Genomic DNA, 72089 nt, shown 5'->3' on the forward strand with positions numbered 1-72089 from the left:
CATTATGAAACATTGTTGAATATACAAAGTTCGAAGCTAATTTTTAGAAAAAACGAGTAAATAGTAAATATATAATTTTATATTTGACAAACTAAATCCAAAAAAATAAAGTATCACAAAGCTAAATAGTAATTTTTAAGAATCTATTTTTTTGTAAAAAGAAGCGAACTATACCTTTAATCAGAGCATTTTTAAAACATATAATACAGAATTTTACATTTTATTAAACTTATACACATTTTATTTATTCCATTTACATCTTATTACATTGACAGCATCTACTACTATTAAGGTATACCAATTTGTTTCTTAAATAAGTTTTTCAAACAGGGTTGCCACTCTTTGAGTCAAAAAATCTTCCCTGAGTGACCAAAAATTTCCCTGAGTAACCTTAAATTTCCCTGAGTTTCCCTGAGTATTTTTCAAATCTTAAAAAAAAAATTTTCTCTTCTAACACAAATTATTAATACCTCATTCTCATTTTTCTTCTTTAATAATAAAAGGAAGGTTGTATGTGTATGCTTCTGCATTAAATTTATGAAAAAAACTGTTTTCAAAAACTCAATCTTAAAAGGTTTAAACCAATTAAAAATTAAAAACTAAATTTTTGCACAACTTTGTGTAAACTTGTTAGTTAACTTTCTACATAAAAGAATAAAGTTTAATTTGTTTGACATTTTAATTGACAAAATTTAATTATACTATAATAATAATTTCACACGAAGAACTCACTTAAATGCATACATAATAACTTCATTATGACTTGTATGTCTTTCCTAGCAACTGTTCTGAATGCAGTAAATAAAACTTAAAAGCTTAACATTATTGTAAAAAAAACCTGCAAAAAGAAAGTTTAAAGAAATAGCTAAAGAAATATCTCATATCAAAGTACAACTTAATACCTAACAACTGATACAAAATAATCTAAAAATAAATTTTTTTTTATGTCTTTTAGATGTTCATACACAATCTATTTTAAATAACTGAAAACATAACTTTGATTTTAAAACAATTTCACATTACCTGATAAAAAAATCTTAATACTGTTTTTTTAAGTATGCAATTTCTAAACCAATAGTTTTAATTTTATTTTCAAGTTTATTTGCGTTGTCCTTAGCAGCTATTCCTCTTGCTAATAATTCTTTCATTGCTTCTAAATCAGACTGTTTGTTGGTATCTGCAGTACATTTGTCATAGTCTTTATTCAAACATTTGAGTTGCTTTGTAAGTTTACTTTTTGTTCTCCTAACTTGCTCAAAGTATCACCTTTATTTGGAACATTTTTAGCAAAGCGCTGTTGCTCAAGATATGCCAAATATTGGGCCCTAGAAGATTTTACAAATTTTAACAATTCAGAACTTAGTTCAACTGTGCTTGGTTCTAGACTGTTTGCATATAGATGATCTTTGATCATTCTTCGGGACCTTATTGTCATCTCTCCCATATTAGTTGATATTACTTCCTTATTTAATCTAAAGCCCTGTTCAACACTTGCCTGGCCATTGTGAAGCACAAAAACAGCCTCAAGGACTCTTGTTAAATCTTTATACTTGCTTGGGATATCGAGTGTGTCAAAATAAAAGGTGCCTAAACTTTGACTTTTTTCAAGAAGTATTTGAGTGTTAGAAGAACTTAACAAATCAATGTATTGATTAATGCTGTCATCACCCTCTTTTACTTTTAGTATCTTCATGCTGACAAGTTGTTGGACCAACCTTGTAAAGTTTCTGACACAACGGTCTTTACCCATTCCAATTAGACATGCTGGATTTAAAACAGCAGCACTTCTTAAAAAGTTCAAACCAACATTCATTCTTGTTTTAATTTTTTTTATTATAGCAAATATAAAAAGTTTACATTCATTGTGAAATGACTTGAACAAAATGTTAGAAACTTTACCTTGATTTAGCAAATCTTGAATTAAAGTAGAAGCAGCACATTTTAACTCTACATCTTTTTTGTGAAAACTTTTACTTTTCAATGAATAGTTAACAACAACTTTCATTTCTCTAAACTGTTTGATTTTACTTAAGTAAATATAAATTTAAAACTTAAAAAAACTACAATGTTAATACTAAGAATATTGAAGAACTAGCCGCAAGGCTAAAACAATTCTAAATAACCACTTAAATAATAAAAATTACTACTTTTGAACAAAATATTGAAACTGGATTAACTAAACCTCATTCTAGATCTAGAAAAAAATTTCCCTGAGATTTTCAAAAACTTCCCTGAAATTTAGAGAAAAAATCAAAACTTCCCTGAGTTTCCCTGAGTTAAAAGAAAAATGCCAAAATTCCCTGAGTTTCCCTGAGATTCCCTGAGTTTCCCTGAGATTTTCTACAGTTTGAAAATTCCCTGAGATTCCCTGAGTTCCCTGAGTGTGTGGCAACCCTGTTCAAAATACCAAATAGACTTTTTTGCCACTTTAAGATAAAAAATAAGCAAGAGTTAAAAAACAATATTGAACACATAAAAAAACCAAATCATTCAAAAATTGACTATAAATCTTAATTTATTCATCTCAAGCCATGCAACATTATCTTGCCCATAAAAAATTTTTACTTTATAATATTTCATTATTTTGTTGTGATAAATTGAATAATTAGATAAGGTTTTTTTTAAACACTAATACCTAAAAGAATCATGACTCTAATATACATACCACATCAACTAAACTAATAAACATACTAAATAACAGCAGTTGAAATGTCTTTAAATGTATGTCTATATGTATAAGCTTTCATTTAAGATTTGAATTAAAAGTTAGGACATGTATTAGTGACTTTATTACTATTTATATCAAAAAACAAAAAACATGTGATTATTGGGATTGAAATTAGTTTTTTGTGCAGCATTTTATTTTTTGAAGGTTATTCTTTTTTAATTCTTCTTAATGAAGCCAAAACACATTAGAATCATATATCAAAATGTGAATTTTACAATATGTCCAAAAAATTATGCTGATCTCCCTACCCCTACTTAAACCTATAATACTAGTCTTACATACATCAATTTTTTATAACCAACCTCTGATTTTTTTTTTCCATTTCTTTTTAAGTATTTCCTCTGTAATAATCCTCTTTCTTCTTCCACCTTCAGTAAGTCTGTATCCCAACCTTCTGCAATTCAGCCTTCTTGTATACCTATTTTTTCTTCAAAAGTTTGTAGAGCAGCTTGGCACAGCTGTTGAAACTCTCTGTTCTTGTCCATAAGCTTAAGAAAATTAATGTTGGCTGCCTCTCGTGTAAACCTATGCTCCTTGTTTTTGAAAACATTGACAACAAAATCTTTTTGTTTGACCATTATGTTTTATTTCTTTAATTTGATACCTGTGATAAATGGAAAATGTTAAAATTATAGCTTTTAGCTTTGGTTTCTTTCACTTGAAGAATATTTGTTTAATTGAGTTTATTTTAAAGTACTTTATAAAGGTGATAAAGTAAATTGGATTTAAAAAAGCCATGTTCTGTTGTAGGATTAAATTCTTAAATATGCTTTAAACAAAGGCTTGAGATGGATTGAATTTTAAAGAACTTAAGTTTTTTGTAAATGAAAATGTATAAAAACAGTTTTTTGATGAAAATCACATAGATTTATGTGTAATCAAGCTTTTATTTTTAAAATATAAAACAACTCATAGCAGGGCTACTACTGGTCAGGCTAAATCTTTCTTTTTTTATTTGGAATAAATCAGGCTAAGGCAGTTTTTCTGGGGTAAAAATGACAAAAAAATTAGTTTCTATTGGTCAAAATGGCAAAATTCTAGAATTTGTCAGTTGTAATCTACAAAATTACTTAATTTTTAATACCTAAAAATGGTAAAAAATAATCTAAAAATTCATAAAGTCAAACTAAAATTACATAATTTCTATAGTAATTTACTTACAAAATAAATAAATTCCAAAGCCTCAAATAGTAAACCTAAATAAAAAGTCCTTTAAAAAGTCAGACTGAAATTGCTTAACTTTCCTAGAAACATGTTTAATTATTACCCTATTTGAAAAAGTATAATTATTGTATGTTATATTTTTAGTATAGATGATCTGTTGCAAGGACACTTACATAGTGAAACTTTGATATATACACAAAAATTTATATATAATTCCATATCTGACTTTTTTCTTTTAATGTTTGAAGGAAGTAAACTACAAATGTTTAAACTTATTACCAATTTTAGTTTTGAAGAACTAGTTATAATTTAGGTTTATTATTTTAATTAGAATTTTTTTGTCAGTAGTTTACTTCACATTTGAAAGATTATTTGCAAAGAGGTAAGCAGTAAGAAAAAAGTATACAGGGTTGCACGTAAAATTTTGTAATTTTAGCCTGACTTTTCAAGATTTTGACCAACTTTTACCTTCCTCTAAGTGTTCGTATTAACTAATCACTTCCAGTTAAATACTCTTTTTGTGTACCCATATTTTGACAAGTATGCACTTCTTATTCAGTACACATTTCAGAACCAATATAAAAAAAGTGTATTTTAGCAAATGACAACTGTAGTTATAAAATATTGGATTGTAAAAATAAATGTTACAAACTTAGTTATAAAAAATTTGCACTGATCTAAGTATACTTTTTTTTTGCCTTTTTGCAAATAATTTGAAAAAGTCACAAATGTGAAGTAAACTACTGGCAGGGAATTTTTAATCAAAATATTCTAACTAAATCATAATCAATATTGCAAAACAAAAAATTATATTAAACTTGTAATTTAAAAACTTATTTTTTGAAAATTTGTTACAAAGAAATACACTCTTATTGATTTTAAAAACTTGATTAATTCTATAAAATATTACAAATAAGTAAACTCTAGTTCTGTTAAATAAAATAAATACTTACACACATATAACATAAAATACCTTAAACTAAAATTAAAATAAGTTTATTTGTTCTCTTACTTACTTTACAAACTTAGTAATAAGTATAATAAAGTAAACTATTCATCTGTTAAATAAAACACTTCTTCCTATTATTGGTTACGTAACCTTTAAAATATATAAATCACATAATATGATTTTACTTATTTCTAAAATTTAAATAACTCTGAAATAATTGTTTAAAGAGGTAAAACATCACCATAAACGTTTTGCATAAAATACTAAACTAAGTGCTTAATTATAGATATCTTAATAACTTACTTAAATAAAAAAAGTCAATTTCTAAAAATTTTCAAAATAGAATTTTGTGTATATATCAAATTTTAATTATGGAAGTGTCATTGCAACAGATCATTAATACTAAAATGATAACATATAACAACTAATTGTTCAAATAGGGTAATAGTTTAACATGTTTCTAGGAAAATTTTGCAATTTTAGCCTGACTTTTTTAATTTAATTTACTATTTTAAGGGTTTAAAATTTAAAGAAATGTTTAACTAGAACTGACATATTCTGACATTTTGCTATTTCAACCTAAAAAGCTGACTTGTGCGCATTTCAACCCCAAAAAACTATCTTAGTCTAAATTTTAACAGTTTTTCATAAAAAAACTGATTTAGCCTTCTTAAAATTTTGACCTTAGAGATTTTGGCTGAAATTTTTCAGATGTAGCAATCATCAAATAAATACACTTTATGCATTTTCAAAAACATTTGAAAAAATTTTCATTGAGGTATTTTTAGATTTTATGTACTTTTTATCATTTTTGTTTGTCTTAAGTTTTTTTGAAGAAACCAAGAAATTCCTCTGAGAATCTTTTTTAAATGAATCTAAGAAGAAGGTAAAAGCAATTTGTTCAAAATCTTGAAGGTCAAAATAAATTTACAAAACTTTTTGTGCTAATGCTGTCATAGTGCAAAACAATGAGCTACACAGCAAAAAAATATTCTATAATACTTATTAACCTTTATTAAGGTTCACTCAAAACCTAATATTCTGTTAAGCTTGATATTTAGGTAGAGAAGTTCTAAACCAGGGTTTCCCAAAGTGGGCCAAGTGGCCCCCTAGGGGGCCATGACAGATACTCAGGGGGCCATGAGCAGCAAAGGGGGAAGAGGGGGGGCCATGAGCAGTAAAGGAGCCACAGGGGGGCCATGAGGCCATAACTTGAAACTTACACTAGATATTCTTGAGTTGCAGATGAAGAGCAAAAAAAAAAAAGGTCTGATGTGTATTTTATGGTAGTTTAGAAACTTACACTAGGTATTCTTGAGTTTCAGATGAAGAGCAAAAACAAAAGTTTTAATGTGTATTTTATCGTAGTTTATGAGTGATCTATATGTAGAAGGGGGCCATTACTTTTTCAAACTCTTTAAAGGGGGCCATTAGCAAAAAAGTTTGGGAAACCCTGTTCTAAACCATGGTTTCACAAAGTGGTGTAATCAGCTCCCTTGGGAGCCATATTAAACAGCTGGGAGGCCATAAGCTTAAATAGTCAAAGGGGGTCGTAACCAATAGAGGGGCCATAAGGTCATAATTTAAAGCTTATACTTTTTTTTTTGTTTTCACAAGTTTAAGATAAATAAGAAAAAGTTTAAAACATATTAAAGGGTGGTTTCGAAACTTACACTAGATATCACAAAAAATACTTGGTGCACAGTAGATTTTTGAGAAATATTATTGGAGGAGGGGCCAGCAATTAGTTTTTAAAAACTTTTCAAAGGGTTAGTTATGGAAAAAATTTTGGGAAATAGTTTTCTAAATACCTATTATTTCATCAAGTCAATAAAAAGTGGATGAAATTGTTAAGCCTTGTGTAACAATAAAATCATATTGTTTTAAATGCTTCTTAACTTATATACAAAATAAAAGTATTATTTACAGCCAATAGAACTAAAAATACTTATGCATTTTATACATGTTAATTTTATAAAACCTAAAAATCTAAGTTTGTTGCTATTGAAAAAAAAATTTAATTGTGCTTAAATACTTTATTAAGATTGAAAAATCTGAAACAATATAAGTACAAATATAAACTTATATATAAAATGCACACTAATAAATAGTAAAATGATCTCAATTGTGATAAATCCCCTCCAATTTATTTAAAGTGCTCTTTTCTTATTTTGGAGTACTCCAAGCTTTCCTTGCGCATTGAAGTCTTTTAACCGGCGCAAGGCAAGTGACACCTTATTCTCTATGGGGTCTGAAGGAGCAGAAATGTGCTTACTTAACTCTCTGTCAATCTAAGGTGTTTCAACAGCATTGGAACCGTTGGAGTCTTCTGTAACCTCTACAGGACAATAAGCATGTTGATAACGTACATTGCCTTTGGGTGGGGTGTCAAATTTGCTCATGGGGACAAAATTACATAAGAATACTTTTCCAAGAAGACACTTTTGCACAGGTTAAACTTTTTATTTATTGTTATTTTATTATCTTTTTAATGAATTTAATTTTAGTTTTCTTTTTTTTACTATCACTGTTACCTTATATGTTACCCTTGGTCGGTAACTTATTATTTTTTGTTTTGTTTTTCATTTCTTATATACTATCACTGTTACCCCACTTACCAGATAGCTTTTTTTCTTTGTGGTTGATTTACTTTTATCTATTCATTTTTCTTGTGTTTATTAATAATAATTTTTATTAGTTATTTTTTTATTTGTCAGGGTTACCACTCTTTGAGTCAAATAAACTTCCCTGAGTGACTAGAAATCTCTCTGAGTAACCTTAAAATTACATAAGTTTCGTTGAGTTTTTTCCAAATCCTTAAAAATTTTATTGTTTATTTAAAAAACTACAATGTTAATTCTAAAAATATTTAAGAACTAGCCACAAGGCTTAAAAATTTCCAAATAAGCACTTAAGAATAAATAAAATTAACTGTTTTGAACAAAAATTTGAAAAAGGATTAACTAGATCTCATTCTAGATCTATAAAAAAATCTCCTGAGATTTTTGAAAATTCTTAAAATTTCTCTGAAATTTTTAGAAAAAATGAAAACTGCCTTGAGTTTCCTTGAGTTTAAAAAATAGAATCAAAATTCCCTGATTTTCCCTGAGATTGTCTATAACTAAAAAATTCTCTGAGTTTCCTTGAATTCCCTGAGTGTGTGGCAACTCTGATTTGTATACTTACCGTCATTGTTACCCCTAACCCTTCCACTTGGTCAGTACTTTTTTTATTAATTTATTTTTTAGTTATTTTATCAGTTTTTTTACCCACGTCTTAAAGTGTCTTTGTGCATTTCTGACAAATTCCAATAAAAATCATGTTGTTGAACATAAGTGGGTTTATATGTAACAAAAAATTAAAACTGGATCAACTATATCTTATTCTAGATCAGGATTTCCTAAAGTGGGCCATGACAGATACTCAGTGGGCCATGAGCAGTAAAGGGGCCAAAGGGGGTCTACAAGGTCATAATTTGAAACTCACATCAAATTTTCTGGAGTTGTTGATGAAGAGCAAAAAAAAAGTCTTAGGTGTTTTAATGGTAGCTTTAGCATACACTATATATTCTAGAGTTGTAGATGAAGAGAAAAGGTCTTAAGTGCTTTCAATGGTAGTTTTTAGAGTAATTTAGTTGAAGGGGACCATAGCTTTTCAATTTCTTTAAAGGAGGACATTTGAAAAACGTTTGGGAAATCCTACTAAAAAAAATTAATTCAATAAAAATTGGGAGACTGTGTTTGAGATCTATATAAAAATCTTCCCTATGATTTTCAAGTAATGTTAAAACTATAATGAGATTTAAAAAAACTGCCCCGAGTCGTCCTGAATATTTAAAAAGTAAAAATATTCTAAGTATCCTGAGATTTTCAAGAACTTCAAATGTATAAATATTTCTTAATTATTGTGCAAAATAAATCAAGTATTTACAGCTAATGGAATAAAAAATCAGTATACATTTTATACATGTTGATGAAGTAAAATCTAAAAACCTAAGTTTGTTGTTATTTAATACTTGTATGAAATTCTTAATTCGTAGACTTAACAAACATTAAAGTAGCCAACTAATGAAACTCAAAACAACAATGAACTATAAAATTTATACTACTTAATATCTTAAATCTTTAAAGGTATAATTAAAAACATATAATAATGTGTTATTGATGGAACTGGAGGATATCAGAAACTAAATTCACTTAAAGTAATGAACTTTTTTATGATTGAACAAATATTTTCAATAGACAAATTGAAATATTACGGGTATTCTGCTTGTGAGCAGTACTAGAGATGTCTAACCTACAAGTATCAATACATAACAATGTAATGCTAGGTTTCCTAAACTTTTTATCAAAAAGCGCCGATTAATCAAGTTAAAAAAGGTATGGCCTCCTTTAAAAAGATTACTAAAAAATCTGCTATTAAAAACATCAAACACCTTTTTTTTTGAAATTTAATCTTATTTTGTATAGTTTTTACTAAGCTACAAAATGCTTATTACAGATTTAAAAAATTAAAAGAATTTTTGTGATATATTGCGTCAAAGTCAGAGACTACAATAGGTTCATATGGGAGGCGCAAACTAAAACAGCAAAATTAGACTATTTCACTAAAATTCTATCTTCTCCTACGTTTTTTGGATAAATACCTTATACTTTCAAGAAATTTTCCTTGATATATTTAGAAAATTCTGTTGGATAGAATTTAAGAAAATAAAAATGTTATATAAAAGTATTAAAACAAATCTTTTTTTTTATTATAAAATTTTTAGTTTTCATTTTTTTTATTTTTTTTTCTAACAGAATTTTTTAAATATTGCAAGGAAAATTTCCTGAAAATTTGAGGTAGTTATCTCAAAAAAAGTAGGAGGATAAAGATTTTTAGTGATTTCTAGTTATTTGCCATTTTAGTTTGCACCTCCCATAAGGATCCTATTGTTGCCTCTGACTTTGACCGGCTATATCTCAAAAAATAATTTGAATTTTTTAAATCTGTAAAAAGCATCTTGTAGCTTAGTTAAAACTTTTTAAAATAAGATCAAATTCCAAAAAAAAGGTGTTTACCCCCTCCCCCTATGCCCTTAATTTTCTTGGAAATTTAAATATCACTTATAATATATCTTCTCTTTCATTTTGAGTTAGAGACCTCAAACTTTCTGGAAACTTTCTTTATATAGTTTATAAGACTTTGAATATTGAAATTCTGAAAATATCAAAAAAAATATATATTTAGATTAAAAAACAAAAAAAAAGTAACTTTTTTTTTTCAAAATAAAAAAATTCCTGCAGTTAAATCTTTGGAAAATTTAATAATACACTTTCTGTGAAAATTTGAAGAAGATTGCTTAAAAAATGAAGGAGGAGAAACAATTTTAGTGAAATGGTCTTTTTTCATGTTTTTAGTTTGCGCTTTCCATTAGGAACCTTTTGAGACCACCAACTTTGATCGCTCATATCTCAAAAATTACTTTGAATTGATACAAGAGGTTAAAAATGTCTGATAGCTCAGATAAAACTCCATAAAATAAGATCAACTTGTAAAAATAAAGGTGGACCCCCCTATGCCCTTAGGTTGAAAGATAAGTAATATGCAAAAGATGAGACACAAGATTTGTTTTTGTCAGTAAAAACAATTAATACTATGATATTACTCATCAAGGTGAATTGAAAAGACTTCAATAACTAATAACCCAATATTTAGCAGAATTAAAACAGTAGTTTGGTTCATATTCAGGGTTGACACTTTTAAAGACAAAGAAAGGATCCTAATAAGCCATAAACTAGGGTTTCCAAAAAAAGACCAAAAAGCCCCCCCTGGTGCCTTTACATAGATTTAGAGGTCCTTAAGTAGTAAAGGGCCACTATTGGGCCAGGAGGTCATAGTTTGAAACTTACACTAGATATTCTGGAATTGATGAGGAAGAGCAAACAAGGTCAAAAGCAATTTCAATTGTCATTTTAAAACTTATACTAGATATTCTAATATAATTTTAGGAAATTTAGGAAGCAATAACCTGTAAAAAGGGTAGCTGCCCTAAAATTGAATAATTTTTATAGTATTTTACTTACAAAATAAATAAATTCCAAAGCCTCAAATAGTAAACCTAAATAAAAAGTCCTTTATATAGTCAGACTGAAATTGCTTAACTTTCCCAGAAATATGTTTAATTATTACCCTATTTGAAAAAGTATAATTATTGTATGTTATATTTTTAGTATAGATGATCTGTTGCAAGGACACTTACAAAGTAAAACTTTGATATATACACAAAAATTTATATATAATTCCATATCTGACTTTTTTCTTTTAATGTTTTAACAAAATAAACTACAAATGTTAAAACTTATTACCAATTTTAGTTTTGCAGAATTAATTATAATCTAGGTTTATTATTTTAATTAGAATTTTTTGCCAGTAGTTTACTTTTGAAAGATTATTTGCAAAGAGATAAGCAGTAAGAAAAAAAGTATACAGGGTTGCACGTAAAATTTTGTAAATTTATGACTTTTCAAGATTTTGACCAACTTTTACCTTCCTCTAAGATTCGTATTAACTAAGCACTTCCAGTTAAATACTCATTCTGTGTATCCATATTTTGACTTCTTATTCAGTACACATTTCAGAACCAATATAAAAAAAAGTGTATTTTAGCATATGATAACTGTAATTATAAAATACAGGAATGTAAAAATAAATAATACAAACTTAATTTTAAAAATTTTGCACTGATCTAAGTATACTTTTTTCTCGCCTCTTTGCAAATAATTTCAAAAAGTCACAAATGTGCTACTGGCAGGGAATTTTTATTCAAAATAGTTTAACTTAATCATAATCAATTTTGCAAAACAAAAAATTGTATTAAACTCGTAATTTAAAAATTTAGCTTATTAAAATTTATTACAAAGAAATCTACTCTTATTTATTATCAAAACTTAGGTAACTCTACAAATATTACAAATAAATAAACTTAATCATGTTCTGTTAAATAACTTAAATAATTACACTCATATAATATAAAATAAAACCCTTGAACTAAAAATTAAATATACTTTTTTGTACTCTTACTTACTTTAAAAACTTAATAATAATTATAATAAAGTAAACCATTCATCTGTTCAGGGTTGTCACTCTTTTTTTCTAAATTTTTTCCAGGTTTTCTAAAAGTAAACATTTTTGGGTCTATTTTTAGTTTTAATTTAATTTCTGTAAAAGAAACTGTATTTATAGTACAAAATCATTTAAAAGATGCTGTAAGGTTACTTTAAATGTGTTTTTTAATAAAAAAAATCTTTTGATGATGACAAAAAATCTTATTTATATGATAGACTTTTTGTGTCAAACTGATATTTTAGTACTGAAAATGTTAAAATTATTAAAAATTCCAGGTTTTTTGATCAAAATTCCAGGTTTTTCCAGGTTTCATTTCAAAATTTCTCAAATTCCAGGTTTTTCCAGGTTATTTTTGCCTAAATTATCGAATTTCAGGTTTTTCAAGGTTTTTCCAGGATTCCAGGTTTAGTGGCAACTCCGATCTGTTTTATAAAATACTTCTTCCTATTATTTGTTACGAAAACTTTGAAATACATAAATTACTTAATCTGCTTTTACTTATTTTTAGAACTCAAATAATTGTATAAAGAGGTAAACCATCACCATAAACTTGTTGCATAATATACTAAACTAAGTGCTTAATTATAGAGATCTTAATAAGTTAATTTAACAAAAAAATTGAATTCTAAAATTTTGCAAAGACAATTTTGTGTATATATCAAATTTTCACTATGGAAGTGTCCTTGCCACATATCATCAATACTAAAAATAAAACATACAACAACTAATTCTTCAAATAGGGTAATAGTTTAACATGTTTCTAGGAAAATTTTGCAATTTTAGTCTGACTTTTTTAATTTAATATACCATTTTAAGGCTTTGAAAATTAAGGAATTTTGAAAACTAGAGCTGATAAATTCTGACATTTTGTCATTTTAACCTAAAAAAAAGACTTTAGCGCATTTTGACCCCAAAAAACTATCATAGCCTAAATTTTTCCAACTTTTCATAAAAAACTGATTTAGCTTGACTAGTTATAATTTTATACATAGTTCAGAGCAAATTTTTAGTAATTAAGTTTATATAACTTATTATTACACTTTAATAACTTATTATTACAGGTATCTTATGCTGAAGTACACATTCTGAACACAGCAGCTACTCAATAAATAGTTAGTAGCTAAGAATTACTAGTCTAAATAAGAAATAAACCTGACAGAAAGTTTACGTATTTAACTGGAGGTGCATACTAGGTTGCATCTGTTGCCTAGACATTAGAATTTTGCTTAATCCATACTTTTATTCTGAAAATCGCATAAATAGACAGCACAAAACAAATTATCCTCCTACTTTTTACCACCTTCACGCTATTTACATTTTTCTCAAAACAACCTCTATGTAAATTGCATGAGACCTTAAAATTTTCACCTTAGAATTTATGGCTGAAATTTTTCAGATGTAGCATTCATGAAAAAAACACTCTACATATTTTCAGACCATTAGAAAAAAATTTCATTGAGGTGTTTTTATTGTTTTTGTTATGCTTAAGTTTTTTTGATAATATCAATAAATTCCTCGGAGAAACATTTTTCAAATGAACCTAAGAAGGTATAAGTCTGGCAAAATGTTCAAAATCTTGAAAAGTCAAGCTAATTATATAAAATTTTCCGTGTTAACACTGTCATAGTGCAAAAAAATGAGCTACACAGCAAAAAATTATTCTATTAGCCTTGTTAACATTTATTAAAGTTCTCTCAAAACTTTATATTCTGTTAAGCTTGATATTTAGCTAGAGAAGCTTTAAACCATGGTTTCACAAAATGGTGTAAACAGCCCCCTTGGGAGCCATATTAAACAGCTAGGAGACCATAAGCTTAAATAGTAAAAGGGGTCGTGACCAATAAAGGGGGCATAAGGTCATAATTTAAAGCTTATAGTAAAGTTTTTTTGTTTTCACAAGTTTAAGATAAATAAAAAAATGTTTAAAAATATTTAAGGGTGGTTTTGAAACTTACACTAGATATAACAAAAAATATGTTGTGCACAGTAGATTTTAGAAAAAATGTTATTGGAGCAGGGGCCGGCCATTAGTTTCTAAAAATTTTTCAAAGAGTTAGTTATGAAAAAAAGTTTGGGAAACCCTGTTGTAAACCAAAGAATTTACAATTCTTGTGAAATTCTTTAATATAGTATTTCAAAACTTATTTAACACTTAAACCACTTAATAAGAACTTGAAGTACTATAACTAATACTTAATTTTAAAACAGAACAAAAAAGTTTATACCAAAAATATAAATCAAATACGACATAGATTACTATGTCAGAGTAGTCATTAGCTTTTTAAAAATGTTCAAAGGTTCATTTATTTATTTTGAGTATTTAAGAAAATAGCTTTTTAAATACCTATTATTTAAGTCAATAAAAAGTGGATGAAATTGTTAACCTTGTGTTACAATTAATTCATATTGTTTTAATTGCTTCTTAACTTATATACAAAATAAAAGGAATATTTACATCCAATAGAACTAAAAATACTTATGCATTTTATACATGTTAATTTTGTTAAATCTAAAAATCAAAGTTTGTTGCTATTGAAGAAAAACTCCTTGAGCTAAAATACTTTATTGAGAATGAAAACTCTGAAACAATAAATTACAAACATAAACTTATATATAAAATGCACACTAATAAATAGTAAAATGATCTCAATTATGCTACATATCCTCCAATATTTTTAAAGCGCTCTTTTTTTATTTTACTAAGCTTTCCTCCTTAAAAGTACTCCAAGCTTTCCTGGCGCATTGAAGTCTTTTAACCGGCGCAAGGCAAGTGACACCTTATTCTCTATGGGGACTGAAGGAGCAGAAATGTGCTTACTCAACTCATCTGTCAATCTCAGGTGATTCATCAGCATTGACACCGTTGGAGTCTTCTGTAACCTCTACAGGACAATCAGCATGTTGATAACGTACATTGCCTTTGAGTGGGGTTTCAAATTTGCTCAGGGGGAAAACATTACACAAAGATACTTTTCCATGAAGACACTTTTGCACAGAGACATTTTTGCACAGGTTAAATTTTTTATTTATTGTTATTTTTCTTAATTTAGTTTTAGTTTTTTTTTTTACTATCACTGTTACCTCTAACTCTTGCCCTTGGTTGGTAACTTGTTATTTTTTATTTTGTTTTTTATTAATTGTTTTTCTTTTTTTTTACTATAACTGTTACATGGTAGCTTTTTTTTTGTTGCGATTGATCTACCTTTACATATTATATTTTATGTGTTTTTTAATAATAATTCTTATTAGTTATTTTTTTATTTGTCAGGGTTGCCACTCTTTGAGTCAAATAATCTTCCCTGAGTGTCTAGAAACTTCTCTGAGTAACCTTAAACTTCCCTGAGTAAGCTTAAACTTCACTGAGTTTCTTTGAGTTTTTTCAAATCCTTAAAAATTTTATTTAAAAAACTACAATGTTAATTCTAAAAATATTGAACAACTAGCCACAATTTAATTAGGCTTAAAAATTTCCAAATAAGCACTTAAGAATAAATAAAATTAACTGTTTTGAACAAAATTTTGAAAAAGGATTAACTAGATCTCATTCTAGATCTATAAAAAAAATATCTGAGATTTTTGAAAAATTTTTAAGTTTTCTGAAATTTTTAGAAATAATCAAAACTGTCTTGAGTTTCCTTAAGTATAGAAAATATAATCAAAATTCCCTGATTTTCCCCGAGTCTCCCTGAGATTGTCTATAACTTGAAAGTTCTCTGAGTTTCCTTGAATTCCCTGAGTTCCCTGAGTGTGTGGCAACTCTGATTTGTATATTTACCATCACTGTTACCCCTAACCCTTCCACTTTGTCAGTAACTTTTTTTTATTAATTTATCTTTTAGTTATTTAATCTGTTTTTTTACCCTTGCCTTAAAGTGTCTTTGTGCATTTCTGACAAACTCCCATAAAAATCATGTTGTTGAACATAATTGGGTATATAATATGAAAAAAAATTAAAACTGGATCAACTATATCTTATTCTAGATCAGGATTTCCTAAAGTGGGCCATGACAGATACTCAGTGGGCTATGAGCAGCAAAGGGGCCAAAGGGGGTCTACGAGGTCATAATTTTAAACTTACATCAAATATTCTAGAGTTGTTGATGAAGAGCAAAAAAAGTCTTAGGTGTTTTTAATGGAAGTTTTAGCATACACTAGATATTCTGGAGTTGTTGACAAAGAGAAAAGGTCTTAAGTGCTTTCAATGGTCTTTTTTTGAGTAATTTTGTTGAAGGGGGCCATAGCTTTTTAATTTCTTTAAAGGAGGACATTTGAAAAAACGTTTGAGAAACTGTGTTCAAGATCTAATCTTTCCTGAGATTTTCAAGTAATGTTAAAACTATAATGAGATTTTAAAAAATGCCCTGAGTCATGCTGAATTTTAAAAAGGTAAAAATATTACAAGTTATCCTGAGATTTTCTAGAACTTCAAATGTATAAATATTTCTCAACTAATGTGCAAAATAAATGAAGTATTTACAGCTAATGGAAAAAAAAATCAGTATAGATTTTATGGGTGGGTGTTACTTTTGCACAAGGGTCAATTTTGCACAAGGGGACACTTTTGCACGGCGACTCTTTTACACAAGCGTCACTTTAGCACGAGGGGACACTTTTGTATGGCGTCACTTTTGCACAAGGGTACACTTTTGCACGGCAACACTTATGCACGGAGGGTCACTTTTGCAAGGAGACACTTTTGCACGGCGTCACTTATGCACGAGGAGACACTTTTGCACAGCAAAATTTTTTTCACAATGACAATTTTTATGGCAGCATTGTTGCACAACGTCACATTTTTACAATGAAATTTTTGCACAGCGACATTTTGGCTTGATGACTTTTTTGCATGGAAAATCAATTTTGCATGCAGGCTGATTAAAAGTTTTTTTAGCTACTACCAAGTCTGTAACATAAAAAAGAAACTGAAAACTAAAATGTTATAATATACCTATACTAAAGACAAAAAATGAAAGGTCTAAAATCTTAAACAGTAAAAGTTACTGTTAGAAACAAACTAACGAAAAGATAAAATAAGATTATTTATAAAAGATTCATACCAGGGACAATAAAGTTAATTTATATAGAAACTAGGATAAAAAATACTTTAAACGTAAGTAAGTTGTTCTAGTTTATTTTGAATTTTAATATATTAATAAACAACTATGCCTTTTTATGTATTTTACTATACGGTTACAAGTTTATTGTTCTTATGATGAACCTAGGCATCAAAACCTAGACCACTTAAACTGGAAGACACATAAATAAAAGATAAAATAACACATAAAGTTTATTTATTATAACAAATATAAAATCATTATTTGATATAAAATTTATAGGTTAACATAAAAAGCAAAATTTAAACCACAAACTTATATTGATTTACAATTTGATGTAGAACAATCAATATCAAGTATTTAAATGCATTGACTAACAACAAAAATAAAAACCTAACGCTCCAAGGACATTAACGTTAGGCTCTGATTGGCTTATTTCATGATCATGGAATGCTGGTGTAAGCATCTCTTGATATTTTTGATGAACATAAGTTCAAACTTCCAAATGTTACTCTCTCATTGGCTTATCATGATCATGCAACATTATTGTTGTGAAATAATCTAAGTTTAAACCATAAAAAATGCGCTATTTTATAGCTTTTTTTATTCTCACTCTAAATTAAAAAATAAAAATAAACAACAAGTAAAATCTGAAATACCTTTAAACTTCAAAAACTAATTAAATCTTTGTTTTTAATATAACTATTACTTTAAATTAAAATAAATTTAAAATATTTGTTCAACAATTATATAATGCTAATTATAACATTAAGAGAAAACAAGTAAAAAATAATACTCAAACGTTCTAAAGCCTTACTAAATTAAGTTTATTTTCCTGTTTGAAAAGTAACAAAATTTGGATTATTTTCATTTAACGTATTCAAAACTGTTTTTATTTAAAATTAAAAATGTGTATTCATCTAGTTTATTTAATATAAGCTAAAAAATATAAATTAATGAACTGTGGTACGTTATTATATTGTTCTACGTAAAACTTCAATCAAAGTCTTTGCATTAAATTTTCATAAAAAAACTACCACATTTTATGTATTCAAAACAACTTAAGTTTAAAAGCAAATATTATTTAAGTAAAAAAAAAATTATTAAAAAAAAAATTCGCTGTGCAAAAGTGACCCTCCGTGCATAAGTGTTGCCGTGCATAAGTGTTGCCGTGCATAAGTGTCCTCTTGTGCAAAAGTGGCCCCTTGTGCTAAAGTGACGCTCTTGCAAAAGAGACGCGGTGAAAAAAAGTCCCCTCGTGCAAAAGTGACCCTTCGTGCAAAAGTGACCCTCGTGCAAAAGTGACCCTCGTGCAAAAGTGTCCCTTGTGCAAAAGTGACGCTTGTGCAAAAGTGACGCTCGTGCAAAAGTGACCCATTCCCACATTTTATACATGTTGATAAAGTAAAATCTAAAAATCAAAGTTTGTTGTTATTTAATACTTCTATGAAATTCTTAATTTTTAGACTTAACAAACATTTAAGTAGCCAACTAATAAAACTCAAAACAACAACAAAGTATTAAATTTATATTATTAAAAATCTTAAATCTTTAAAGGTATAATTAAAAACATAAAATAATGTGTTTTTGATGGAACTGATGATATCAGAAACTACACTCACTTAAAGTCATGAACTTCTTTATGATTGAACAAATATTTTCAATAGACAAATTGAAATATTATGGGTATTCTGCCTGTGAGCAGTACTAGAGATGTCTAACCAACAAGTATCAATACATAACAATGTAATGCAGGGTTTCCTAAACTTTTTATCAAAAAGCCCCGATTAAAAGTTAAAAAGGTATGGCCTCCTTTAAAAAGATTACTAAAAAACTGCCATTAAAAACATCAAAGACCTTTTGTTTTTGCTCTTTATAATATCCACTTCACAATATCCAGGGTTGCCACTCATTTTTTCAAAAATTTTTCCAGGTTTTCCAAATTTCTTCCAGGTTTTTAAAAGTAAACATTTTAGTTTGGATCTATTTTTAGTTTTTAGTTGATTTCTCTAAAAGAAACTGTGTTAAATAGTACAAACACATTTAAAAGATGTGTAAAGTTACCTTAAATGTGTTTATCAATAAAAAAAATTTTTGATGATGACATTAAATTTTATTTATGTGATAGATTTTTTGTGTCTAATTGAAATTTTAGTGCTGAAAATTTTAAAATTATTAAATATTCCAGGTTTTTCCAGGTTTTTTGATCAATATTCCAGGTTTTTCCAGATTTATTTCAAAATTTCTCAAATTCCAGGTTTTTCCAGGTTTCCAGGTAAAGTGGCAACCCTGAATATCTAGTGAAGTTTCAAATTATGATATCATGGCCCCCCTTTTGCCCCTTAAATTTCTTGTCATGGCTCCCAAGGGGCCCACTTTGAGAAATCTGATAAACTGTTAACTATCAAATAGACTCCATTTAAGAAACTAAATATTTGAATATTACAGAAATATCAAGTTATTTAACCATAAAAGATTCTTGTATTGAGTTGCCACTTGCTCATAAAAAACAGTACCTTGTACTGATTTGCAATTTATTAAGGGCATAGGGGGGTCCACCTTGATTTTTACAAGTTAATCTTATTTTAGGAGTTTTTTCTTAGCTATCAGATGTTTTTAACCTCTTGAAAAAATTCAAAGTAATTTTGAGATATGAGCCATCAAAGTTGGTGGCCTCAATAGGTTTCTAATGGAAAGCGCAAACTAAAAACATGAAAAAAGACCATTTCTTGCACATTTACAATATCGCTAATAATCTATCTCCTCCTTCATTTTATAAGCAATCTTCTTCAAATTTTCACAGAAAGTGTATTATTAAATTTTCAAAAGATTGAATGCAAGATTTTTTATTTAATTTAGAAAAATTAATTTAAGATAGAAAAAAAAACTAACTATTTTATTGTTTTTTAATCTAAAAGTTTTTTTTTGATACTTTCAAAATTCTAACATTCGAAGTCTCATAAACTATATAAAGAATGTTCCAGAAAATTTGAGGTCTCTAGGTCATAAAATGAAGAGAAGATAGATTATTAGCAATATTTTAAATGTGCAAGAAAATTAACCCGGAGAAATTTGTGATTCATTTGATTGTATCCGGAATTTTTTATAAGTTAAATAAGATTTTTTTAGTTCTTTAATAACTGGCTTGTAGTTTGTAATTCAAGCTTTCTTATAAGATCCTATGTTATTTTTAGTTAAAAAAATTGTTGGATTACCCCTATTCCTTTAAGCCAATTAAGGCCATAGGGAATCCAACTTGTAAAAATCAAGGTGGAACCCTATGCCCTTAGGTTTAAAGATAAGTAATATGCAAAAGATGAGACACAAAATTTGTTTTGGTCAGTAAAAACAATTAATATTATGATATGCTCGTCCAGGTGAATTGAAAAGACTTCAATAACTAATAACCCAACTTATGAAATATTCAGCAAAATTAAAACAGTAATTTGGTTCATATTCAGGGTTGACACTTTTAAAGACAAAGAAAGGATCCTAATAGACCATAAACTAGGGTTTCCCAAAAAAGACCAAAAAGCTCCCCCTGGGGCCTTTACATAGATTTAGAGGTCCTAAGTAGTAAAGGGGCCACTATTGGGCCAGGAGGTCATAGTTTGAAACTTACACTAGATATTCTGGAATTGATGAGGAAGAGCAAACAAGGTCAAAAGCAATTTCAATTGTCATTTTAAAACTTATACTAGATATTCTAATATAATTTTAGGAAATTTAGGAAGCAATAACCTGTAAAAAGGGTAGCTGCCAAACTTACACAAAGGGACAAAATTGCACAAGGGCACGAAATAGCACAAAGACACTTGTGTACAAGAGGACAAAACTGCAACATAAAATTACACAAAGACTCTTTTGAACAAATAGTCACTTTTACACCAAGATACTTTCGCACAAGCAGACAGTTTTGGACAGAGACATTTTTGAACAGGTTGAACTTTTTTTTTTTTTCTTCTTTTTAACTACCACTGTTACTCCTAACCCTTAAATTTGGTTGGTAGCTTTTTCTAATCATTTTGATTAATTTATTTTTAGTTATTCATGTGAATTGTTTTATTAATGACAATTTTATTAGGTATTTTTTTATTATTATTTTTACTATCACTGTTACCCTTAACCCTTACCTTTGGTCAGTAACTTTTTTCTTTTTGTATCTCTTTTAAGGGCATAGGGGGAAGTAAAAGACTTTTTTTCAAAATTTGATAGTATTTTATATAGTTTTTACCAAGCTACAAGATACTTTTTACAGATTTTAAAAATTATAATAATTTTTGAGATATAGCCAGTCAAAATTTTTCAAGTTCCAGGTTTTACCAGATTTTTTATCCTATATTGTCAAACTCCAGGTTTTTCAAGGTTTTTTCAGGTTTACAAGTAAAGTGGCAACCCTGTAGTTAAAAATAAAATTAATACTGCCCTCAGTTTGCTGACCTCTGCTCTAAAGACTTTTTCTTGTAGAAATATCAAGTTGAAATAACTTAGCAGTTTTACAATAAGTATTGAAATTTTAAAACTTTAAGAAATTTTCTTTGGCATTATAAAAGATAAAACTTTAAAGTTCAACTAAAAATTTTGAGTTAATATCTTCTGTTAAAATTTTATTAAACCTTACAATTTTAACAAAACATTTACACATTTAAATATTCATATTTATAATAACACAAAACTATTTTTTTAACCCTTGTAAAATTTCTCAAAATCAGGGTTTTTCCAGATTTTTTAGTATAAATTGTCAAATTCCAGGTTTTTCTAGGACTTAAGGTTTATAGGGTTGCTATTTTTTTTTGAAAAATTTCTTCCAAGTTATCTGAATTTCTTCTAGGTTTATAAAAGTACACATTTTTAGGTCTATTTGCAGGTTTAAAGTTATGTTTAAAATTAAATACTGTGTTAGTAGTGTAAAAACATGTTGTATAAAAGAAACTGTATAGATACTTTAAATGTGTTTTTTAATAGAAATTTTTGATGATAACAAAGTATTTTATCTGTATGATAGATTTTTCAGGTCAAATTAATATTCAATTACTAACATGAAAAAATGTTTAAAAATCCAGGTTTTTTAGTGATTCTTGTTCAAAATTCCAGATAGGTTTTTAAAATTTCTAAAATTCTAGGATTTTCTAGGTTTTCTCAGCTTAAATTGTCAAATTCCAGGTTTTTTTCAGGATTCCAGATTTTTGGCAACCCTGGGTTTTGTAGCAAGTTGAAATAATTTACCAGTTTTACAATCAGTATTAAAATTTTAAAACTTTAAGACATTTTCTGTGGCATTATAGAAGATAAAATTTTAAGTTCAACTAAAATTTTTGAGTTTTTATCTTCTGTTAAAATTGTATTAAACCTTACAATTTCAACAAAACATTTATATATAGAACTATCTTATATTGATAATAAAATAAAACTGATTTTTTAACCCTTATAAAATTTGTTAAAACAAGGGTTTTTCCAGATTTTTTAGTATAAACTGTCAAATTCCTAATTTTTCTAGGATTCAAGGATTTTTAAGTTGCTAATTATTTTGAAAAATTTCTTCAAGGTTTTCAGAATTTCTTGCAGGTTTTTAAAAGTACACACTTTTAGGTTTAAAGCTATGTTTAAAATCAAAAACTGTGTTAGTAGTATAAAGACATAGAAAAAACACTGTAAAGATACTTAAAATGTGTTTTTTTTTAAGAAATTTTTGATGATGACATAGTATTTTATCTGTATGATAGATTTTTCAGGCCAAACTAATATTTAATTACTTATTATATAAAAACTGTTTAAAAATCCAGGTTTTTTAGTGATTTTTGTTCAAATTTCCAGATATTTTTTCAAAATTTCTTAAACAGGGTTGCCTGTTTTTGAGTCAAAAAATCTTCCCTGAGTGACTAGAAACTTTCCTGAGTTTCCCTGATTTTTATCAAATCCTTAAAACTTTTATTATTTATTAAAAAACTAAAATGTTAATTCTAAGTATTTTGAAGTACTAGCCACAAGGCTAAAAAAATTCTTAATTAAGCACTAAAATATATTGACTTTTTTGAACAAAATATTGAAACTTGATTAACTAAATCTCATTCTAGATCTAGAAAAAATGGTTATGGTTAACTTTAGGTGAGCACCAATATCAAACTGAAAATATAATATATTTGATGTCTTTTTTAACCATAATTTTAGGCTAAAAAAGTAATACTTTGTTTTAAACAAGCTATATAAATACATAGAAAGAACTTAATTAATATATTATAAACTAAAGTATTTAATCAATTTTATTTTACAATATTATAATCAATATAAATTATTGTATTGATCTAATCACTTTTATATTGTAAATTAAGAGAAATTGAGTATATAAGTTTATTAGTTATGATATATAAGTTCAATTTTATTCATGTGTTTATAAAAGATATATTTTTAGCCTAAAATTATGATTAAATAAGACATCAAATGTATTATAATTTCAGCTTGATATTGGTGCTCACCTAAAGTTAACCATAACCAAAAAAATTTTCCTTAAGATTTTTATAAAACCTTAAAACTTCCATGAAATTTTTAGAAAAAACCAAAACTGCCCTGAGTTTCCCTGAGTTAAAATAAAAGAATCAAAAATCCCTGAGTTTCCTTGAGAGTTTCTATAACTTAAATTCCCTGAGTTTTCCTGAACTCCCTGAGTTACCTGAGTGTGTGGCAACCCTGCTTAAATTCTAGGATTTCCTCGGCATAAATTTTCAAATCCAGGTTTTTCTAGGATTCCAGATTTTTGGCAACCCTGGGTTTTGTAGCAACCCTGATATGTTTATTACATAGCTTGATGACAAATCTAATTTATAATAATTTGACAAAACATCAATAAAATGTAGTTATTAAATTGTGTATAAGTTAAGAATAACATAATAATATCTACAAAATAAAATCTAGCAGGTGAAGCAGTATAAAACTTCTTGAGTTTGAAGAACTCTTTAAATTAGTTGTCAACTTAAGTTTAACTTATAATTTTAAAGTACTCTGAGCTACTTTAATTAAGTAATAAAATTTGTAATAATCAGTGAATACTTAAGATGTCAAAAACATTAAAAATAGAAATTAACTACGACTAAACTTAAACAAGACTATTTTATATCTGAACAAGAGTCATCAAAGTGTGCACTGATGGACACTTGTGTGCACAAAACTTATTTGAGTGTGCACAAAACTTATTTGAGTGTGCACAAAACTTACTTGAGTGTGCACAAAATCTATTTTAGTGTGCATGAAGAATAATTTTGAAAATAGTAACTTACACTTGATATTTTATATTTCTAATTGAAGAGCCAAAAAAGTTAAAAGTCCACATGCATTTCATTTTAATTTTTTTTGTATTGATGTTCGTTATTACATTAATAGTTTAATACCAGGGTCAAGTAAATAGACTTTATTACTAACTGTAAATGTTAGTGTCTTTATAACAATAAAAAAATAATGTCATTTATACATTTTGATAACATTTAAAAACTTTTATAAAATCAAGATTATGTAAAAACGGAAAAATTCAAACCGTTAAAATGATAAAATAAGCTAATAGAAATAAAAACAAATATTTTCTTCATTCTAAAAAGTCTAAAAACTAGTTGTTAATTAAATTTTTAACAACTACTTGAAAACACATTTAAATACTTTGCTACTAAATAATTTTAAACTTTTTAATTTTTTTAACACTTTTACTTCACAAGAAAATTAAAATTTTAATATTTTCTTATAGTATTCTGCAACTAATTTATTTTTATTTTGTATAAATATTTTTTCGAAAGAGAGTTGATTAGCTTTAGTATTATGGGTGTCTTGCCAAACACATGTACTATTTCAGCAATTATGCACCTGTTTTTTATGGCTCACTGAGCATGAAATAGCAATGTTTTAGAATTGCACTAATGACATCTAAGGCAAGCTAAATTGTGAAACAACTTAAAATGTGAAATGAAAAAAAATTGGACTTTTATCTAACTTTAAAAAAGAAGTTGGTATTTTTACCAGAAAACCTAGAAATTTTAATTGTGAATAAAAATATCAGCCAAAAAAACCTAAAAAAACCTGTAATTTTTTACTCAAACCATATAAAACATTGAAGTTCACAATTTTTGTTTATTTAGTACAATGAAATATAATTTAGATATAAAATATATTATATGAGATGATATGATATAAAATGATAATATGATACATAATATGAGTAAAAAATATATACAAATCAAAGTTTAAACAAGATGGTCTTCAGTTGATTTATATCTCAAATTTTTAGAAAAAAAAACTTGAAAACAAGCAAAAAGACAAATTAGGGTTGCCACACACTCAAGAAAACTGAGGGAATTTTTAAATTAAAGAAAATATCAGGGAAACTCAGGAAAGTTTTAAATATATATATAAATATCAGGAAAACTTTTTTTTGGATCTAGAATGAGATTTAGTAAATTCAGTTTCTATACTTAATCAAAAAAATAGTTTTATTTTTCTATAAATGCTTATTTAGAAGTTTTTTAGCCTTGCGGCTAGTTCTTTGATTTTTTCAAGATTTAAAACAACTCAGGGAAACTCAAGGAAATTTAGGTTACTCAGAGAAGTTTCTGGTCACTCAGGGAATATGTTTTGACTTAAAGAGTGGCAACCCTAAGAAATTTATAAATATTAGAAAAATATGTCAAGTAGCTAAGTTAAAACAAATAATAAATGTTTGTCAAAAACTGGATAGGACCCCCCTTTGACTATAAAGCATGGGTATTAATACTATTAAATTGTCTAAAAAAAAATTATTTTAAGAATAAAAGCTTAGTATACTAGCTAGATAGTTTAAGGGCATAGGGGGGTAAATCACTTTTTTCACAACTTGATCTTATTTTAAAGAGTTTTATACAAGCTACAAGATGCTTTTTACATATTTATAAAGTTCAAAGTAATTTTTGAGATATAGGCGATCAATTGGTGACCGAGGTTCCTAATGGGAGGCACAAACAAAAACTAATATATCTTGAAATCACTAAAAATCTATCTCCTCCTTCATTTTTTAAGCTAGAGACCTCAAATTTTCAGGAAATGTTGCTTTTATAGTTTAAAAGACTTTGAATGTTGCGATTTTAAAAATATTAAAAAATAAAATTTTGAGATGAAAAAAAAAACAAAAAAGTAGGTGGTTTTTTTTAATAATTTTTTTTCTTAAAATTAAAAAAACCCTGCAAATAATCAGATAAAACTCTATAAAATAAGATCAACTTGTAAAAATCAAGGTGGACCCCCTCCCTATGCCCTTAATTTTTTTTGAAATTTTTAGTTTACACAAAAGTTTACTTGCAGTTTTTGTAGAATATTAACTTCAATTTGTTTTGAAACTTAGTAGTTTTTTCTTTGAGAAGCATAAGTTACTTTTGTTGTGAAATACTAAGCTTTTTTGAGTATAATTCTATGTTTACAGCTTTATTTTAAAGTATTCAAAAAAACAGCTAAAAAACAAATATGGTTAGTTTTTTATATGTACTTAAAGATTTAATAAATAAGAATGAATGAAGAGTTTATTTTTCTGTGCTATAATCTAAAGTCAGATAGATTTTTTTTTCTTTGCAGATAGAGCATTAGTTAAGTTTTTTGTTTTGATAATTATAAAGTATTTCCCATTCTTTTTTAGAAAGTTTTTTAAACTCTTTGGTTGAAGAATTTTTTGAAAATAACCTTTTTTCAGCTTCCATTGAGGAATGTAATGTAGAACCAATTAAGAGAAGGAATTTTACTCTAAGGGGGGGTAGTTTAAGAAAAGTAATAAATAATAAGGTATATGTAGAGTCATCAGATAAGGCTAATTTATATCCATTGTCAGCATTAAGTACAGCTCATAAACCCTGCAATGGAAATAAAAAAACTAGGTCTCCTAAAAAATAACTTTTTTTTCTTTATCTTTTTAAAAATGAGAGAGCTTTTTATTAAATGTGTTTAATCTACAAGTGATGTAGTTAATTAGCTTAATCACTGTAACATTTTTGTTGCATGGTTAACAGTTAATTCTGATGTAGGTTTACTCATTTTTCTATTTATTCTATTTTTTTTTTATTTGATCAGACACAAACTAAAATTAGTTAGTATTTTTTCTTTTAAGTTAGAGTTTTATTTTTCTTTAAACTCAGGAAAAGTTTTTTTTTTAATTCAGGAAAGTCAGGATGGCGGTGTTTATAACAAGATAGTTTTAATCTTGTTATAAAATGTGCACACTTGAAAGTACTTTTTGTTTTTGTTTATTTGACTTAAAGTTACCTAAACATTAATATTTGGTGCTTTCATTTCCTTCTCGTGGTCACTGCCGTTACGAAATTTACCAAAGTACTCTATATTAGGACTAATTTATAGTCTTAACATTAATATTTTTGTGAATTTCAAACCAAAGTGCACTTATGTTAATAGATATAAATCTTTATTTGAATTTAGATTTTTTATAGCAGGGTTGCCTTTCTCCGAATCAAAAAAATCTTCCCTCAGTGACTAGAAACATCCCTTGATCTTAAACTATCTTGAGTTTACCTGTTTTTTTTAAGATGTTTTTAAATTCTTAAAAAAAGTAGGCATTTATTAGTGCTTAAAGCTTTCATATTAAAGCCAAGTTTTTTTTTTAAGTTATTGATCACCCTATGGCCTTTTCTTCAAATATAAAAGCACACCCCCCTATGTCTCAACTTTTGTAAAAAAAACCTTTACCCTCCTATAGTTTTATTATAAATTTTCAACAGATCTAACATGGTCGCTCTCAATGTATTCCTTAATTTTTAAGTTTCTATTGTGTTGTGGTTGTAACTTTTTGATTTTTTGTAAAAAAGTTTTTAGCTAATTCAAAAAAACTTTTTTCAACAGTCATACAGTTACAAACATATAATCAACAATATTTTGTAATTATAAGTTGAAAGAAGTTGTTGAGTTTTTGAGAAAAATAATTTTATATTTAAAAAAAAACTAAACTTTACTTGAGAAAAATTTACTATTAATTAATTTAATTAAAAAAAATTAACTCAATGATAATGTGCCTCTGCGCGGATTTGAACTTGGGTCTCTTGTCTGATAAAGATACATCCGGCGCTTTAGAGCGCTCGGCCATGTGGTTGTTGATAAAATTGCCAATTTCGAGTTTATATATTTTACTTTTATCCACAAAATTAGTTAATTGGAGTTCTCTTCCATACACAATTAATCATTAGAAAACTATCGCTCACAAAAATTAAATTGTTTTTTGCAAAACTACTATATATTTTTACTATTAAAACTGTTTAGTTAACAAAAAAATTGTGATACAATAAAACAAGAAACAAACAATATAACAAGAATTATTTTAACGAACCTTATGTAAGTATTAGTTTCTTTGACTTAACTTATTATGTAGATAAATAAAGTAAAATATTTGACTTAAACTTAGAAAAAGTTAAAAGACTCTGGCCCTTACAAACTTTATGTCTGTTTAAATGTTTTGAGTTAAATTAATCCATTCTTAGTTTCAACTTTTTATCTTACAGTTACATATCAATCATGAATTTAAAGATTTTTTTCTTTCACTCTGCTTAAATAAATAATTTATTTTTGTAAAAACGCCGTAATTTTTATTACTCTTTTGAGTTTATAATTTTGTTTGCTGTTAAATAGCTAAATAATAAAGTTTTAAATTTCAGTTACTTTTTAAGTTTTGCTAATTGCAACTTTAAACTTTTAATAAGATAAAATATAATGTTAAAGTTCATCGTAATATAGCTTTTATCAAAAATTACTTCATGAATTGTGATGTAGTTTTTGTTTAATGATATTGTTTTAAAAAAATTTAATAAGTAGTGTAAATATTCCGATAGTTTTAATAACTAAAAAGATACAAAGACATAAAAGATAAAGATAAAATATAAATTGATGAAATTTAATTAGGGATGTAAGTTCGTTTTTTCAAATGATAAATTATTTTTAACATAAGTACGTAATATTTTTAAAACATACTTTAAATACAAATTATAATAATATTAAAAATCTATCTAAAACATATAATTTTTACAAAAACTTGTATAGTCTACTAAGATTATCTGTAAGTAACCTTTTTAAATACTTTAACTATTTTTTATTAAAAAATTTTTCTATATGAGTCTTATTAATAGAAGTATTATATTAAAGTGAGTAATTTTATACTTTTTTAGTCAAGTAGTTCTAGTTATATTAGAAATTTACTATGGTTTATTATAAATGTTATTTTGCGCGATTAATTTGACATTAACATCTTATTTACAAAAACTTGTTATAAAATTGAAATAAAATACATTTAAATAAACTAGTTGGCATTATTTTCAGTTATCTAAAAAAATATTGAAAAAATGTACATTTAACCTATCAAGTTATAAAAACTATATTTATAAGTAATGATCAAAAAGGTAAAATAAATATTCTTTTTCATACTTTAAGGTACTTTTCTTGATAAATAAAACAACGTTAAAGAAAGTAATTTGTTTTAAAGTAAAGAAAATATAACGAAAAATATTTATGTTTTTTTTACTTTAAAATTTTAGAATAAACTTAAAAATAGTAAGATTTAAAATCAATATAAGTATTATTAAGGTTTTTTTATTGCTTATATACCTAAATTATTTTTATATTTAATCATCTTTTACTATTGACTAAATTTTTTTTTGTTGCTGAATTTACTTGTTAGCCTACATATCGTCTTTAATTAGCTTTCGTTCAATTTTAAAATTTATCATTTGGAATGCTTTTTTTATGCAAACCTTAGTTAGTTTTATATTTAACGATCTTTTATTATTGACTTTAGTTTTTTCTTTCTCAATTTACTTGTTAGCTTACATATCGTCTTTAATTAGTTTGCTTTGAACTTTGAAAGTTAGTTTTTTGAATGCTTTTTTTATGCTCAGTAAGCCATAAAAAACAGGTGTATAATTGCTGAAATAGTACATGTGTTTCGCAAGACACCCTAGTATTATTGTGACATGGTTTAATAGTAATGATTGTTTATATATGTACCCGGCTTGCTCAGTCAGTACAGCATCGAAATCTTAATCCAACTGTCGTGGGTTTTGACTTCCACGTTAAAAAAGTCCTTGACAATGAGAAAAACTGTATTATAATGGTGTACGAAACAATAACAGAATGATTCCTTTGTACACCAGGTACTTAGACTAAATGTTTTGAGTATTATTTTTTTTGTTTATAAACAACCTTGCAGCATTTAGTGTGTGATTCGCCAGTTGTTAAAAGTTTTTTACAAAAGGAATTTATCATATAAAAGTTAAGTATATACTACAGAAAAGCACGTACTTGGTCTAAAAGGTCTAAAGTTTCAGAAAACAGTTTTTATTTTTAAGTATAGAACTTTTAGTTTACCTTAAATTACGTCTTAACAGTAGTACTTTTTTTTTCAATATACGATAACTCAAAAAACTTGTTTCGGAAAATTCTCCTACAAAGAGTCAAAGTTGGTCTTAGAAATTGTATGGATGGGCGTCTTTTCCAAGGTCTGTAGTTTTGCAATTTAGTCTTTGATTTTTAAAATTTTGATATAATTTGTATGGACGCTACAATTAAAATTAAATTATTACCTTAAAAACCTTGTTTCGGTTAAATCTCCTTTAAAGTGTTAAAAATGGTCTTTAAAAACGATATGTGCGTCTCCCTCAAGGTCTTTAATTATGCAATTCAGTTTTTAATTTTAAAATTTTGAAGAATTTTGTTCAAAACTGACATCACAAAAAGATCATTTTTTGCCTTCAAAAACTATTTTCTGAGAATTCGTCATAAATAGTCAAAATAGGTCTTTAAAAAAGGTATAGGAGTCTTCCCAAGGTCTGTAGTTTTGCAATTCAGTCTTTGACTTTTGATATTTTGTAAAAAATGAAGTCATGAAATAGTTCAAATTTTTCTTTAAAAACCTTGTATTGGTTGATTTTCCTACAAAGAGTCAAAATTGGTCTTTAAAAAAAGTATACGAGTCTTTACCAAAATCTGTAGTGCTGCAATTCAGGTTTTGATTTTTAATTTTTGACGTTTTTCGTCAAAAATAACTTAACAACAAAAAAAATATTCAATTATCAAATTACAATTAAAATAAATAAAAAGTACTTAGTTAAAAATATAAAAGAATGTTTAAATATTTAGTAGTTATAGTTTATTCAGTTTTGTGTAGTTATGTTATAGTTTTAATACAATTTCTAATAGTATATAATTAATTCTTTTTATACCTTTTTTTGTTAGTTTAATAAAATGAAGCTATTTAAAGACATTTTATAAAGTTACAAACAGGTGAAATTTATGACAATGAATGTTTGTCTAGTTTGGATAAACAAGTAAAACTACACTTTGTAGTTTATTTATTTTATGTTTTTAACTTTTATAAAATTATAACCAAAAATAAGTTTATAGCCACGAAGAAGTAAAAATATTGCATCAAAACATGTGCAGTTTACAGAGTTTTGGATTTAAACAACTTAGTATTTATTTATACATACTTTAATTAACTTTAAAGTTTAATAAACTCTTTTCAGAAAAATTTTAGAAGTTTGAGAGAAGTTGTTAATCAGTTTTCATGGGACTTGTCAGTAGCAGAAACATCATCACTTTTAAATTGGAATCAGAAAACAGCAGTAATAGGGTATACTAACCTGCTACTTAACAAGTACTTTTCAAAAATTAATCCCTACTGTGTACTTAAACTTGACACTGCCGGTATGGTGCTCCTTTTTGCGCTGTGCTCAAAATGCGTACCTAGTTGGCAAGCATCAAAACGATAGAACGTAAACTGAAGTTTCAGCTCACAGGATAAGACTTACGATGTATACGGGTTTTTCGTCTTTAAATGTCGACTATGACTTCAACATTGGTTTATTTGGTTTGAAAAATAGAAGTTCTCCTAAAACGACTTATTAACTACAAAGTATCAAAACGATAAAACGTAAGCTGAAAGTTTGGCACACAAGATAAAGCAATATGAATAAAAGGACTCAAATATACTGCTAACTATAGAATCGTTTTTTAAAGACCATTTTTGACTCTTTAGTCTCAAAAACAATTTTTTAGACGAAAAATTAATTTTTATTATTAAGTTATTTTTGAACATAAGACGTCAGAAATTAAAAAACAAAAACTGAATTGCAAAACTACAGACCTTGAGCAAGACGGTCATACAATTTTTAAAGACCATTTTTGAATCTTTATAGGAGAATTCTCCAAAACAAATTTTTAAGCCGAAAAATAACTTTTTTTTAACGTCATATTTGAACAAAATACGTCAAAAATTAAAAATCAAAGACTGAATTGCAAAATTACAAACCTTGGGTAAAGACGCCCAAACCTTTTTTAATAACTAATTTTATATATTTATAAGAGCATTATCCAAAACAAACTTTTTAATAGAAAAACTTTTTTGTGACGTCATTTTTGACGAAATACGTCAAGAATTTAAAATCAAAGACTGAAATCAAGACTACATACCTAGGGAAAGACTGCTATACTTTTTTTAAAGGCCAATTTTGACTTTTTGTGAGAAAATTAGCCTTTACAAGGTTTTTAGATAAAATTTTGATTTTTTCAAGACGTCGTTTTTCACAAAATATTATAAGTCGAAGACTAAATTTTAAACCTTGGGGAAGACTACCATACCTTTTTCAAAGACCACTTTTGACTTTTTATAGGAGAATTCTTTGAAAAAAGATAAAATCGAATACTTGGCGAACACTACACTAGCTGCTGCAACGTTAATAAACATTAATTTAACTGAAATTTTAATCCATTTAATCCTTTTACTTATCTGAGTTGATGACTTCATTAAGCAATCTGAAAATAATGATTAAGTTCGTTTTTTTTAAGTTTGAACATTAGATGTTTTAAAAAATCAAACATCTGCACGAATTGTAATGCAATTTAAGCATATGTTTAAGATTAAACGTGTAAAAATTTTAAAATGAAGATCCCAGTTGTAATTTTTCACTACATAGTCTTGTTTAATGCTTTAAAATTTTGTTTTTATCTGAAAAGTATATTTCCGCATATTTTTGGGTTTGACATGCAAGTCGGAGTTTGCCGACACAAGTATTAAAACTTGTAGTTTGATTATTAAGAAAAATGTTTTTTTGCTAATTAAAAACGATTTGAAAACAAAAACTAATAACAAACTATTTATTAAATACAACTATTTATCTTAATCCTTAAATTTGTTAGTCAAAAGATCGTCAAAACTTTTCTAATACATTTGATGACAACTTTTTTGACTAAAATTATAAACACGGAGTTTAATTATAGAGTAAGTGACATTTTAAAAGACATTTAAAAATAATATAAAATGCGTATAAAAACTAAATATTTTACTTACAATCTTTAACCAGACAAAGAAAACTGAAAATAGTAAAAACGTTGACAAAAAACATTATTTTTACTATCGTATAACTAAAATAAAATACACTATTGTATTACATATTCCTGCTATAAATTATTGCTTTTTTTCGATTAATAAAGCTAAGTCGCTTATGGGTTACAAAACATTATTTTGATATATGAGAAACTGTTTTACCAATCTCAATGTTAATAACGAAAAAAATCGGCTTCGTGTAGTGTATCTAGCCGAATCTTTATTCTTTAAAAAGATCAAGATCAAGCCGGATCCTAAATTAAAAAATTCTTAATTCTAACTGATATTCGGCCAGATCCGGAAATAGTCAGTTTGGAAAGACTTTTTTTCCCGCGATTAGCTTTTTTCAGTTAAAATACTTAGACTGTTGTTTTTAGAATATTTAACATGTTTGAAATTAGTAAAGCGAAACAGGCTAATTAGAGTTTAGCTAATTCAATTATTTTTTGTATACATGCAGGTACAATTCAGTCTCCTTATAAAATTCTAATAATTGTTTTTTTAAATGTAAATCATATACTTGAATTTTAATATATTTTAATTTGTTAAAGTTTTAACAATTTTAATTAATTTATTTTATTGTCATTTGAGTTTTAAAGTTATGTAAAATTCTACAAATACAGCTCATTTAATATTTAGGTACTATAATTTGAGAGGCAGCAATTGTTTAATAAAATTTTTGTTTTCCAGTTTTTCATTTTACAACATGTATTTATTTTTAGAAATTGCAGTAGTTTATATAAAAGATAGTATAAAGTAGTATAAAATGTTTGTATGAAAAGTTTAAAATTTTAAATCGTTACTAAAGAAGTTATTGTTCATTTTATAGTTCGAAGGTTTGTAAATAAAATTATAAAGTAAAGCTTATCATAAAAATAGCTCGTTGGTTTTATAGCAAAATAACGTTTGATTTGTTTTTATTTTACATTATAAAAGATACAAAATTCAAGTTTAGTCGTATAATTAACTTGAAATTTATTATTTAAACTGAGATTTCGTACAGGTAAATTTTTTTTTGCTTTTTTTTACAACGTTGTCTTTCCTAGTGTTTAAATCAAATTTTAATCAAACTATTTGTATCAAACAATTGCAACTAGTTAATGATGTTATAAAAATTAAATAATATAAATATTAATATAAATAATAATATAAATAATATAATTTAGTCCTTGATAAAAACTACATAAAACTTAAATATTTAGGATCTGGATCCGGTCGGATTTTAAATTAAAAAAACCCGGATCCTGCCGCATCCTAATTTAAAAATAAGATCTGGATCCGGTTAAGACATAATATTAAATTAAAATAAAAGATCCGAATCCTAGATAGTGAAGCTGGTAGAAAAATAAAACTAACTAAACTTGGCAATTTTAAACTGGTCAAAAATAAACTTTGCAAAATAAATTAACTAAACAAACAAAAATAATTAACTTACAATTTTAACTTTGTAAATATAATTTTTGTTAAAAATAAGCTAAAGAACACACGTAATGTTATTATAAAAAAACTTCTACAAATCTAAAAAAATTTCTTAAGTAAAATATACTTTAGTAAACCGTTGAAAACATTGTAATTGTAATAAAAAATTGTGTTATCTGACTGTTTATTTTGCGCAGATTTCAATAAAAAAGCTTTAACTTTTGAATAATTTTTCTTGTTAATGCTCTTTATAATTAATGTAAAGCAGAAAACATAATTTACAAGGCAACAATAAAAACAGATAACTCATTAAAGATATAAATTGGACTAAGCGCCAATCAGCTAAATAAACGTATAGCAACACACATAACCACAATAAATAGTAAACCAAACGACAAAAACTACCTCCAGTACAAACAAGCAACTGAACTTTTCAAACTAACACACAAATTATCAAATGAAAACAAGAATTAAAAACTAACATGGAAAACACTAAAAAGTGAAAAAAATCTAAACCAGGAACAATAACATGCAGGTTGTGCTTAAAAAGAAGTTTTATAAATACTTGAATTTAACACAAATTGCATCAACAAAAGAACGGAATTAATGAACTTATGCAGACACATAAACAAATTTTTTTTAATAAACTGGAAACCAGACAAACTTTAAATCAGATTATAATACTACTACAAAATAAGTTTTTGACTTTTTAATTGAGTTTTATTGATATTTGGTTTATTAAATTTCTTAGATAGTTCTTAGTTAAACTTATATAAATTTTAAGATTTGTTTTTATATAATTCTTAAATCCGTTTAAATTTTGACTCGTATATCTACTGAGTACAAATTAGATTTAAATTTTGAGTTACTTTGAGTTTTGTTAATGTTTTGTTGATACTATGCTTGAATATTCTAAATTTAAATAGTTTTAATTCCATTAAGATTGATTTAAAGGTATAAATATCTTTAAACTATTAAAAATCTCTAAATTCACTTAATTTTTATTGACTCATTATATTAATTTAATTCAATTCGATTCAAAATTTAGTACTAATTTTACCTAATTAAACACTGATAAGCTTGAATTTTCGAATATGTAACATTTTAGTTTTTTGTTTAGATTTTCATGCATGAATAATTTTTTTTATAACTATATAGATAGGCAACATTGTTATGTGCAGTTTACTATTTTATTTTACTTGAAGAGGTCGCAATTTTTTGTCACCAAAACCTGGTTGTAAACGAAATATTTAATTTGCACATCTCTAACAAATAAGCTCTTTACATTTCAGTAAGTTAAGCAATCATTTTTAGTTAAGACAAATAATTTTTTAATAAATCTCTCAAAATTTTACATAAAAACACCAGTGTAATAAATGTTTATTCATATATAAACTGAAATTATAGAATATTGACAATCTAACAAAAAAAAATTTTTTCAAACAGTTTCAAACTTTGTAGTTGTATTATTTTATGCTTACCAAGCGCTGATCTCAAAATTTTAATAATAAAATTTTCCTATTTATGATTGATAATTTCTGTACTTTACCGCAAGATCATCAACAACAGCATCCGAGACAACCTACGACCGGTTTCGTCCTAATCAGTACTTCGTACTTTAGCGCGCTTGGTTAAGATTACAACAGCGGTTTCTCGCGACTATGCCTGCCTGATGAGTCCTAATAAGGACGAAACCGGTCGTATGTTGTCTCGGATGCTGTTGTTGTTGATTTTGCGGTAAAGTTTATTCATTATTATTGATGGCGCGAAATATCTCAACTCTGTTGATGATGGCTGTAATAACTACTGGTTAAAGCTATTTATGAATGCTAAAACTTGATATAAAAACGCTATTATAGTTGCTTTTTAGGTATAAAAACTAACCTTATAGATGTTATAAAATAACAAAATACCTTAACAAACCGTTGTGATTGTGTTATTAAACTACTTATCTAGCGCTGATTTCAATAAAAACTATAAAATTTCTAATTATGAGAGCTCAAAGTTCTACATAAAAACACTAGTATAGTTGCTTTTTTGGCATATAAAAGCTAACCTTATATATTTTCGATATTAAAAACACTTTATTAAACTGTTTTAAACATTTTAGTTGTTTAATTTAACTGGTTATCTAGCACTGACTTTAAAAATAAAGTTTAGCTTCTGTTTTTTCACATTATGAATACTTAAATTTACATAAGAACAATAATATATTTTCTTATTCGTTATATAAACTAAGTTTAGTATTTTCTTATCTAGATTAAGAATAACAGTTCAAACTATTACTCAAAATGTGTTGTTGAAGTATTTTAGCTGTATATAATCTCGTTTTAAAACTAACTTACCAGCTAGAAAATACATAGATATATTTTAAGTTTTAAATGGTTCGGGTAGTTTTGCAAAAGCATTAAATCGACTATCTATTTATTACCTCTGGTATATTTTTGTATATTTTATCTTTATTTTGTAATTTTGTGGACTAAATAGTCAATAACTCGATGTTTTTAATGTAAATGTATTAGAATGTTAAACTTTAGGAACATTAAATTTATTATTTGTACAAGTTTGTATTCAAACATAATCAAAAAGAACCTTAAGACTGATTTTAACAACAACACGTTTAATCTTTTAACATAGCACTAAAGAACAATACTAATTATCAAAGTATTAAGTGTTTAGTTATTACAAAACAGTAAGACTATAATAGAATTAATTTTGTTTAATTAATTAACACTTTAAAATAGAAATAAAATAAATACTTCATGTTAATTTTCTAATAACCATGATTACTGTTTAGCGAACAACGAACATAAAGACTAATTGATTTTATTTATAATAATATAATCTTTTTCCAGTATTCAAGCACCTCCTTTTAGTTAGTGCAGAAAAGTTTGGTATATTTATGAGTATTGTATTCTTTTGTATGTTATTATTATTCAATTTTGTATTAAAAACTTTTAAACAGTAAATAAAATTTATTCGCTTAAACATTAAAAACTAAAATAGGTTACGCTTATTTAAATGTAAACTTGCTTAAGTTTTATTTCTCTATCAGTTTTCTAACAATTGTTTTATTTGAAAACGAGAGATATATAAAAAAGAAAAGTTGTACATAATTAGCTTATCCTAACAAGAAAGTTTGTTTAAACTATGTAATAAGCAGAAACAGTAAATCTTTTGCTTTAAATCTGTAAGTTTTCAATTAACAAAGTTTTGTTAGATTACTGATTAAAACATTGAAGATCAGTTACTTAGTTAAACAAAACAGAACTACTTTTTTTCTGCTAAAAGATTAATATACTTACTCTTTTCCTAATTTTGAAACTTTTTAAGTTTCTTATGTAAAACAATAGCTAATGCTCAATTAAAAGAAATAGACGTTTTTACTATTTTTCTGTTGTTATTTTAATCAGCAACTCAAACTTTGTTTGTTTTTTATAAAGTTTACATCTATCATAAAATACCATGTAAAATTTTTAATGATTTATTAAGCAAAACGATAAAAGCAATGCGTGTTAGAAATTTTAATTAAAATGTGTTGTGGCTGACATTTTAAACTTTGAAAATACTTTTTATACAAATTTACCGTTTTTATATATTATTTGTTGTTTTATTTTCTACTTACATAATCTTTTACAACTTTTTGTTGAAGTTAACAAATAAAATGTCACTTACACATACGCGCTTTGTCTATAGACTTAATATGCACCTTTTATTAGTTTTCTTAAATCGACTCGTTTTTAATTTTTGAATAAATTTTTTATTTATATCAAGCACAAAATTGAAATTAAAAATTCGTTAAATTTTATAAGTAAGATGTTATGCAGACAGCATTTTATAAAATTTAGTTATAACTTATTTGCTTGGAAGTTTTATCATAATTTTGAAACTATATGTTGTTAAGTTATCAAAAATGTATTCTACTTTTTGAAAAGATCTTAGAAAACAAAATAAATGGTAAAAGAATTTGTCTAATTAGCAAGAAAATATGTTACAAACAAAGCAATTTTTTAAATAATAAAAAAAAAGTCGAAAAAAGCAAAATAAACATTTTAAAATTTCTTGTAGCTTTAGTTCCGGTAATTTGACTTTTTTTTTACACACCGCTAACTAATTCTATTCATATGCGACGAATATCATATTACTGCAGTAAAATATTATATGTTTTAAGTATGTTGTATTTATATTAAAATATATTAACAAAGATTAGAATTAGCAAAACAAACGTTCTTTATTTCTTATATACAAAACCACTTACCGTGAAAGTGATTCAAATTTCATAAAATTTATACTTTGTAGACAAATAGTACAGACATATTATGCTGACTTTAAAATAAAAGCCTTAAATTAACACATGTCGATTGTAAAATTAGTTTTATATTTTCAATCAAATAAGTTTGAGTTACAGAAATATAAACTCTAAAACCACAAACTTTTTTCTTTACTCTTTATATTTTCATAGTAGTTGTACTTTTTGCTTTTTTTTTCAAATGTTGGTACAGTTTTCTTAGTTTAGCAATAATTTTAAAGGTCTGTTTTAAAAGGTTAATTTTAAAAATACTAGTCTCGCTTATTTTGTTTAAAACTCTGCCAAACACAAGCTTAGAGAAAACAAGTAATTTTTGTTAAATCATTTTTAATTATACATTAGCAGTTTTTGATAAAATACTTAAGAAAATTATACATAATTAAATTATTAGTTACTTAATTATGCTCAAACAGTAACATTTTAAGCTTTAAGATAATTTCGTTTACTTATATAGTTAATTAAATAATAAAAAAATAATTTAAAACCATAAAAAAAAGTAAAGTCGCTACTTTGAGTACTAAACTTCTAATTTTCAATTATCTACAATTTACATTTTAAGCATAAATACCGTGTTAGCTAATTACTTTCAAAAGAATATAATACAGTGTTTCATCATTGTATAAGTATAAAAAGACCAGTGCGTTGTTAGGTACTTCAAGTAAAGTGTAGATATTTCCATAGAAACTTCTTTTAGAAAAAATAAAGTATTAACTTATAATTTCTTTTTTATTTGAGTTTTAATTTTTGTTAGAAATGTTGTTTTAGTTTAGATAGCTGTTAGAGCAATATGTATTTTGTTTAACCAAAAATTTAGCTTTGATAGAAAAAATATATTTTAGTTTCTAGTCTTCTAAGTTAAACAGGTGTGTGAAAAGTAATAAGAATAATTTTAAAAATTTTGTTAAAACAAAAATTTGTGTTACATGGTTAATATTAAGAAAACTAGTTTTCAATTATGTTCAACCAAATAATAAATTTGATAAGTACAGTTTATTTCCCGATTGCATGTTTTAAAACATAAACAGTAAAAATATTCTACTACAATTTTTTATTTTACTTGCCTGTTCAATAACGTGTTAATAATAACACTTAAAGATCGAAATTTAATATACATGTGCTTTTATTTTATTTATATAAAGTTTTATGTAAATACTTTGCTGTTTAGATACAAACTGATGTTGATTACAATTTTTTCAAAATATTACGTATTGATTATTTTCACAATTAAAGTATAGACTGAAACTTTTGTGCTGTATAAAAGAAAATTATTTTAATATACTATGGACAATTTATGTTGCGTTGGATAAATACATTTTATTTCTTTTTTAGACAGCCTGTAGAACTTTTCAAAAATTTTCCTTTAGTTGAATATTTCTTTTTATAAAGAATATTAACCGGCTGTTACTAATATAAAAAACAATTCATACACTATTAAAATATTTTATTACGATAGTTTACCCTCTATAGAGATTTAGAATTGTATTTTGCAATATGATCCTATTTATAAAATGCATGTACGAAAATTAAAAGCTTTATGTAGCGGATTATGAATTTTGATACTTTTAAGACGAAAAAATGCATATCCACAAGGGATTTAAAACTAAAAAAACTAGAAAAAGGTAATAATCTTTGGTGAAACAAGTTTTTTTTTGGTAAAAAATTATTTATTTAGAATTTTTTAGCATGAAGCAATATACAGTTTTACTAACACATCACTTTTATAATATTTATTATCTTTTATTTTTTGTCTAGGCCATCCGTGAATAAAATGTGTAAAAAGTAAAATCATAAATGTTATAAATTTATTTCTTATTGACTTTCTTTGACTTAAATAGAGTTTAGATTTTTTAAGCAACTGTATTAGTGAACAGTTTCTCTCTTAGCTAAGCACAAAATTAGAGTTTAGTCATTAGTGAACCTTTCCGAAAATTATGATGAAGTGTATATGTTGATTAATTTAATGTTTACATATCTACAGTAACAGTACATAGTTTGTAAGTTTATAAACCTTGTTTAGTTAAATAATTAAATTAATTTTGCTAAAATTAGATATTAATAAATTTTATTGTCTAATTTGTTAACTCAATTTAGTTTTCGCTACTATACATTCTGTAAAACTTACAAACAAAAACGGTCAAACTAAAAAGTAATTATTTTGTGTTTTATTTTACCAAAAATGTTACATTACAAAATTTTTTTAGCTTAATTTAAGATCTTCTTAATAATGCATTAAAAAAGGTCAACTTATTTCCTTCGTTGTAAAATAATTTGTTTTTATATTTTTTGAAAACAATCGAACTATTTTATCGTAAAAGCCTACATTGTCACAAAATTATAAAACTTTCAATCTATGTATGAGTGTGAATAAGTATTTAGCCTTTGTAAGAAACATTGCATTAAATGTAAACCACAAAAAAGAACAAATTTGGCTTATATTTTACAAGCATTTTATTGAAAAATCAGAAAATAGGTTGCACAAACTTGCGGGTTAATTTGCATATTTGCTGAGCTAGCAAAGTTATTTAAATCTTTTTTTATTCTTTTTATTTATACCTTCATTCTAACCCACCTTACTGAAACATGTTAAAAAATAAAAAATAACTAAGTTTTAATAGTTAAGATTAATAATATACAATAAATTACACATGACACACAATTTCAAAAACATTAAATATATTTCGAGCAATTCTCTTCAGTAGAGTACAAAGGTAACAAATAATAAGATTTTACACACTTATATAGTAACCAAGTAATTAAGTAATCATTAAGCAATCAAGAGATAAACAATATTTGCTCAAAATATATTTCGTGTTTTTGAAATTGTGTGTCTTGTGTAGTTTGTTGTATATTTACTGGTCACCTATGTTCCGATATTTGAAAAAAAAGATTAATATAACATTAAAAAAAACTTTAACTGTTTTTGCTGACTCAGCAAATATTCATATTAAATTGTAAGTTTATGCAAATTTTCAAATTTACTTTTTTCTGGCTTCTAATAAATCCTTTAAAGTAACTACTAGATTTAAACTGTCTTATAAGGGACATAAATTTCTTTTATGTAGTAGTAAGTTCAAACTATTGTAACCAAAACAAAAACTTCAAATGTAGATTTTTACTTAAGTTTTCCATATTTAACATACTTGCCATTATTTGCCAAATTTACCATATTTTGCCATGTTTACAATGTTTTGCAATATTTCGCAAAAATAATTAACTTAATGTAAAAGAATGAAAAACATATTGCTTAACATATAAAGGTACTTAAAATTTGTCTGTAACAAAACTGTTACAATAATAAAAACATAATAAAAAGATACTTAAGTTAAAGTATTTTGTACTTAAACAGGAAAAAATAAGTGAAAATAGATTAAAAACAAGTTTTTAGCTTCATAAAATATATAAAAATGTGTTCAAAGTTTGCTATTTTTTTTATTAATTATACTAACTTGTTTGGTTTCAGTAAACATCTACATTTGAAGTTCTTGATAAGATCGTTTAAAATTACTAGCTTTATTAGTGGCTCTTATTAGAGGTCATAACAGGACCCATTTATAACAAACTTTACGAAACAGAAATCATTACCGTTTTACAACCTGGCTGATTTAAATTCCCATTGCAAACAGAGTAAGTAAAACACTTTTGTTTATCAACCACAACGTTTTTTGTGTATTTGGGTAAGGTGGGTTAGAAATAATGGTATAGATGTTCAAAACATACTGATGTGTTATCATTTTATCTAATTTTTATAGTGTTAAGGTTTATGTTTAAGTTTTTGTTTACTAAATATTAAGGATTTAAAATAAATATTAAGATTTCGCACTTTGTTTTACAGGTATTTTCTAATTGTTTAACTTTTAAACATTTTATGTACTTGAGAAATTTAAGACAGATATCTAGTAGAGAGTTATAATCTATTCTAATGCGTATATTAAAAGCTTCTACTTAAAATACCAAATAATTGAATAACAAGTTGTGCAACCCCACTAAAAAAAACTTAGACACGCCCCTGCTTTGTTTGCAATGGAAATCCAACGTAGCCAGATTGTCTATATGGTGAATACATTTATAATGTTTGTTTTGTAAAAGTGTTATAAATAGGTCCTATGATGGCCTCTAGTAAAAGCCACCAATAAAACTAAAACAAAGTATTTTGAGTTGGCTGAAGTTGTAAGGTTTGTGACTTTTTTTCATTCATAACATTATCCGAATCAGGTAAATTGATAACACAGCAGTATAATAAGAATATTTATATCCTTATTCCAAACCCAACTAACCAAAACATATAAACAATAAACCGCGAAAAAACAAGCTTTATTACTTAAAACTTAGAATAAAAATAAGTAAGTATTAGCCAATCAAAAGTGCCTAAGATGTGGAGCCGACGCATGAAATATTGAAAAAGGTCAATTTATGAACATTTATAGGATTGTTTTCGTGTATGAAACTATTTATGTTTTAATGTCAAGTAAAAATGTCAACACTTTTAATAAAAAAAAACAAAGTAACAATAACTAATTTTAAATATTTTTAAACAGATACTATTTTTTTACATTAAAAATGTCTGATGAACACAGTTCAAATATTTTAGCAATTCCGGAATCTTATTTTCCAACAAATATTGACCAATCGAATGCCGCCACAAACAACATATTCAGTCAGATTCCCTTCAACACGCGGGCGCTTCTACAAAATAACCCAACTTTTGGTTTTTCCCAGATGCCAAATATACCTCAAAATCCACTTGTACAAAATCCCATGATGTTTCACAACAACCCATTTGTAGGCATTCACGGATTACCACAGCTGCCTCTAAATTTAAGAGGTCTGAATTGGTTTTGGTTCAACCAACTGAATTTCGCCAACCAATTAAGCTTGTGAGTTTTAAAAAAATTATAAAATTTTGGAACAATGTTCTAATGGTTTATCGTTTTGTAAAGTTTTAGGAAAATAAAAACTATGTCGCAAAATATATATAGGTTAAATATCGGATTTTTCAAATATATTTATCTAAATTTTGTATCTTAATATTATTAAAAACTTTTTGTAAACCTTTAAAATTTTTCTGTTAATTTTCTATACTTGCTATGAACTAACCATTTAATACCATTAAAAATGCCGAACTGTTTACTTTCTGGTTTTAAGGCCACTTCTTTTGTACTTACTCGGTAGCAACTAACTTATCTAAACTTGCTAAGCAACTTATACATGACGAAAGGCTTCTACAATTCTGGGTTTAAATTTAAAATTTGTCTGTTAAAATGAAACAGTAGTACAAAGTATAAAGAAAATATAAACTTCTAGGTATTTAGAAACAATGTTGTTGGCTTAATTTGTTTTACTTATTTTAAACAACGTATGTAACACCTTTTTTTAATGCAAACTTTTCTTCTTGTAGTGTCTAAATCGTCTTAATTTACAGTTATTTTTGTTCCAATTTTACAAAAAAATAATAATCAAAATATATCCTAAATTTTTTAACAGCCTTCAAATGTTGATGCACAACAACTTCATGATCAGACCAGGAGGTATGCCTATATTTCCAAATTTGCCAATGCTTAATAGTGGTGTTTTTCCAACGTAAGTTTTTCACCTTTTACAAAAGATAAAATTTTATTTTTTCAAAGCTATAATTTTACTATAAAGAAATTATATAGAACAGCTAGTTAAGACATCAATTAATGCATAAAAAATTATTGATAAAAACGTTGATCGTTTTTTATTTATAAGACTTTATAGCATAAGGTAAACTTTGACTCTTTTGTGATCTTGTTGCTTGTCCGGAATCAAATAAAACTAAAGTTTTTTAATTAAGCATAAATAGTAGGTTTAAAAAATGAGTTCATCTCTATACGATACAAACTTCTTCAAGTTAAAGAAAACTTTGCGTCTATAAATAATAGATCAACAATTTTACATGCAGCTTCAATTTAATTCAACCACGTCAACGAGCTATTACGCAACTACAAGCTTCCGCTCCAGCCTTTTCACAGTTATCGGTATTTCCAACTTCTGGTATGACGTCATTACAGTTACCGTCATCTCAGGGTAGGACTTTTTATGGGGAGTTTTAAATATTGGGTACTTTTAATTGCAGCAATTTTGCAATAAAAAATACCCAATATTTTGATGATGTCATTAACTTTACTTTGGGTACTTTTGAAGCTTAAACTTTCTTAACAAAACAAAACTGCTGTCCAGGCCTATGATAAATTCACTTTGTTTATTTTTCTAAATATGAAAATAACTATATCTGAAATAAAACAATAGAAGGTAACTAAATATTTCCCTATGTTAACAAAATAATAGAAATATAATTTTCAACCTTAATATTTTTTGTGTAAGTTAAAATTTTAAATTCAAGCATAAATTAAGCAATTGACTTTTTTAATTTTTCCTTTATAGTTTATTGATGACTTTAAGTTGTTATATTTTATCAAAATTTCATTATTTTACATGTAGAAGTAGTTTAAAATTACAGATTTTTGGGTGATTTTTGTTTTAACTACCTTTTTTTTTCAATTTTTTTAATTTCACAAGTTTAAGGTTTTTTCAGTTTTTGTTTAAACTGTCAAGTTCCTGGATTCCAGGTGTGTTGGCAACCCTGCTCAAACTTTAAGGAATTATTCCTTTCAATATTTATTAATAAAAAGAAAAAAGGAAAAATATGAGAATTAAAACCTACTGTACTCTCCTATTTTAATGTTACATATCAAAAGTTCGTTTGGTATAAAAAATCTGTATAAAGCTACTTGTAGTTTAGATTAAAATTTATAAAGTGACATCAACTTGTAATAAATATGATCTACACCCTTCCTGTACCCAAGGTGACTCCTAAATTTTTTTTGAAATTTTATTAAATTTTTCTAAATTTAATATTTTTTAAATGAAAGTCTTAATTAATTTTCTAAAAAAAATAAGTGATCAGAATTTCAAATCATTCTAGGAATTTCTACAACATTCCAAGACTTCCATAAGCATCTAGGTTTGATGGCCACCCTGTTAGCTTTAATTCAAACTAAAAAAAGGTAGCTTTTATAGAAGTACATAACTTATATACAACTAGTTCAAATTTTTCTATGACTGAAATTCATCAAAAAACTATAAAAAAAATTAAAAAAGTCAATAGCTTAATTTGTGCTTGAATTTAAAACTGTAACTTAAACAAAAAATATCAAGGTTAAAAATTATATTTCTATAATTTTGTTAACATAGGGAAATATTTAGTTACCTTCTATTGTTTTATTTCAGATATAGTTATTTTCATATTTAGAAAAATAAACAAAAAGAATTTATCATAGGCCTGGACAGCAGTTTTGTTTTGTTAAGAAAGTTTAAGCTTCAAAAGTACCCAAAGTAAAGTTAATGACATCATCAAAATACTTGGTACTTTTTATTGCAAAATTGCTGCATTTAAAAGTACCCAATATTTAAAACTACCCATAAAAAGTCCTACCGGTCATCTCAAATCACCGATGTGACGTCATTACCTATGCCGTCATCACCAGAATCAATGGCGTCTATTACCACGAACCAGCAACAAACTATAATAACCGGCAGCAACGAAGGTTTTGAACTTCTGGGTTTCACATTAGACTAGTTAACGTGTTTTCTTCAAAAATATAATATTTATAGATCGTTTGCCGTTGATGACACATTACCAAACTACATCAGAATGGTGCAGGTATACAGTGAACCTTCCACAAGGTCACATGTCAAACAATTTAATTGAGGTAAAGACGGACGAATTTAATGAGGAGTACTTGGAGGTAACCTGCGGTGGCAAGAAGGCATTATTGTACATAACTCGCCTCTGCAGGGGTAGCAAAGGTTGGTTTTTGTTTAGGTGTTTTACCTAAAGTTTACAATTTACTTGAGAGATTTATTTGAGTTTATCATATCAACCTTTGGCGAATTTGGTTATCAGTAATAATAACTAGTAAAAAGATTAAAAAAACAAAATTGTTATTTAACTTGTAAGGAACGATGTCTTATAACGAGCGTATTTATTATTAGGCCAAACCAGCTATTATAAAATTGAGTTTGCAAAACAATGGTAGAGGTCTTAACGTAGATAAGTACCTAAGGGATTTCTAGTATATTTGAACGTTTTTAAATCAAAACAAACAAAATATTCAAAACTGATTAAATACCTACAAAACACTAAACACTCTTTATTGAAATAATTCTTCAGGTAGATCGATTCTGTATGAGCAAGACTGGATTTATCCTAATGATTTCCAGAGAGTTGGTAACAAGCAGAGTAACAAGAACTGGATGGTCAGCATCAAGCATAAGAGAAAAAGTTTGAAGATGCTCATGAATAGAAAGCTGCTAGTCTGTCATGATATGTGTTGTAGGTGCGAATGGTGTGTTGAGTTAAGAGCTAAAGTCAGTTGTGTGCAAGATAAAAGTTTTTTATTAAATATAATATGTTTATTGAAAACTAGTAACTTTTTCGCAGAAAGTTTATTTACTTGAATTTATCTAATATTTTGAACATAAGTCTGCTATTGTACAAAATTGAAAACAAACAAGGTATTTTATTCAACAAACTTTCATTGGAGTGATACAATTGTTACAAAACAAAGACAATTTTTAACTTATATAACCTTATAATCGTATTATGAATTAGTAAATCAAACAAAAAACAAAACAAAAAAGTAATTGAAATTCTAAATAAATATAGTTAAATACAGCATATGAGCATTAATATTTAATTTAAGTAGTTGTAACAATATATTTGACTTGGTCAAAATTGAAGACATAACATATAAATTTAAATATAAAAAACAAAGTTATATAAGTAGAAATTTGTTGATTATTTATTATCCTTGTTTAGTTAATTAGTGCTCTTATGTTATATTTAAGTAAGTTTGTTTCGAGATTTAATTACTTTTTTGTTTTGTTTTTTGATGCATTAATTAATTTCTTATGCAATTATAAGGCTATCTAAGTGAAAAATTTTCTTTAATTTGTTACAACTGTAACACACAGATGAAAACTTGTTGAAATATATTTGTGTTGAACCTTGTTTGTTTTTAATTTTTTTTAAATATAACTTTGTTTCAAAAACTACTTGATAAAGTATTTTTACTTTACCATGCAAACAACTACGGTACAGAATTAAGATGATATAATAAACATTTTAGACTCATATTACATACCTAAATATGTTTTTTTTATTTCTTAGCAAACATTAATAAAGTTGAATAAAAACAATTTAAGTTTTACAAAAAATTTACTAAAATTCAAATATTATTTATAAGACTTTTACAGGAAAAATTGTTCTACAAGTAATAGATTTTCTATCACATTTCAAGTTAATCAAATGCTTCTAAACCATAATCTGCGGTGGTTTTAAAATAGTGTTCTAAGCATATACAAATAATAAACTCCAAGCCTGTTTCTAAAATAAATACCATTTATAAACATGTTATGTTATCATAAAATAAAACAGGTAACCTCTAAAAACGAAAAGATAATAAGCCATATGTTTCCTTCCGGTATCAGAAACATTAAGAAAGAAGAAGTCACTAAACTAGAAGCAGGAAAAAATTTGACATCCTCTTCATCTGTGATAAGTTTCAGATCCGGTAAATACCCATTGTTCAATGAACTTAATTTTTTGAAAGCTAGAAAGGATTCTACTTCAACGCCTTTAACTAAGTTAGTTTATATAAGATTTTGTAGATATTTTTTGTATTTTATATGATATATTTTGAGTAGTTACTACATTTGATACTTATTTCATTAATATTACTTATAAAAAATTAAAATTCATATCAAATTTTTCTAGTTTCATTAAGTGTACAAGCATTTTATTGCAATGTTCCATTTAATACGATTGATCGTTATCATTTCACAGTTATCAATAAATAACAGGTAAATGTAAAAAAAAAACGTTAATAAATTTAAAAAAAAAATTTTACTTTAAACCATCACACCAAAACGTTTTAATACCAGATAGGTAAATAAAATATCATTATATAAAGTTTTTAGGTAGAAAAATTAACAGATAATATAACTGTAAGCACTTAATTTTTTGCTCGTTTTTTTGCTTGACAATGTATGAGCCTATTTATAAAATTAAAGAAAAACCAAAATATCGTTATTACTTACAAAAATATAATACAAAGTAAATTATTATAACTAATTTCAAGCGTTGCTTATTTATAAAAACTTGTATAACAACATTTGTTTTAGTAGAACAGCTGATAAACAAGATAAATTCAACGAAAACCAAATTGAGAACAGCCTGAAAAGATCAAGCAATGTTCCTGTGTTAGTTTAAATTTTGAAAATTTTGTCTATAATTGTGGGTTTGTTTTTTTATAGAACAAAAAAAAAATCATGTAAAAAATTTATTAACACAAAAGTTGAAAAAAAAAACAGAAAATAGTTTCTTACTACAAAGTTTCAATTTATTTATTTAAAGGTTTTCTCACAACTTTAAGTTATAAAATGGCTGTAATTGTTTTTAGAGATCTTAAAATGAATCCAAAAAGACAAAAAGTTTCATCTGTAACCAAAGATCAGTAAGTTTTTTTAAGTTTTCTAACAAAACTTCCTTAAAAACGTTTAATACTATTTTTTTACTAACTTATTACTCATAGAAGTGCTTTTAATTCCCACAATTACAAATTTAAAAGATTTATTAAAAATAAAAAGTACGACTAATAATTAAAGTTTGAAGCATTTGCTAAAAAAACAGTTTTATAGTTGTTTAGATATTTAACTTGTCTTACATCAATTTTTTTATTTCAATTGTATTTTTTAGAGGCTTAGCGATGGATCCAAAAGGACCAAGAGCTTCTTGTTTAACAAGAAAACATAAGTAAGTTTTACTAAGTAGTTTCGCAAAATTCATTACAAGATTTAAAACAACTTTAAAATATAATATTTTGTATGTAGTAATTTTCCTGCTACCGTCCTCTCCAAGCCAGGTACAACGAGAAATGATGATAAGAAGACTGCGATGCAAAATACTCAACATTTTGCTGTAGTATTAGAAGATTTTAACAAAAATAAACCTTCAATGCCAGTAAAACAAAACAATGTGAGCCATTTTGAAGAAGATTAAAGAAACTATTAAAAGAAGCAAAGACGTTAGTAATAAAATTAGTTTAAGACATAAAAGTTAATTGAAACCAAAAAATTCTTAAATAATTATAAACATTTTTTTAATTTTAAGCATTATGAAACACTAATGCACTTAATTTAAAACTTGGCTAGCTGAAGTTAATACAAAAACTAAAAATGATGTATTATAGACGATTAAGTTAATAAATTTTATTCTTTTATAAAAAGTAATTACAAAGCATACAAATTGGTTGACTTTTAATTTTTTCATTAACTTTTTTAATACCAGATTTGTATTACGTGGATAATTTTATTTTTTTAAAAGTTTATAACTTCAAACTAATATATGCAATTTGTTTAATGCTTAGTAAAAACAATCTAAGAGTCCTCATTTCAAAAAAAAATCGTCTATGGTTTTTTTTAAATTTAAGTTAGATTAATCTTAGATTACTCTCTTATAAAATTAGTAAGAATATTAAGTTTTATTAAATCAAAAGTCCTTTTTTACCAAAACTACAATATATCATAAAACACAATTTAAAACTATTTAAAACTCACATGAACAAGATTTTACTTAGTCAAAATATTGCTTTCTTTTAAAAGCTTTATTAATTGTAAATATGTTTTATGTGTATAATTTTTTATCAAATACTCATTTAACTTCAAAACAAACTGATACAAAATTTCAACAAACAGGTTCTCATTGGCAATGCAATCATCGGGAATCGACGAACAGATATGCAGATTATGAATGAAATGGTCACAATATAATTAATTTCTTACTAAACGCGTAATTATATTTTTCTATATATTTTTCAAACGCATTTTGCCCTTGATGCGTTTAAATTTTTTTATTTTATATGTTTTAGGGTTACACGAACTTTATATATATGTATAGCTATATAAACTAAATGTTTTATAAAAAAAAGCTGTAATATTGTTATATATATATATATGTTTTAAATAGCTTTTTTATTTGCAGAAATAAGTTTTGACTATTCATTTATTTCATTTTGAAACATTGAAATTGTTTAATTTTTTTGATATTTTCAAGCAGTAACTTTTAAATTAAGTTTGTAGCATATTGTACATGAAAGCTTACTAATCTGTTACTTTGATGCACTTAAATGGAGTAGTAGTTATTTTAAATAATTTATTTTATAAAGTACTAGTTATTATTTTACATTTATGCTACAACACTTGCTTAAATTATATTATTAATACGTATCATATGCTGCTCTAGGAAATAAAGAAGTGTTGATAGAAAATTTGTTGCAATATTTTTATAAATAAGTAGAATAATTCTTTTTTAAGCAAAAAAACACTTTTTTAGTGTTAACTCAATTTTATTTCATTTTAAATACAGTGTTAAATATCTTAATTAATTAAATATCAGGTCTGATAGTTTGTAGTTTTCTTTGAAAGAATAATATCTATGTAAGAGGTTACTTAAAGTATTTTTACATTAAATATAAGTTTTGTGAAGTAACTGTATATGTTTTTAATTTCAATTTTTTGGATTTAAAGCAGTAAAGTTATACAGTTGTGCTGTTATAACAAATTGTAATATCGTAGCTTGAACAAAATAAAGTAAAACAAAAAAAATAACAGACTCTAGGGTTTATGTAAATATATATGCAGATGAAGGTCCGGCTGGAGTAATTTAGCAATTATAAATGAAAGTATTAAACACTATTTTGCAAAGAGTAATTTTTTAATGCATTATTTATATAGGTGAAACTAATTTTCATTTAAAATTTCTATAAAATGTATATTATATGTTTTGATTTTTAGAAAACAAATAAAGAGATCTCAACTACTATCGGAGAAATAATATATTTATTCTTTCAAGACTTTATAATAAAAGCTTAATTTATGTTTTGGTCAAAGACTTCGTCAGTTCTTAAATAAAAAATCTTATTCAAATCGAATTCTGTTTTAAAAACTACAATATACATAAAGCTTATGGTTCATTTAAGCAAAATTACAAAAGTTGTGCTTATGAATTAACATTAACTTACTTTAGTAATTACTATAACCTAATTTATTTTTTCTTTAAACAGTTGAAAGTGTTTAAGAATAGCATTAATTTTAATGTAGACTTATTTTTTTGTTTTTATGGGTAAAAGTTCAAGAGAACTATAGTATTAAAAACTATTCTATCCAAAAGATTATGAATTAAGTCTTTTTCAATATACCAAATTTTAATGATGTACGATTATTAAAATTTTTGAAAACTTGTATACGACTTTAAACTTATCAATAATGTAATAAACTAAACTGTTCAAATAGCTTTGCGCCAACTGGCATAACTTCAGTTTGAGTTTGAATTCTAAATCATTAATAAATTGACTAGTAGTTCACTAGTTTTTAAAAACAATGTATGATGAATATGTTCTGTTACAAGTAGCAGATCCATTGTGTAAAATAAATTTTAAAAACTTTGATATTTTTTTTATATTCTTTATCAAAATTATGTATGAAGATTATATAGAACTACAACCAATTACACAAACATAGATTACTTAGAGTTAGTAATTTATTTCTTAAATTGCTTCAATGATATTTTTGATAATATTTTTCAACAACATTTACAGTTTCAGCAAGTAACACCACACTATTTAAAAAAACTACTTTATTATAATAATTTCTCGCTTACATTTTCTTATCGTGAGAAATCTTTACCTAGTTTTTCTTTAAAGAAAGCTTACGCTTCCGGTTTATTGTAGATATTTTGCTACCTTACTCATAGGTTAACCGAAAATGCGATGAATGTTTATTATTCAGCGCATTTGGGGTTAATCTTAAGCAAAATGCAAATGAATGGTTAATATATAAACAGGGAACTTTGGTTATAAACGCAAGAAATATTAAAATATTGGTTGATGACAAGTTAAATGAGACAGGATATCTTCCATGCATAAAAAAGAGAGTTACTTACAAAAATGAGACAGCTAAATTAGCTACGCTATTTGAAAATGAACAACCTTTCTGGTCTGCGGACATGATTTATCAGAAAAATTATTTAGCGGACTGGACTTTTTCAAAATGTCTTCGCAGGCAGCATAATTTTGAAAATCTACACAGTAAAATAATCTCTTTAGAAATAAAAGTATTATAAATCATTATTGGTTAAGCAATACTACAAATTAAATTAAGAGCTTATTTAGTAATACTTATATTTAAAAGCTCAGTTTTATATGTTTTACATAAATTGTTTCCAGCTATAAATCTGCTTAAAACTCTTGTTTGGCACCCTTGATCTTACAATAAAGGGCATAACAGTAAAGGGTTAAAAACAGACAAAAAAATGTAATAGCTTAATTTTGCCTTTAGAATACTTAAAATGTTTTTTACTGTCCTGTGCTTACCTTTAAAAAAAACTACATTTAATTTACATACGTAAAAGGGGTTTATTATAAATTCTGTTTCAAAAATAGCTACAATACTAATAATAAATACATTCTATTTACATCTCATAGACAAATAAAAAGTTTCATAGAATTAAAGTTTCAATTGGTTTAGTACACAATGTTAAGAAGTAATCAAAAATTTTGAAAAATTTAATAATTAAGTACACTAGCCGAGTTTTAAACATTTCAGTACTCATAATTATTTTCTATTTAACTTTAAAAATTTATGTTTCAGACTACTCAATATTTAAATTAAAAGACCGATCTACATTAATCCCCAAATAACTAATTTGTTTATAAAAAAATACTTAATAAACGTAAATTTTTAAAATAAATGACTTAAAATTAGAATTGAGTTATCATAATTGTTTGAAATTATCATGATTATTTTGGTTAGATTAAAAAAAACATGTACTTAAAAAGTTTTATATTACAACATGCTTTACAAGTTAGTAAAGAGCTTACTAGATGTCTTACGACAATGTTCTTGAAGATGTTTTTAACATGTAGTTTTGAAGGTTTGTTTAATAAATAACATAGTTATTTTAACAATAGTTAAAAATGTAGCTAATGAAAATTATGCTAAGTTTTTCTTAAGCCTGCAGCTTATTCGTGTTTTTTAAACACTATATATTTTAGTACTAAACTCATAGTGCATTTAATAAAAACTAACACTATATAACTCAACAAAAAAAAGAAGTTATTTAAAAATACGTATTAGTTTTAAGTTTTAATTGTTAGAATGATCAATAATTTATATCAATCACATCAGAACTAGTAGTGATTTACATTAACTGCTAATCCAAAAAAAAATCCTTTAAAAAGACATAAAAATGTAGATTATATAATTATTTCAAAGTATACATATATACAGCTTTTGCTACATTTAAGCAAAACTATAAAAATTGTGTTCATATATTATCATTAACTTACAATAGAAGTTACTACAACTTTTTTTAATTACAATAAGAAACAGTTAAAAACGTTTAAGAATAACATTAATTTTAATGTAGACTTATTTTTTTGTTTTTATAGGTAAAAAAGTCATAAAAAGTATAGTATTAAAACTATTTTATCCAGCGTTCAAGACTTGAATTGAATTTTATTTAAAATTTTTTCGTAATACTGATGTACGATTATTATAACTTATAAAAAATTAAAAAATTGTATACGAGTTTAAACTTATCAATAATATATTAAACAAAAACTGCTCAAATAGCTTTGTACCAACTGGCATAATTTCAGTTGGATTTTTTATTCTGAAAAAATATATTGAGTCAACTAGTTTTTCAAAAGTAATTTGTGATAAATATTTTCTGCTTCCAATTGTGGGTCCACGGTGTGAAACTGATATTAAAGGTTTTGATAAGAATCTTTTTTTCATTCTTCATTAAAAGTATATATATATAATTACATAAACATAGCTTACTTAGAGTCAGTATTTTTTAACTGCTTTAAAGATATATTAAATAATTATTTCCAACGTCATTTACAGTTATAGCACATTATTAAAAAAATTACTTTATTAGCTTATATTAACTTTCCTTCTTATATTTTCTTAACACCACAAAAACTTTACCTTGTTTTTTTAAAGAAAGCTTACGCTTCCGGTTTATTGTAGATGTTTTGCTACCTTACTCATTGATTAACCAAAAATGCGATGAGTGTTTATTATTCAGCGCATCTGGGGCTAATCATAAGCAAGATGCAAATGGATAGTTGCTTATTAAACAAGCAACTTTGGTTATTTATGCAAGAAAATTAAACTCTAAAACATTAATATATTGACAACACGTCAACTAGTTTTTTAAAATAACTTATAATGAATATTTTCTGCTTCCAGTAGCGGGTCCACTGTGTAAAACAAATATTAAAAACTTTGATAACATTTTTTCTTTCATTATTCATTCAGATTATATAAATAGAATTACTAAAACATAGGTTACTTAGAGTAAGAACTTTTTTTCTTTAATTGCTACAATGATATTTTTAATACTTTTTTTTAACGTTATTTACAAATTTAGCTAATATCACACTATAAAAAAGACTACTTTAGTGATTTTATATTAATTCACCTTCTTACATTTTCTTATCATAACAAAAAAATTACTTTGTTTATATAAAAGAAAGCTTACGCTTCCGGTTTATTGTAGATGTTTTGCTACCTTACTCATTGATTAACCAAAAATGCGATGAGTGTTTGTTACTCAGCGCATTTGGGGTTAATCATAAGCAAAATGCAAATGATTGGTTGTTACTAAACAGAAAACTTTGTTTATTTATGCAAGAAACATTAGAATGTTTGTAAATGACAAGTTAAATGAGACAATCAATCAAAGCGTAATAAAAGAGACAAACTGACAAAAATGAGAGATTTACTCTTACTACTAAAAGAGAGATATATTGAATAAAGAGTGCACTGCGCGATTCACAAGTTTCATTTAACTAATTGTTACCTTTTTTTTTACATTTTTGTTCTACATGCTCTATTTTACACAACAAACTTTAATAATTTTATGTACGTATAAGAATTAAAGTTTGTATTTACCAAACTGGGCTAAGTACCCCCATTGGGGGCCATGAGCGGCAAAGGGGTCAAAAGGAGGGTAATGAGGTCATATATTTAAACTTCAATAGATATTCTTGAGTTGATGATAAAAAGCAAAAAAAAAAAAAAAAGGAATTGGGCGTTTGTAATGGTAGTTTTTTTGAGAAATGTTATTAGGGAGGGCCATAGCTTTTTTAATTTTTTTAAAGAGGGCCCTTTGAAAAAAAGTTTGGGAAACCCTGACCTAGACGATGAAATTAATCAAACAAAAGATTTTATTAACATAAATTTAAGGTGGGAAGTTTGACTATTAAGTTTTTTTTTTAAATCTTAAGAAAAGGTTCCACTTGATGGAACACTGCAAGACTTTGAAATGCGACACTATAAGCCTTAATTCTACAAAAAAAAAAGGTTCGGCATATTAATAATTATGTAGCTTCTAATAGAGTTAATAGTTCATTGTAATATATAATTTTAAAAATTATGCAAGCTTAAGAAAGTAAAGTTTTTGTAAGTGTTATCTAATATTAAGCTTAAATTAATGATGAAACGACAGTTTTATAAATAAATAACAATGAGTACAAAACTTTAAAACCAGGAAATGTGTTACACGACCAGGTTATTGAGATAATATTAACAATAAAGTTATCAAAAAGTTGACAACACCATTATATTTATTGCAATGTTAAATTTTAAAACCTATGTTTAAAATTGTTATTAGGACAAGCTTTTAGTTAATTCTTTAAGCTTTTCGTTTTATTTATTTACCATTTATCAAAAGTTATTTTGTTAGATGTTGAAATTTTTGAAGGCGGTCTTTTACAAAAGTTTATAAGGAGTGAAAAGGGGCTCATTTAGGAAAATTCAAAAATTAAAAGACCAGATAAATTGTTTCGGTGTTTAAGGACAGAAACAAAAACTTTAAGCTATTTGTAAGTTTACTTTACTAAACTATTTATGTTTATATTAATAATTTTGATTTAATGTGCGGATTGTGAGCAAACTAAAATCGAATAAGTTTTACTTGGAAACGAAGATGACAAAACAACTAGAAAAATAAATAGAAACCAATGTTTGTAAATTTTCTGAAAATGGAGGTACAAATGTCATACACAGTCTATAAAATGATTAAGAGGTATCTTTATACATAATAAAGGTAATTAGTCTTTTTCATATTGCCTTCTTGAAAAATTACACTCTAGGTAAAAGTTATGAGTGTAGATTGTGTATTTAACAAGTACAAAAAGAATATAGGACTAATATTATTATAAGCGACACTCGATTATAAAAAAAAGTCAACCCAGTACAAGATGCTGGCCTAGACGTATGTTTATTTATTGAAATAAACGCTAGATAAGCAGTTTGATTACACAATTACAAAGTTTGAAACGCTTTAATAAAGTATTAGTTTATTTTAGAACATATATAGGGTTAGTCTATATGCCGAAAAAGAAACTATACTAGTGTTTTTATGTTTGAGCTTTCATATTTTAAAAAGACAAAAGTTAAAGTTTTTTTATTGAAATCTGCACTATAAAAAAAGTTAGTTAACACACTTTTTTATTACAATTACAATGTTTTTAACGAACTACTATAGTATTTTTTATTTGAGAATATTTTTTAGTTTTGTTTAATTTTTTTTATAGCGATATTACGTGTGTATTTTAGCTTATATACTTATCAATAACTTTTAATGAAAATAATATTTACATTGTTAAAATCTAAACTTAATTATTTTTTATTTCTTTATATTTTCTTATTCTATTTTGCAGAAAACTTTTTGACCAGTTTAAATATTTCCAGTTTGGTTAGTTTAAACTCCTTGGTTTTTTAGCCATATATCAAGCGGAAATTTTGTCCAGTCGGATAATGTCCTGTAAAATACGATTAAAGTGTTTTAGATGTTAAGTAATACTAATAAAACAGGGAGTTAAACTTATTTCAAGTGGTTTTTGTTTTACATTAAAAAATGTTAAGGATCCACCTTTTTTTAAATTGATCTTTTCTCACAAAGTTTTATTTTAGTTATCACACACTTTAATCCAAAAAATGTAACTTTTGAGATAAAAGTTATCAAATTTAATGAGTCTCTGAAGTATTTCAAAAAGTTAGTTTAAAGGAAGTTTCAACATAGGTTAATACCAATGTTTACGGAATATTTGAGAAAGTAATTTATGCATTAACATACGATGCTTTAAACCGAATAAATATTAAAATTTTAAATTAAAATTGAAAAAAACAATTGTTTGCAAAATATTATTATTTTGATATGGATCAGTGTTTTATAAGGATAAATAAAAAATGATATTCACACAACAAAAAACTCAGCTAAAAAAACTAAGGTAGTCTTTCATATTAAAATAAAAAGTTTTATAAGATTACATCCAAAAAGTATAACAACTCAATAAAATAAAAACTATTTTAAAAGTCTTTTAATTTGAAAAGTATGTTTAACGGTTAAAATATAACTAAACTAAATAAACTTTAAGTAAACAGTTTATTTAAAAGCTTTTTTAAACTCTTAAGGATTCGCTTTAACTCTGTTTTCCATATAAAAGACAGGCAGTGATATAAGAAATTTAAAACAAACTAAACTATAGGCCTATTATAATCATAAAATAAACTAAACCGTTACTTTTTTTTTAAATACATTATCACACTAAAAAAAAATTACTAATTTACTTAGTTTTTCTAACAATTTTAGTTGACTAATTTAAAACTAACATATTCGCATTTTCAAAGCTTTCTGAATATACATAACGTTGACTAAAAGTATAAAATCATGGTATATTTATAAAAGTATAAGTGTTAAAACTGAAACATATATAGTAAAGTAATAAATTATGCTTAAAAATTAAATATTCTGATATTATAATCTCATTTAGTCATTTAACTGCAATTTTAATACAATTGTAAGCTTTTTATAATAAACAGCTTTAAGAAATAAAGCATCCTTATATCTACTGATTATAATTTAATACCAGTAGATTCAACGAAGCTTTACTTACAGTATATGTCTTATACTTTTCTCTTAATTATGTAAAGACTATACACTTGAAAGTCTAAATATAAAAAGGATACTTTTTTGTCAGCTAAATGCTTAAATTTTTCCTGCACAATATGCAAAAAACTAAAAAAAAATGTATTTATTTTTTTATCGAACTTTTAATAAAAATGAATTCAAGCATTTTTAGAAACTTATATTGATCAACCAAGTAAATAAATGACGATCTAAAGATAAATATTGAAAAAAAGTGTATATTGAGAATAATACATTTTTTAGAACTTTTAAAATACTTTTTTTAATAAAGCTGTTTTCTAATATAGTGAACTGTATAAGAGATTTCACGAACAAACATTACTCATTATCTCTTAATAATTCAATTGCTTATTGGTAAAATGTATTCGTTAAAAAATTTTGCATGTTACAATTTTTTTATATACATTTTTTGTTGTGATTTTTACTATATGGTAATGTAAAAGTAATTGAGCCAGATTTTTGTTTAAACAGAAGTACGTGTTTATTAAAAAGCTTTTTAAAGGTTGTTATTTAATTATTTGCATTTGTTTATTTGTTTTTACACTAGTCATTACATTCTTATCTAAAACACAAAAATTGATAGATCAATTTAAGGTATCTTCCAAAAAGATAACTTGAAAGATTTTATAAAACTAATGTTCAAGTTTATTACTTGAATTTCTTTAAAACAGCTGTTTAAGGTTATACATACAATTCATAATTTTCTATAATTTTCTGTAAAATTGATTTTAAAAACTTATATATTTGTCTTTCATGAAGTTGTTTTATTAGTAAGCTTCTGTTATATAAAGTTATCAATTTATGGAATCATACAATTTTTTATCTGAAAATGTAGTAACTTTTTTTACTTGACAACTATTCTAAAATTTGTAATTATGACGTTATCTGTTATATTTAAAAATTTAATACTTTTTTCTACAAATATATAATTGCTACTACATTGTTAGCTTAGTTGTACAATTCAAAAACAACAAATCTATCAAAATGCCAAATGTGGATACAAGAATTATTTAGTCTCTTCACGTTAGTTTGTTCTAATTAATATATTACAGCATAAAATATAATATAAAAAGTAAAAAGGCGTTAAATCTTAGAAAACAAACAGGCTCATTGGAAAATGTCAACAACTGTTTTTGTACGCAAAATTTTATTTATTTACAGTGTTTCGCTGCTCATGAAATATGCACACTTGTGGATATTTGAATCCGTAGAAATGTTCACACTTTATTAACAGCGAAAAGCTGTAAGTCAACAAAATATTGTGGATTTTGTTGTAAGAATATTAAACAAACGAAAAAAACTTAGGCTAAAATTTGCGAAGTATTAAGCAACTAATGACTTATACAACTAGAAAACAGATTTTTAGCTTTTCAAACAAAAGTGTTCGTTAGTTTTTAATAAACTTCAATTGCAAAATAAAGTTTGCAAATTGTATTAAGTAATACTATTATAGAAGTATTTAAATATTTTAAAAGTAGTAAATTGGTTTTGTATAAACTATATTTCTAAGCTTAATACTGATTTATTAAATTTGTTTATTAGCTGTTATTGACTCAAGTTGGAATTAAATTGTTTGGGAATAACATTTATTTGATTTTTTAGTATCTTTATAAATAGTTATCAATCTGTAAGTAAAATACTAATTAACGAAATACGATACATTGACACAAAACCATACATATGTTATTTAAATGATTTGAACTTAAAGCTTTAAACAGTAACTTCAATTAAATTGATTTAAGTTTTTTTTTTCAGGCAAAGTTATTGAAGGAGATAGAACGCAAAGAAAAGCCTGTCAACAAATTGAAAAAAGAAAAAGAAAATTTGAAAAACCTGTTAAAAGAGAGCCAGCAAAAGAACAGAAAGTTGAAAGTCATGTTGAAGGGTTGGAAAGAAAAGAAAGAAAAAGTGCAAAATAGTAATAAACAACTCAAAGCAGAAAATGAGAAATTGTTGAAAGAAAAAGATGCTTTAAAAAACAACTTGGATGTAACAACAGAAGAAAAAAGTAAATGTGAGGTTGAGATTGCCAAACTGAAAGAAGAAAATGACAATGTTTATGTTCAAAATGAACAATACTGGAAGGAAAACTGTCATTTGAAGAAAGAAATAAAAGTTTCAAAAAAAAAGTTTTCATGTTTGAAAACAACCAGGCGGTGTTGCAGCGAAGATGCGATTATTTCGACGGAAAAGTGAAAAGCTTAACGTCGGAAAATCAGGGTCTTTTGAACGACGCCGGCAAGATTAATTACGAAAACGTTAAACTGAAGATGGAGGTCAAGAGCAGGGAATTTGAGAATTTGAAACTGAAACAGATAGATGAAGAAAAGAACGGGTTGATTAGCAAAATTATAAAAGAAAACGACGGCCTTAAGGATCAAATGAATAAAATGACGAAAGAAGTGGAAAATAATAACTTAAGAATTAAGTCTTTTGAAGCAAATTATTCTGAATTGAAACTAAAATCAGTTTCAATATTGAAGAAAATAAAAAGAAAGAAGAAACTGTTTTGTATTTGATTTAATTTTCTAAATCTAATTTTTTTAAATTTCGTAAAAGAATTTTAGCCAGTTCTTTTACAATGAAAATTTATAGCTATTGCTTTTTTGTGTTAAAAAGCTTTTATTATAGTTTTATTGATTAAAAGTAATTTTATTTCTTTTATTATTTTTTATGTGTACTTTTTATGAACTTTTGCGATAGAATTTTTTGGTTTTAAAATTCGATGGTTTAGTTTAAAACACTTGGTTTTAATTACCGGTTATTAAAACTGTTGATTTAAATTACTGCTTTTTTACATGAATTTACTTTTTGTGAGCTCTTTTACTTTTTCTCATTTTTGTCATGAAACAGTTTAAATTTATACTATAATATTTAGTTTTGTTTAAAGAAAAATACCTTAAATTTTTTTATTTGTTAAATTCAAATTTAAAGAGTTTAGAAATATAAAATTGTTTAAAAAAACAAGAATGTAATAAATTCTATAAAGAAAAAGCTTAGTAATTTTTTTAACGCAATTATTTAACTTACAAAAACTTTAACTTACTTAAGACTTTTTTTACAAAAAGTTAAACAATTTTATTCAGTTTAAAATTATACACTAAATATACACACTTGTTTTGATGGTTTTTAAATTTGTAAACAATTGTAGTTTTTAAAATTTAATACAAACAAGAATAACAAAAATTTAAGCGATAAATAAGATGCTTTTGAATACAAAATTACCTTCTTCCAAATAAATAAAAGTTTTATATGTGAAAGAATAACGGATAAATTTAATCTCAAACTGTAAAAGATATTTTTTAACTTCCCTTAATGTAAATGCATAGTTTTAGTTTAAACATGAAAAGTAGTTAACTAAATTATTTTGGGATGCTGAAACATTTAAAGACTCCTATGTGGTCTTTTTAGCGTATTTTTGTTAAAGATTAAAATATCTTTTTTTAATTTTATAAGATTAAACAAAAAATTTCAAATTTTCACTGTTTAGAATTTTCTTAAAACATAACACTTTTTTAAGAAAGATAGAACACCATAAATATTTATAGGTTAAAGACTAAAACTAATAAAAACAAAAATAGTACATGCCTAAAAAATTATTGGTTTATTAAAAAAACAGCACTACTCGGTTAAGTTGATTCACTCGAGAATAACAAAAAAACTTGTTAGAAGTTATTTTTTAATTTTCGAGATATGATACTTAAAACAAAAGTCCAAATGACCCACTTTTTCTATGAAGTCTAGTACTGAACCCTTCATCTTACCTAAAAAAGCTCATAAAATTGAGCAGTATTTTTAAGTCAAGACGAAAAATTATACTTTTGAACTCGATAAATTTTGTACTACTAAAGTTTTTCTAGCTAAATCTTTATGGTTTTTCTCAAAAGTTAAACAAATAATTAAACCATATAAACAATTTTTAAACTAGATCGTATTAATACTAATTTCATATTCATTTCGTCTGAAAATTTTAATTTATTAAATCACTTAATTAACTAATTAATAACACGAATTTTAGTATAGAATACAAAAAAGTTATTAAAATTTAACCAATTTGGTTTCAAAATATTTATAACAGTGCCTTTTTAATTTTCAATGCAAAAAACCAAATATTTTAGCAAACTTTATGATGAAGTTTTTTTTTTCAAAAAATTGAGTAAAGTTACTACTCTAGAATACTTTTAAATTAACAATTGTTTTAGAAAAGAAAGCTACCGTTTTATTTAATTAAACATAAACATTAATCGTTTAGATAGTTTCTTAACTGAATAAAACTAAAAAAAAAAACTTTTTAATTGCTTTTAACTTATTTTTTTTTATAATTAAAGTTTTTTTATGTTTTTTTACGAACAAAACAATTATTAACCAAAATACTATAAACTTTGCTTTTGTGTTACAATATCTTTAAATTTATTAAATACATAATTTTAATAATAATTTTACATAGAAACTTTTACCAATTTTCGGTAAGAAATTCTACAAATGAAAGATAGTATACTAGTGTTTGAAACTAAGACTGGTCAAAAATGTTATTATTTATTACTTGTTTATTTTCTTTCTCTACACTATCTTTTATATTTTTGGTACTTGTCATATATATTTTAAAAATATTAAACTGGTTTTAATTTAAGTTTTTAAAAAATCTCCAGAATAGTAACTCACAATTAGTACATTTTTAATTGTGGTTATAACATTTTTTTTAATATGAAAAAATTACAAAACTAAAATCAGTTTATTTTACAGCTTTACTTGCTAAAACAACTCAGAGAAGGGTAAGAAATAAAACAAAATATTCCGAACCATTTTACATTTCTTGAGAGATTTGGAAAAGAGTCTACTGAAAGCATGTTAGAACAAAGACTGGTTAAAACTCTTTTAAATTTTGATCTTATAAAAAACAACCCTTATGTGAAATATGTAGTCGTTGGTCATTTGATTTTTCATATTTTAAATCTATTAACTTTTTAACTTTATAAAGTTTTTTTTTGTATTAAACCTATGTAAAACTTTTTATATAAAATGAGATTTTTTTTTAACTAATATGTTTCATGAAATATCAAAACATTGTTTCAACATACGGGAATTTAAACCGTTTTTAATAAAAAGTAGTCATAAGCTGAAGTTTATAAGCTGAGTTTTTAAGCTGAAGTTTTATTGCTTACGACGTTTTTGTGCTTATAAAATACAGTAACCTCTCGCTTATTTACGCACATTGTGTCCTCAGAAAAATTGCCTAAATATACGAAAGATCGTAAAGATACGAGAGATACCAAATATGCTTACTATAATGGTTTATTTTTGATATTGTTTCTAGTTAAAAGCTTTTTCACTTTCTACCTTTTAACAATTTCTTTACTTTATTTATAATTATAAAAACAAAAGATAAAACTATACATATATTAAAAAAGGATTTAAACTTATATCAAATAATAATACTTGTAGAAAAATTTACTAATTTTATAATAAGTAGATTTTATCTTTATCTTTATTTGTATGTGACTTATTTGATACTTAACATTTGTGTTTTGTTCTACACTAACCTCTCGCTTATTTACGCACATTGTGTCCACAGAAAAAAGGCGTAAAAATACGAGAGATCGTAAAGATACGAGAGGTACCAAATATACTTGCTATAATGCCTTTTTTTGATATTGCTTCTAGTTAAGAGCAGACTGGGGACTTTCCAACTTTTAACAATTTGTTTACTTTATTTATAAATATGAAAACAAAAGATAAAACTATACATATTTTAAAAAATAAGAATTTAAATTTATATAAAATAATAATACTTGTAGAAAAAATTTACTAAGTTTAATACTAAGAAGATTTTATTTTTATCTTTATTTATGTGCGACTTATTTGATACTTAACATTTGTTTTCTATTCTACTAAGCAAATTCAATTTATAATTGAGCATTTGTTTACAATTAAGATACGGTGTGGTGTCTATATTAATCTATGTTTATTCATATATAGGGCAAGAGTGCTGTATTATCTGTTTGTGTTTTAAACTCTCATCATTTCATTATACTTTCATTATTTAACACAGTCATATTTCTTTCAAAGTTTGAACTAATTCTCTTATTGTTAACAAAATTTCTGATATTCTGATGTATAACTAAATGTTTATCAAATAATCAAGGAACATAAGTTTACAAAGTCTAAAGATAGAGAGAGGCGAGTTATTATTCAAAAACAAATTTAAAATCAAAATTATACAATAAACCTAATTTGTGCAATATTAAACTATGTAAAAATCTTATTTTAAAAAATTTTTAGAATTCTAAAGTGCATAACTAAACGAGAGTGCGTAACGTCACGAGTGCGTAAAGATGCGAGAGGTTACTGTACTTAGCAAATTCAATTTATGATTTAGCATTTGTTTACAATTAAGAAATGGTGTGGTGTCTATATTAAAATTTGTTTCTTTAGCCGAATACATAAATATCCATTTGGTGCTGTAATGGATTTCTTCTTTTGAACAATATTTTGCGAAGAAGTTTCATTAGATTTCTTTTTTAGATGTTTATTCATGTATAGGGCAAGAGTGCTGTACTGTCTATTTGTTTTTTAAACTTTCATTATTTCATTATACTTTCATTATTTAACACAGTCATATTTCTTTCAGAATTTTAATTTAATCTCTTATTGTTAACAAAATTTCTAATATAATGAGGTATAACTAAATGTTTATCAATTAGTCAAGGAACATAAGTTTACAATGTAGATTTAGAGAGGTGAGTTAGGAATTAAAATGTATTTTAAATAAAAAATATACAATAAACTAAATTTGTGCAATATTGAAAAGTACATTTTTTTTTTTGAATATTTTAGAATTCTTAAATGCGTAACTAAACGAGAGTGCGTAACGTCACGCGTAAAGATGCGAGAGGTTACTGTATTTAACTATTATCACTTTGCGCATACCGTTTACAATATTACTAAAAAAAAGAACTATTTTATGAATAAATGTGTAAATAATTGTATTTACGATTTTAAAGATAATATTTTTATTAAACTTTTTTGTTTTTATTTATTTTAAATATTTTCTAAAAACTAATTTTATGCGATACTTTGAGAATACTTTTATTCTTACTATCTTGTTTTGACAAAGTTTATTAAAAAATAAAAATAAAAATGTTCATTGAAAAATGCTTGAATAAAAAAAAAGCTTTGTTTTCAAGCTAAGGCAAAAACTTATCTACTTATGTGCTGCATGGAAACAACAATAGTGACGTAACATGCGAAACGCTACAAGTGAAAACAATTCATTGCGACTAAGTACTAACAGAAATCTAAAGTAATACTTCGTGCAAAAGCGTGCAAAAAATCGTGCATAATTTTTTTAAGTCCTATTCTTATATGGGACTAATATGAATACTTTAATTTAATTACTAGACTCAACTACATACTTGTGTGTTATGTTTATGTATTTAGAAAACTGTAAATTCGCTTATTTTAAAAATGTTTAATTGTGATTTAGTTAATAAATAGTTTAAATAAAATACAAGCTTTTTAGGTTTATATATTTTATAACTTTAGTTCTGTACTTTTTATTTTAGTCCATAAAGATTTTTTAAGATATTAAACAAAAGAGATTTAAATCAAATAAAGCTTTCTCTAAGTTATGTATTTTTCAAAGGTTATTTTTAAATTAAAGTGTCAATGCATATGATAAATTAAAAATTTTTGAAATCAGTTAAAATAATTTGACGATTTTTTTGAACATAAAATATTTAAACAGTAAAAACTAATAAAAATAGTAGATATTTCCTGTACTTATTTAGTACTAAAACATTATATAAATACAAGCTTTAAGTAATAAATACAAAAAGAAGCATTGTGGTGTTTTTAAATATCAAAAACTAAACTTATTTTTGATCATTTTTATTAATTAATTACAAATAACTAAATAAATAATTTTTAATAATTAAAATATTTTAAGATAAACAATTTTCAAGATGAGTAGTAGTGTACAAATATAATTAAGTATTCTTACTTTATAAAGCAAGACATGCTAAAGACGTTGCTGCTTCATTTTACCACCTTATTGTTGGTTTTGACATAACTACAACTTGAAACATGGACAGTTAAATGACTTTTTTCAACTTTTTATTGATGTAAAAATACCTTTGGGGATTACTTTAAAGTTGTTCCAAGTTTATGGAGTGTAAGTCAGCGTTACAAAAATGTTTATTTTGTTTTGTACGAGATTATGAAAACCAACTATGTGAAGTTAGTTTGTTTATTTATGACAAAAAATATTTTATGGTAATGTTTAAATTTTTCTCGTGAAACAAGAATGTTAGCTCGATTTCTTGGCAATGATATCGAAAAGAACTTACTTGCAAACGATAAAAACTTCTAAAAAAACATTTCAGCTACAAGTGAAAAAAGAAAGATAAATTTTTTGTTAGTTTGTTTAGTTGAATTATGATATTAAGTTTAGAATTTAATTTTAGGTGTAAATGAATGATTTAAAACACGTAATAAATACGAGTGAATCTGTGTACTTTTGACAATTTTTTTACGTTTTGGTTAGAATTTAATAATAAGAAAGAAGCTTCCTTAAATAATAACAATTGAGCTAATCCATGCTAAATTTGACTCCGGGCAAATATTACTTCCACTCTTTTGTGAGCATAAGAGTTCCTCAACTTAGTTTATACTTTATTGACTTTATTTATTTATTAAAAACAATAGATAATTAATTTCATCTCACGACCAACAGCAGCAGCACCCGAGACAACCTGCTACTGGTTCTGTCCATATAAGGACTCGTCAGGCAGGTAGGTATAGTGTCTTTTCTTTCATAAAGAGAAAGTATGATTAGCTAACTTGGTGGTAAAAACTCGAAAAAAAGTTTCTTCTGGTTTTTGTTAGTTTGTGACAATTTATTTTTTTTAAATCAATTGATATAAACACTAGAGTGCATCTGTTGCCCCGATATTGGAGTTAAGCTTAGATTAAGTTTTTGTGCTCGGAAAATTACATAAAAACAAAAAAATAGATTCCAAACTTTTACCACACTACTACTTACATTTTTTTGAAATCAACCCCTGTGTAAATTTTTATATTTAAAAAAAAATTTATCTTCAAATTTTTGGCTGGAAATTTTTGTAGATGTAGTAATCATCACAAAAACACATGCTACGCGATTTAGGATTATTTGAAGTAAGTTTTATGAAGGAACTGTTTTATTTCTGTACTTATTTTCAGTTCTTGTTATTTTTTATATTTTTTTTATTTTAAAATCAAGAAGTGCCTCCCTGGAACATTCTTCAAATCGTCTTAAAATGCGTAGATGTGTTTGAATGATGATTGATAACGTACAAAAATTTTCTGTCGAAAACTTGAAGGTTGAATTTTTAAAAACCATACAGTTTAACAATTTACATAGGGATTGTTTTCAGAAAAATGTAAATAGCGCGAGTGTGGTAAAAGCTAGAAAGCTAATTTTTTTGAGTTGTTTATTTATGAGGTTTTCGACTTACAAAATGTCAAACTAAGCTCTACTCAAAAATTAGTATTTTGAAGGGCAACAGATGCACCCTAATGAACAAAATATAAAAAAGCTAATTATGTATGTAATGTATGTAAAGTGTTATGAAAAATAAATACGACTTAATAAAGAATATAATGTTTTTAGATTTTGAATGCCGCCATATACTTTTTTTTTGCTGTAGCTAAAAATTTTTTTTTTGTGTTTAACGGTTTTTGCAAACAATAAAATTAATTATTTTTTCAGCCTAGAAATAAGTTACTAAAAAAAGCTTAAAATTTTGTGCATAAAAACCAGTCACTCTCATTTAACACTAAAAAACAAAATTATAATAAATATCTATTTTTGCATGTTTTATACTAGGCCCAAGCAAAAATAAAGTTATAAAACTATTAAATAGTCCATTTAATTTTAATTATTTATTGAACGACAAAAAATGACGCTCAAAATGTTTGGTCCTAGGACCAGGTGCACGAAAAAACTTTCGGTTATCGAGTCGCACACCACGGATACTTTTAACTTCTTGTCCAAAACACAACTGATTTTTAAACATATGATTACAATTAAACGCTCAACTTAGTTTTTTTGTAATAAGTTTTGTAGGACATCATAAAATTTTATATATACATTTGTGAATTGTTTATAAGTCTGCTATTGTACAAAATTGAAAACAAACAAGGTATTTTATTCAACAAAAATTTATTTCAACAAACTTTCATTTGAGTGATACAATTGTTACAAAACAAAGACAATTTTTAACTTATATAACCTTATAATCGTATTATGAATTAGTAAATCAAACAAAAAACAAAACAAAAAAGTAATTGAAATTCTAAATAAATATAGTTAAATACAGCATATGAGCATTAATATTTAATTTAAGTAGTTGTAACAATATATTTGACTTGGTCAAAATTGAAGACATAGCATATAAATTTAAATATAAAAAACAAAGTTATATAAGTAGAAATTTTTTGATTATTTATTATCCTTGTTTAGTTAATTAGTGCTCTTATGTTATATTTAAGTAAGTTTGTATCGAGATTTAATTACTTTTTTGTTTTGTTTTTTGCTGGATCAATTAATTTCTTATGCAATTATAAGGCTATCTAAGTTAAAAATTTTCTTAAATTTGTTACAACTGTAACACACAGATGAAAACTTGTTGAAATATATTTGTGTTGAACCTTGTTTGTTTTTAATTTTTTTTAAATATAACTTTATTTCAAAAACTACTTGATAAAGTATTTTTACTTTACTTTACTTTTTACTTTATTTTCATGCAAACAACTACGGTACAGAATTAAAATGATATAATAACTATTTTAGACTCATATTACATACCTAAATATGTTTTTTTTATTTCTTAGCAAACATAAATAAAGTTGAACAAAAACAATTTAAGTCTTACATGAATTTACTAAAACTCAAATATTATTTATAAGACTTTTAGAGGAAAATTGTTCTACAAGTAATAGATTTTCTATCACATTTCAAGTTAATCAAATGCTTCTAAACCATAGTCTGCGGTGTTTTTAAAATAGTGTTCAAAGTAAAAACAAATAATAAACTCCAAGCCTTTAAAAAAACAACAATTATAAACATGTTATGTTATCATAAAATAAAACAGGTAACCTTTATAATCGAAAAGATAATAAGCCATATATTTCCTTCCGGTATCAGAAACATTAAGAAAGAAGAAGTCACTAAACTAGAAGCAGGAAAAAATTTGACATCCTCTTCATCTGTGATGAGTTTCAGATCCGGTAAATACCCATCGTTCAATGAACTTAATTTTTTGAAAGCTAGAAATGTTTCTACTTCAACGCCTATAACTAAGTTATTTTATATAAGACTATATTTTGAGTAGTTACTACATTTGATACTTATTTCATTAAATTTACTTATAAAAAATTAAAACTCTTTTCAGAATTTTTTAGTTTCATTAAGTGTACAAGCATTTTATTACAATGTTCCATTTAATACGATTGATCGTTATCATTTCACAGTTATCAATAAATAACAGTTAAATGTAAAATACTTTAATAAATTAAAACAACAGTTTTACTTTAACCAATAACACCAAAACGTTCTAATACCAGATAGGTAAATAAAATATCATTATATAAAGTTTTTAAGTAGAAAAATTAACAGATAATGTAACTGTAAGCACTTATTTTTTGCTTTTTTTTTGCTTCACAATTTATGAGCCTATTTATAAAATTAAAGAAAAATCAAAATATCATTATTACTTACAAAAATATAATACAAAGTAAATTATTATAACTAGTTTTAATCGTTGCTTATTTTTAAAAACTTGCATAACAACAACTGTTTTAGTAGAACAGCTGATAAACAAGACAAATTCAAAGAAAACCAAATTGAGAACAGCCTGAAAAGATCAAGTAATGTTCCTGTGTAGGTTTAACTTTTGAAAATTTTTGTCTATAATTGTGGGTTCGTTTTTTTATAGAACAAAAAAAGTCATGTAAAAAATTTATTAACACAAAAGTTGAAAAAAAAAGCAGAAAATAGTTTCTTACTACAAAGTTTCAATTTATTTATTTAAAGGTATTCTCACAACTTAAAGTTATAAATTGGCTGTAATTGTTTTTAGAGATCTTAAAATAAATCCAAAAAGACAAAAAGTTTCATCTGTAACCAAAGATCAGTAAGTTTTTTTAAGTTTTCTAACAAAACTTCCTTAAAAACGTTTAATACTATTTTTTTACTAACTTATTACTCATAGAAGTGCTCTTAATTCCCACAATTACAAATTTAAAAGATTTATGAAGAATAAAAAGTACGACTAATAATTAAAGTTTGAAGCATTTGCTAAAAAAACATTTTTATAGTTGTTTAACTTGTCTTACATCAATTTTTTTATTTCAATTGTATTTTTTAGAGGCCTAGCGATGGATCCAAAAGGATCAAGAGCTTCTTGTTTAACAAGAAAACATAAGTAAGTTTTATTAAGTAGTTTCGCAAAATTCATCACAAGATTTAAAACAACTTTAAAATATAATATTTTGTATGTAGTAATTTTCCTGCTATCGTCCTCTCCAAGCCAGGTACAACGAGAAATGATGATAAGGAGACTGCGATGCAAAATACTCAACATTTTGCTGAAGTATTAGAAGATTTTAACAAAAATAAACCTTCAATGCCAGTAAAACAAAACAATGTGAGCCATTTTGAAGAAGATTAAAGAAATTATTAAAAGAAGCAAAGACGTTAGTATTAAAATTAGTTTAAGACATAAAAGTTAATTGAAACCAAAAAATTCTTAAACAATTATAAGCATTTTTTTAATTTTAAGCGTTATGAAACACTAATGCACTTTATTTAAAACTTGGCTAGCTGAAGTTAATACAAAAACTAAAAATGATGTATAATAGACAT

Source organism: Thalia democratica, chromosome 2 (genome assembly GCF_965202585.1).
Source record: "Thalia democratica chromosome 2, ktThaDemo2.hap1.1, whole genome shotgun sequence".
NCBI lineage: Eukaryota > Metazoa > Chordata > Thaliacea > Salpida > Salpidae > Thalia > Thalia democratica.